The sequence below is a fragment of the Plectropomus leopardus genome, chromosome 12 (genome assembly GCF_008729295.1).
Source record: "Plectropomus leopardus isolate mb chromosome 12, YSFRI_Pleo_2.0, whole genome shotgun sequence".
Lineage (NCBI taxonomy): Eukaryota > Metazoa > Chordata > Actinopteri > Perciformes > Serranidae > Plectropomus > Plectropomus leopardus.
The window spans coordinates 13,800,105-13,870,367 of NC_056474.1; the positions used below are offsets into that span (position 1 = coordinate 13,800,105).

At 39.2% G+C, this 70,263-nt stretch overlaps 5 protein-coding genes across 10 annotated transcripts; 4 read left to right on the forward strand and 1 right to left on the reverse strand.

Annotated features, from left to right (window-relative positions):
- The first annotated feature begins 242 nt into the window (after window positions 1-242).
- Window positions 243-25,520, forward strand: eif4g1a (eukaryotic translation initiation factor 4 gamma, 1a). 5 transcript variants are annotated; one of them, XM_042496997.1, is made up of 31 exons: window positions 243-673; window positions 2,941-3,067; window positions 3,157-3,243; window positions 3,488-3,520; window positions 4,561-4,740; window positions 6,362-6,461; window positions 9,086-9,279; window positions 9,475-9,567; window positions 10,589-10,664; window positions 11,629-12,510; window positions 12,595-12,683; window positions 12,841-13,021; window positions 13,888-14,021; window positions 14,151-14,270; window positions 14,589-14,972; window positions 15,557-15,703; window positions 15,825-16,061; window positions 16,182-16,286; window positions 16,492-16,770; window positions 17,289-17,406; window positions 17,491-17,593; window positions 17,834-18,183; window positions 18,313-18,434; window positions 18,621-18,793; window positions 18,919-19,044; window positions 20,087-20,168; window positions 20,338-20,436; window positions 21,189-21,332; window positions 21,963-22,044; window positions 22,322-22,462; window positions 24,025-25,520. In XM_042496997.1, exons 2-31 carry the CDS (start codon window positions 2,993-2,995, stop codon window positions 24,204-24,206), a joined length of 5,118 nt encoding a protein of 1,705 aa, XP_042352931.1. In that variant the 5' UTR covers window positions 243-673; window positions 2,941-2,992; the 3' UTR covers window positions 24,207-25,520. The 5 variants fall into 5 exon arrangements, with proteins under 5 accessions (XP_042352931.1, XP_042352935.1, XP_042352932.1 ...); XM_042497001.1 differs by having other exon boundaries at window positions 9,086-9,237; XM_042496998.1 differs by having other exon boundaries at window positions 2,945-3,067.
- A 5,852-nt stretch (window positions 25,521-31,372) lies between these two features.
- Window positions 31,373-38,696, forward strand: LOC121952026. The gene is made up of 6 exons (XM_042498537.1): window positions 31,373-31,668; window positions 34,121-34,303; window positions 34,431-34,688; window positions 35,974-36,072; window positions 36,382-36,399; window positions 37,865-38,696. Exons 1-6 carry the CDS (start codon window positions 31,602-31,604, stop codon window positions 37,948-37,950), a joined length of 711 nt encoding a protein of 236 aa, XP_042354471.1. The 5' UTR covers window positions 31,373-31,601; the 3' UTR covers window positions 37,951-38,696.
- Window positions 38,697-40,304: 1,608 nt separating this feature from the next.
- cdc20 (cell division cycle 20 homolog) lies at window positions 40,305-45,765 on the forward strand. 2 transcript variants are annotated; one of them, XM_042497950.1, is made up of 11 exons: window positions 40,305-40,357; window positions 40,761-40,966; window positions 41,052-41,194; window positions 42,228-42,324; window positions 42,914-43,039; window positions 43,191-43,387; window positions 43,482-43,576; window positions 43,679-43,907; window positions 43,996-44,121; window positions 45,077-45,194; window positions 45,311-45,765. In XM_042497950.1, the coding sequence occupies exons 2-11, from the start codon at window positions 40,786-40,788 to the stop codon at window positions 45,487-45,489; spliced, it is 1,491 nt and encodes a 496-aa protein (XP_042353884.1). In that variant the 5' UTR covers window positions 40,305-40,357; window positions 40,761-40,785; the 3' UTR covers window positions 45,490-45,765. The 2 variants fall into 2 exon arrangements, with proteins under 2 accessions (XP_042353884.1, XP_042353883.1); XM_042497949.1 differs by having other exon boundaries at window positions 43,482-43,907.
- A 911-nt stretch (window positions 45,766-46,676) lies between these two features.
- elovl1a (ELOVL fatty acid elongase 1a) lies at window positions 46,677-52,112 on the reverse strand. Its single transcript, XM_042498399.1, has 8 exons — window positions 51,769-52,112; window positions 50,975-51,067; window positions 50,285-50,475; window positions 50,093-50,173; window positions 49,906-49,962; window positions 49,670-49,775; window positions 49,310-49,449; window positions 46,677-48,028 (listed from the first exon to the last, which is right to left on the reverse strand). The coding sequence occupies exons 2-8, from the start codon at window positions 51,033-51,035 to the stop codon at window positions 47,720-47,722; spliced, it is 945 nt and encodes a 314-aa protein (XP_042354333.1). The 5' UTR covers window positions 51,036-51,067; window positions 51,769-52,112; the 3' UTR covers window positions 46,677-47,719.
- Window positions 52,113-58,257: 6,145 nt separating this feature from the next.
- On the forward strand, window positions 58,258-70,125 carry bokb (BCL2 family apoptosis regulator BOK b). Its single transcript, XM_042498288.1, has 5 exons — window positions 58,258-58,561; window positions 59,057-59,399; window positions 61,514-61,642; window positions 67,172-67,335; window positions 69,043-70,125. The coding sequence occupies exons 2-5, from the start codon at window positions 59,177-59,179 to the stop codon at window positions 69,166-69,168; spliced, it is 642 nt and encodes a 213-aa protein (XP_042354222.1). The 5' UTR covers window positions 58,258-58,561; window positions 59,057-59,176; the 3' UTR covers window positions 69,169-70,125.
- Window positions 70,126-70,263: the final 138 nt, after the last annotated feature.

Here is a 70,263-nt window from a genome sequence, read left to right on the forward strand (position 1 = left end):
TTGTTCAGCCGACCTATAAATTTATACATCAAATTTCTCAATGAGGCTTGCAGTGTATTAAGACGCTATACAAATAAAGGTTATTATTATTATTCAGAAATTTTCTGAAACAAATTACGCATTCCTCTGTTTTTTATCGCATTATAGTGAGGCAAAGGCCGATGAATTGATCCGAGCTCCTGTATCACATGACCAAGGAGACGGCATCAAAATTTAATTTTCCCGGAAGTTACCCATGCGACTTGGAGGCGCACCGGCTCCATAGAGCAGAAACATCGCATTATGGCCTCTCTGTGAGCCTCCTGATGCGACAGTTGTGTACATACCGAACCGGCAATCCGTCACCATCGACGCCTTGATCATGGACCTCCGGTCCAGAGGCTTTTTTCGGGGCCATCGGAATTGTCAATAGTACTCCCGAAGTACTATATTATTAGATTTTGAGCACTGTCACTTTTGCTTGACCGGGGATTTAAACCGAAGTGACAGTAACAGCACTCACCCCATCTGCCGGTCAGCTAGCTGCTAGCTCGCTAAGTCAATAGCCAAGAAGGGCATCACTTTTCTTTTGGAGTAAAGGACAAGGGAACTACAACATTTTCATTAAAAGAAGACTGGTCAGAGGCTGATTCCCAGAGTTATCATCTTACAACATATTCACTATTGATTACTGGTAAGAACAACCGGCGGTGGTGGAGCTAGCTTCAAGAACAGTTCGGCTTCATTTTTGTCAAAGGCACACAGGCTAGCAGGCTAGCGTTAGCTGGTTGAACAGGCCCTGCCGGCTGTCACACCGGCACAGCTAACCTGCTAATCTCACCCAGAACATGTAAACCGATAACCTCAAATTAACCACGGTGTTTTAACGTTAGTTTAAAGGTAGGTACTTAATTTTGAGACATTTTTTTAGAGCTGCTAACCTGACACCCAGGCTCGTTCTCGTGGCTAATCTTCATATGGTTAATACCGATCGTTCACTGAGTCATGCTTTTAAGACGATTTTCACTATTTCAAAGCTAATTTCGCAATCTTAACGGTTTGACTGAAAATCTGAAATCGTGTAAGCATAATATTGGCTCAAGTTTAATGTCATGTTGTTGGTTTAATTCGCTGGCGGACCTCGCAGGGCCTGTAATTAAATACACCTCGTAGGACAGACAGGGCAGGGCTAAACCGCTAACCAACATTAGCTTAACTGTAACCTAATCGGTGTGTCAAGTGTTGCAACATTATTGCTAGGACCGGCTTATTTGCTGTTCTCGAGTTTCGATTACTTAACGTAATGTTCACAAGCACAGCAAAACCACCGGGACGAGCTGTGTGTACTTTAAGGTTAAATGTGGTTTCAGCCACGTAGCGTAACTAAGCAAAATGTCTATGATAGTGGGACACGTAACGTTAGCCGGCTGTTGGCTAACGATTTAACCTGCTTCGGCCGTTGTTAGCGGGCCAGTAAAATGTCTTTTCATCCTATGTCTCAGCTAAGACAAAATAGGAAGCTTTTAATAGTCTACTTGTCACATTTAATGTCGGTTCACAAGGCTGTTAGCCGTCCCTGCTGACAGATCCATATGGTAGCTTTGATGCCCTGTCCCAAAGAAGCATGGCATTAGCTAGCAGCTAATAGTTCCTGTGTCAGCAGGTGGATGGTGGATGACACGTCTGCTAGTGAGTGGTTTCCATCAGATTTGATTAATTCCCACAAGTATAACTTGTTCCACCACAGTGATTTGTCATGATGTGAAAACTGCAGTTGGTTTTGAAACGGATGCATTTGAGTGGATTATTTGCACATGTAGCTAGCACAACCAGGGGGCATTGAAGCCACTGTTCACACAGTAAATGAACTTTGACCTCAGGTATCCATTTTCTTAAATTCACTCAAAACCAAACCATTCCTGGTGATTTGATAGCAGGCACACATGAATTAGAGGTACAGTACCATGCAAAACTCATTACTCATTATCATATTTTGTAAATCTTACATTTGTCTGCCCAAGAACATTGAAGACACGCTAAATGGAAAGGGAGGTCACACTCAGGGTGGGAAATGAACTTTTTTTGTCCACCAGCCACTGTGGCTACTAGCAGATTCCAAAATCCACGAGCCACTCAATAGATTTCCATTGTTTTTGTGACTGGTAGATGAAGCAAATCTAGCAGCGGCTTGCATATTTTACCAGCATTTGGCTGGTGGCTGGTGCTAATTTCCAACCCTGCACTAAATACTCCAAACTTAAGCCCGTTCAAGTTGTTTTATCCTGAAATATTTGCATTTTTATTATTGTGTACATATTTTTTGTATGTTCTGGTAGTAATTTTAGAAAGAGACTACTGAGAAATAAATATAACCTTTATAACATTTCTAAAAACACAAAGTTTAAAGTGGCTCAAGACTTAAGCACAGTACTGTATCTCCAAGCTGCTACAAGTAATCTCTTATCTATTTGCTGTTTGCTTTTGACAAAGTCATGATCACTTAGATTATTTAAAAAGGGGCTTTGACAGTTAAAAAAAACCACAATCCTAATAGCCACTATTTCTACTCAAACAGGCAGTTTGGTGTGGAGGGTAAAACACACAAGTCCTTTGGTATATGTTTAGAGCAAGGAATTTGCAGACGAGGTTAACACTACTTGCTTATAAGACTGTGTGCATGAGCCGTGCTATAAGCAAGTGAGGGGTCGTGGGAGGTGGTGATGTTATCAAAGGCGAAACCACAGACACACCCTCTCTGCTTGATGAGATGATGCCACACTAAAAGTTCATGTCCTCATACAGTGTTTAGTGATATCTACCCTGTGTGGCTGCAAATATCACTTTCAATGAGGATCAGATTTGAACTAAAAGCAATTTACTCTCAATGTCTTTAACTAACACGTAGTTAATGCTTAATAGTTCATCTTTTTTTGTATTTCTTGCTCCTTTTTTTTCCCTCAGAAAGGTTGGCAACACAAGGCCACCCTAATGCAGAACCATAAAAGAACGTGAAATGAACAAACCACCACAGCCTATAACGGGACCCACTTCTGTCCCAAACCCTGCCCCTTCCCCTGGATTGACACAGGTGAGAGAAACCAACCATGGAGAATCTGATTTTTTTTGGTAGATGAAAGTTAAGTAACGCCGATTTTTCCTCTGTGCTCTCCTCTCAAGGCTGCTTACGGTCCTGGACAACCCCCTTCTCTTGTTTTTGCTACCCCTCCACCTCCACAAATGAACTCTGCACCACAGCCAAGACAGGTATTGTTCACAGCATGTTTTCTTTTTCCTTATGCGGAGGTTTTTGCTTCCAGTGTCTTAATTGTGTGATATTTTGCCCCGTATGGGATCCCTCCCTTTCCTGCTCTTTGACAAAAACTTCTGACACGGCTTCTTCTGCTATAAGGCTTTGGCTAAATCTTTGTGCGTGTGTTGTGGCGTATTCGCCATGTTTCTCCTTGAATGTAAATCTTGACTTCTTTCCTCTCTTCTGCTGTCCTCCCAGTTTGCTGCAGGCCCCCGTACTTTACACCAACAGGTACTAACACCCCTCACTTTGCCTTACATCCCCTTTGTCTCCGTAGTGTAGTGCATGCTCTTGGTTCCACGTGTTGGAGAATTAGATGAGAACGCTGTATTTTTTTTTTTTTACTTTTCCTAAGGTCCAATAACATAAAGTTCTACATCTCATCCTTGAAATCCACATTTCTGTGTTTGGAAATATTACCATTTTTGAAAGTTGTTGCAGGTTTGCTATGTTATAGCCGAGTTCACCCAGGCCATATTTATTCTTTTTTCACCTTGCACCTGCACATACCCACAGTTTTCTCCCCCCATACTTCTCTGCATTTGTAAGACATCTTCCCAAACATGTATTAAAAACAGCCTAGTAGTTTAATATTTAAGGGAAGTAATTTTAGTACCTGCAGCATTCTAACATTGTTTCACTGCCTGCATGCACCTGCAGCCCCTAAAGTGTTTCTTTAACCCGCAGGACTTGAGGGGATCTTACTTCTATGCAGACCTGTACAGAGTTGCATGTGTACAGCTATGGTTGTTTGAGCGTACTGTTCATGGCTGAGATATTTTTGCTGCTGCCTCTCATGCTCTTCCTTCTGACACCTTGTTATCTCAACCTTCCACATTGTCTCTTGTCCTCATTTTCACCTTAATCTCACTCCCTCTCTTGCTCTCTGCTCATGTGTTGCGCGGCTGAAGGGTGGATACAGAGCGTTACAGGTAACAGCTTTTCTCTTCGTCCCTCTCCCTCCCTCTCTTAACTTGGGCTAACCTCAGTGTTGCACGGAGACATATGACATTCAATACAATTTGAGCTCAGTGTAACCCAAGAGCTGAACTTTCTGCACACATTGGCAGTTGCTGTGAGTGCTTCCAGCTGAGATTAGGTGTGTGTGCGCGTGTCCAGTCTCACACACACACACCTGATCTCAGCTGGAAGCACAGCACAGGGGTTAGGACCACCATGGTTAAAGACGGTTAAATGCGCACACACAGCAACAGGTTCGCTTGTGCTTTGATTCATCTTCCTTTCCATATTCTCCTTTATCTGTTCTTTAGAGTTATTATCAGAACCGACCGGCCATGGCCACCAGTGCTCCGAGGGTACAGACAAGTAGTGGCCCACGACCTGTCGGACCTACCCACGTCTACCCGCCCAATTCCCAGATGATGATGATTTCCCAGCAGCAGCTGTCTTTTGCAGGCTCCCCTCAGGGCTACTTCATCCCCCCTGGACAGGTTGGTTCACGTTCTGTTTGTTAAAAGAAAAAAAAGACACACATTACCGGTCTACACAACAACCTTCACACAAGATACTAAGTTTATGCTCGTCATATTACCGTAGTGGCCCTAATATAATACAATGCTTTTTTAAAGAAAAAGTGGAGGTCAAGGTTAAAGCTGTGGTAGCAGAAATCCAGAAAATGGAAAATAATGGCAGGAAGCTCTCCCTTCTGTGCCCTAAGCCTCTCCAACCAGAACGCGGCAGGCATGCAGACGCCTGATACTGTAACCAATTGTTTCTCATACGTTGGTATATTTTATCTCATTTCATCATAGAGCTACAGGGCAGAACATTATTTGGCACCTGTTTTGATCATCAAATAATTGTTATCCACTTTTTAAAGCAAAAAAAACAATCATTTGCTAATGTTATGCTATTAAAATTTAAGAATTTGATGCTTTTCTTTTGTCATACTTGATAAACTGAGCAGCTTTGGATTTTTGGACTGTTGGCTGGATAAAACACTGGGGCTGGGCACTGGGCTTTGGAAAGTTATACTGGGCATTTTATACTGTTTTCTGACATTTTACTGATACAATGATTAATCGAGAATATAATTGGCAGATTAATCAACAAATAAAATAGTGTTTAGTTTCAGCCCTAGCTGGGAGTCAGAGGACACAATAGGATTTGAGACTTTAGTTTTATTTATGTATTTATTTATTTTCCAGACTCTCGTTTTGATAAGTCTGTTTTCCGATTTTGGGTGGCTTTGCAATGTAGGCAGTTGTTGCCAATGCTGGAATAGCAACTTTTTCTGCAGGACTCTCTGCCACTGAATCGGGCTTTCACAGAAGAGATGTGCACTTGCATCTGCATTTGTAGAACAGCCAAGAAAACAAAAAATAAAACACGCTCTCTGACATAAACTGTGACTGGCCAAAGTCTCCCTTCGCAGTCTAGACTATCTAAAGCTTGAAAACAGATTCAAGAGGAGGTCCAGAAATCTATGCTTAAAATTAATCAATTAATTAATTATTATTACTTTTTCAGGATAATTATTATATTCACTATTATGTATAATAGTGAAACTGGCTACCACAGCTTTATCAAACAAATCTGTTCTCCCTAAGTAAAGGGAGTACCTGCTCCTACAGAATGAGCGGAAACTAAAATTGTTTAGGAAACTTATTTTAACCTACTGTAGTTTCTGACTGCTCATTAGCTTGTTTTGCTGGCATGGAGAAATTACATTCTTGGTGAGTGAAAATGAGTCAAATTTCCAATGAGACGGATCTGTCAAGCCGCCAAGAATTAACCGGTGTCACAGCATGTTACCGTAGAAAGCTGAAAAATGCTATCAGCCAGAGAAAATCATCCTGTCTGCTTCCAAGAGCCGAACAGGAAAGTGTGTGAGCGTGCGACTAATAGACACAATGAAGAAGTAGCTGCTTCTGAAAACAAAAAGCAAATGTTTATCTTCCCAGAAACGTGTGTTACAAAAAGGATCTTATCTTATTCACATTGATACAGTATGTTACCGTGGAGACGGCAGAGATTTTGAATGACGCTCTCCCAACTTAACTGTTGGGACTCTATTGTTGTTGCCTCTGACTCTGTATGTTGTCTCTGCAGTACCGGGCCCCATATATGCCTCCTACTCAGCAGTATCCTGTGACCAGCGGTACAGCAGGCTTCTATCCGGGAACGAGCCCTGCTGAATACCCAACTTATGGTAAGAGTTTTTAACCAAGACCGACAACAGCCAAGCACAACCATAAACACTGAGGATTATCAGTTAAAAGAGGTGAAACAGTTTAACAGATTTTTTTTAGCATATAACACTTTGCCGATAAGGTAACGCTGTTGTGGTTTTGCTTCGCTGGTCGGTGTGTTTAATGTCTCTCTGGGTCTAAATGCTGTGTGTAGTGAACTGCCAGTTGCATGTGGTCTGGCTTGATTCTGCTTCGGCCTGTGTTCTCTCTATCTGCAGTCTCACCTGACACTGCCTTACAGGTTCCATGAAATGACTTTAGGACAAGAATTTTGCTCTTTTGCAGGATGAATATCAGCATAAGGTGTTAGGGTGGGATTTAATGTAAGGAGGGTTATAATTTGAATATTAATGATAGTTCAAAAGAACAGAGACTCCAAGAATGGAAAGCAAACATTTGAGTATTGCACTTTTTGAAAATGCAACACATTTGTGACTTGCGTTACTGCTGCAAATGCTCATTTGCTCGCCTCTGGATTTATTAAAGACGCAAAGAACGCACAAAAAAACAGCAAAGTAATATGCAGCCAGGAACACAAGGTACATAAAAGCCGTTCATTTCATGGGACCTTTTTAACACCCTGCTTCCTCTGGATCCTCTCATTAACTCATTCTGCATCTGTCTCTTCCCGCCCTCTCTCCTTCTTTCCTCCCTTTCCCGTCCCTCACTCCCTTCCTCTCGTTTGCTGCGTTGGTTCAGAGCCCTCTCTTGCTGCGAGGGAGAGGCGGGGTGGTGGGGGGAGAGGGGGCGGCCGAGAAAACGGCCGTCTCTCTCTCCACGGTGCTCCTCTCACCTCCCAGCGCTACCCTGGTGAGTAGTGTGTGTGCTTGTGCGTTGGTCAGCAGGCTTTAGTGGCAAAAATCTCTGTGGCACTTCCTGTCTCTGATAGTGTTGCAAATGCGTTTTTCTTTTCTTTTGGTAACACACGTGTTTACTTTTATATGCAAAGTGCAAAGTGAAAACGTGACGGTCATTTATACAACTCCATTGAATTGTATTATAGATATCTTGAAAGTGGATTTGAAACACTGAATATGACTGTGGTTCGTTTCATTTTCACCTTAGGCAAGATATGACACTACAATCAAACTAATGATATTTATCTAGATTTATGTGGAATACCAGTATTTAGACTCGCTTTTTGTACTTTACTGTACTTCAGACCAGTCAAGTTTTGATACAATATAATTTGAGAGTTTTAATGAAATACAAAGAAACAGGGACAGTCAAAAACAAACAACACAAAAAACTTCTCCACACAAATTATTCACTCTACAAGTGTCTCCATCATCAAGAGGTCAAGTTGTCCAACCACAACAACAGAGCAAGATGCTTATAACTTTGCGTTAAGGTTAATATGTCTTAGCCTAAGAACGCTTTCTGGCTTTCAGTAAAATTTCGGAATCAGAGCTCCTGCATCAGCAACAGAATCTCTGTTTACTCCTCACTACTTTCGTAATTATCTCTTTGGTTTTGCATATCCATATTAGTGATTTCAAACTTTGATTTTTTTTTTTTTTTTTTTTTTTACATCAAAGGACAAAATGTGTTTTACAGTACCAAGTTTACCATGCTTACCTCAACAGCTCCTACTGGCAAACAAGCAGACAACAGAGACGAACCATTCTAGTGACAAATAGTTTGTGGAAAGATGGTTTCGTCCTGCTGGCAACAATGTAAAATACTTTCAACATTTCTAGTAGCTCTGGATGGATATCAATTTCAATGGTAGTGTCATATCTTGCCCGAGATGAAAAATAAACAAACGCAGTCATATTATTCAGAGTCTGATGCAATAAAAGAGCTTCCTAAATGATAATTGTACCATAAGAAAGTATACCTTTTATTCGTGCATTCTGTGTCGGTGCAGTTTATGCCCAACAGGTTGTAGACGGCAGTAAAAGCATAGTTGCCATTTCTATAAATGTTGTTGAAAAACTGAAATGTTCATTAAAAAAAATTGGGCTAGTTTTAGGTTCGACTTTTTTTGACATGCAAATCACCAAAACCTGTGCTGTTATCAGTTGCTCCAACAATATCCATGAACTCTGGGGAATAAACTGAAACCAAAAAGTCAGGATCCCTGTTAACATGTTGAGGTTGTTAGTTCAAAAGCCTGTGTTATAACCCATTTCATAGTAATGTTTTTCAGAATGAATAAATTTAACATAATGTCCATCGTTTCATTCGCTCAATACAACTCGGCGTTGCTAAAGGGCACAACACATAAATCAGCCTTCACATAAGCCTTTATGTATATAATATGTACAAGTTTATATTTTGTTTATATTGTGATCCACACACCGCAAACAGGCTCTGTGTGGATTCATGTGGTGTGTTCCTACAGGAGTCTCCCCTCTGTTATTGCAGGAGGTTTATATTAAATATGAATAGGGTCTACACCCACAAACCACCTTGCAGGGTTTTCAGGAAAACACAGCAAATAAAGACATTTTTGGTCACAACTACATGAAAAAAAAAACAACTTGTGAATCCCAGATGGACGGTTATTCTAGTATGAAGCTGCATCTGTCGGTTCAGTATTATTTTCTTATATTTGTTTTGTTTCCTCTCGCTGTTACAGCAGGAGCATACTATCCAGCTCAGCCGCAGTACTCTCCGTCTGTCCAGCCGGCGCCGGTCATGATCAACCCCGCCCAGCAACAGCAGCAAGCCCCGGCTCCTCAGCAACCACCGGCACAGTCACAAGGGCCACCAAAGAGGGAACGCAAACCGGTAGTGTGTCACAACAAAAGGGCAGCGCACCTCTTGTCTGAGGTCAAAAAAAATGAATGGACTGAAAGTGTATTGTCTGTTCACTGTGGAACTTTCTCTTTTACCTGAAAATAACAACAGTATTTATCATGATGGGTGGCAGCTACAGATCAGCAGAGACAGCACCATTACGTGCTGTCTGTGTTTGATACATGTTTTGTGTGCAGTTGAACCAATATTTGCTCGTTCTTCTTATAGATAAGGATACGAGACCCCAACCAGGGCGGGCGTGATATCACAGAGGAGATCATGTCAGGTGGAAGGTCCACCACCACACCGACTCCCCCACAGGTGAGACATATTTTGGGAAGACTAGCTTTTATTGACTTGTTTGAACTCTGATCTGAAACAAGCATGGTACATGGTTCAAAACAGAACTGTTTTATTTTGTTTTTATTTTTTTATTTTAAGTCCTGAGTACAAATAATGACTCATTTTTGTGTTTATCTGAAATAAAGGTTTAGTTTTTCTTATTTTAGAAAACTATTGCTGTCAGCTAGTCTGTACTGACCTAAGATAGTGTGTATGTATGTAAAATGAAATAAAGTAGAGTAATGGACAGTGCCAACTGTGGAACTTGAGTTGTTAGATAAGATATCTGTAATTTTGACTTAATTTTTTTCTACTTTAGTAGTTGGCTTATTTGACAATGTTGTAATTTTCCCAAAAGTGAAAGAAAATGTATTATTTACATCTTATACACTTTAAATACACAAACAAGTATTGATTAAAAAAAATGCACACCTTGAGCAGATCGTTTCTGCACTCATTTTGAAGAAAAGAAATGACATTTGGTGTGTTTGTGTGTGAACAAAGAGGCACATTGTTGAAGAAAACAAAGCACAGCTCAGAATTTCTTCACGCATCAGCTCCCAACTAATTTTTTTTCCTCGGGGTAATTGTATGTTTTCATACCTCTGTGCCGACATGGTATTATCAGCACAGCACTGATATAGCACAGAGTTTCACAGAATGAAGCAGAAGCAAATGCACTCAAATATGCACTGACGTTGTTGAAATGTTATTTTAGGAACTTGCAAGTTCATTGCCAGCTGGGTTTGGGAAGACATTAGAAACACTTAAATAAAATGAAATACATTTGAACAGCAGGACACACTGAAGTCTTCAGTATGACCATAGAGTTTAATCAATAAACCAGATAAGTCTCAACTAAAAGTGAAAATAATTTCATAAAGATAGCGATGCAGGGATGTTGTGATGACTTACACTAAACTCATGGATGTAAATCATAAATCATAAATCTGTGCATTTTTAGATCTTAAAAACACTAAATACTTTTTTTTTTCTGCAGGTCTCCTCTGCAGATTTAAGTCCTGCACAGACCAACGGTGAAGTTACACAGCCGGCCACGACAGTGACCAAAGGAGGTGAGTACATTCTCTGTTTAACTGGTAACCAACAATAAGAATTTGGACGGATTAATATGGTCAATTTGAAAAATACCTAATAAATATAATATATTGGCACTGTTTGGGGAAGATGATGAAACCGTGCAGTCAGTGACATGATGTTGCTGTCTGTTACAAACTGTCTGTTGCACAACACAGTCAGTTCAACATCTTCCGAGTTAGCACAAGCTAACACAGCAGCGATTAACATCAAACAACGAGCTGTTAAGCAGTACGAACAAACTCGCAATGAAACAGCTTAACTCTTTAAACCTGTTGGGTAACGTTAGCCTTGTGATGCTACCAGTGAGCCGTGTCACTGTGTGCGGGGTGGGCGGACTCAGCGGCTCCAGTGCGGAGCTGACACTCTTGCAGCAGTTTTCTTGTGCTGTGTTCAGATGCCTTTCACAACCACTACAGCCTATGAAAACTGAGAACATTTGTTTGATTTCTTTTTAAAATTTGGGGGGGGCAAAAAGGCAATGAGCAACTTGGCAAGAGATGGCTCCGGCAACTGCAATTGTTTTTTTTATTTTAAAAATTGTAAAGAAAACAATTTTTATAAGCCTAATAAAAATATAGATATTTAAAATTCTCTTACAGAAATATGTATGTGAGTGTACATTAGCCCTTTTTTCAGATAATGTATTTGTTTTTGTTTTATTTACTTTTTTAATTTTTTTGTAATTTTCAGGTCATTTACTTGTAATTCTTTAGAATAAATTTCTCGCAAATTGTGAGTAATTTCTTGTCAAGATGCTCATTGCCTTCTCCCAGGCCGACTTTCACAGGTTTCAAAGGGTTAACAGTCAGTGATTGGTTAACGAGGATCGGCTATCTATCACAAACAGTTCTTTGAAAAAAATCTAAACTAGCATTCCTACAAAATTGCTGTGCTCCACATTTTCCCCATTGTGATTATTTCATGTGATTCATTGCCCAGATGAAAACATGGAGCCTCCAATCAGCGCTGAAACCCCACCTCCTCCTGCCACAGCAAACACAGAGCCTGTGGTGGAGGCCAAACAGGAAACAGACAGCCAGGTGACGCCGCCTGCTGAGCTAGCCGCACAGTGTGTAGCCCCTAAAGCCGCTGCTGAGGTGCCATCCCCATTGATAAAGGACCAGCAGTCTCCCTCTCCCCTCCCTGCAGCAGCAGCACCTCCTCCTGCTGCTGAGGCAGAAAATAAAGTTGATGATAAAGTTAGTGACACAGTAGACGCTCCTGTCGGGCCTTCGGCATCATTAGCAGCACAAGAGGCGCCTGTCGAAGTGGAAGAACCACAGGCCGCTCCAGCTCCAGCTGAGAAGGCACCGCAGAAGGAAGAGAAGAAAACAGAGGAAATGAAGAAATTGGAAAAAGAGGAGCAAGTGCCCAGCGCTAAGTTGGAGCCTGCAGTTGAGGTTGCGGCAACAGTTACCCCTGTTAACGAGGCTAAAGCAGAAACATCGACAAAGACAGAAACCGAAGTCTCTCCGCCTCCCTCCTCCGCACAGGAACCTGCTGCTCCACAGACACAAAACGCTGCCCCTGAACCTGAACCCACACCGGCTGAAGCAGCAGAGCCTCTTCTCTCTAACGGCCTTCCTCAGGATGCTGAGGAACTGTCTGAGGATGTGGCATTTTCAGACACTACACCGCTTGACAAGCCTGACGCTTCTCAATCTCAGGAATCCACACCTGTGGCTAAAACGGTAATGCCAGCCCAGGAGGAGGAGGAGGAGCAGCAGGAGGAGGAGAAGAAAGAGGAAGAGAGGAAGGAGAAAAGTGAGGACGCCTCTCCTGCCTCTGTTAGCTGCCCTACAGAGGAATCTACTATGCAAGGTAAGGTGGAGCCAATTCTGGCTCACATTTATAAACGTCACATGTGATGTGCTAGATTTTAATGTCTGTGTCGATTTGTTGAAGCTGCAACGTCTGTGCCAAAGAAGAGGAAGAACATGAAGGAGCTCAACAAGAAGGAGGCCATTGGAGACCTCCTGGATGCCTTCACGGAGGTGTGTATCCGTCCAGATGACGACACAAAGGTCATCTTGTCCCAGCAGTTTCAGCTGTATCAATAACGTTTGAGGATTTTTCGTTTTATAACCGGGTTATCATAATACATCTTCATCTTTTCCTGTTTTTTCGTTGGGTTTGTTTTTTGCGCTGCAGGAGCAACAAGCCAAGCCTGCTCCTGAACCCTCGTCCACTCAGGCCGACCTTGTCCCTGTTGCTCCACCTGAACCTCCTGCTGAGGTTGCAGATGAGACCTGGGAGGAGAAAGAGGACAAGCAGAATGCAGAACCTAAAGCCACACCTGAGCCAACTGAGAAGAAATACCAGTACAAAGAAGGTAGGTTGTGACAAAAGCCCCTTTTACACTCCCTGGTTAAGGTGAGAATGTTAATGCCGTGATTACTCCTTGCTGTTCTGTATAAAAGGTGTGATTGTGGATGGGCAGACAGAGCTGTTTTGCCTTTAGGGCTGGAGCTAACCATTTCGGATATTCGTTAAGTGGTTGGGTTTTCAATTATCAATATAAGGATTCATTTTAATTTTTATGAGAAAAAATAAATAGCCTAAATACATCTTAAATCTCTCTTTGTTGAAGTTAGTATGCTCTGCTTCTGTTGGCATAGAAAGGTCGTTGAACCCAGCGCCTCGGGAGTTTGAGTTGGCCCTCTCGGCCCCCCTCTTTCTCTCTCCGTATATGTAAAATTGTGGAGACAATTGAAAAGCTTCTTACTCTCCAAACAGAGGATAAGATCATCTAGCACGTAATGGATGGTTAATGATTCTTATTGCCATGTTATGTTGTGTTACTGTTTTGAAAGGTCTGCCCGACATCTATGTTATATCTCAAACTGGAGGCCGACGTTTTGTTGCATGTCACGCCCCGTCACAACTCCTAAGCTATGTAAAATCATATAGGGGGGTGGCATTGTCAGCAGTGTTGGTTCTTTATAAAAAAAAGCAAAGTTGTTGTGATCGGGTCGTCGTCATCGCAAAATCTGAGTAAAATCGTCTCAAGATTCTCCAGAAATGGCACCGTTTTTGCATGTAGTGGAACAGTAACTGCTGATATTAACAACACCTGTAGCTGTTTTTTATGTTAACATGTACCTAAAGTTAAAAATGAAAACAAAAAAATATGAGGGCACATGTTTGCCTATTTTAGTGAAACACTGTGTCATGTAACTTTTCTCGTTCATCCCTCAGAACAATGGAAGCCGATAGATCCAGAGGAGAAGAAGCGGTACGACAGGGAGTTCCTCCTGGGCTTCCAGTTCATCAGCGCCAGTATGCACAAACCCGAGGGCCTGCCTAGCATCAGTGACGTGGTCCTGGACAAGGTTGGGGATGTTTATTATACTCATATAAGTGGATGTTGAAATAGAAGCTGCATGGAAGTTTTTCTGTTGATAAAGAATGAGGAAACGAGACGTCCATCCAGGTCATTTCTCCTCTTACTTAAACTACAGGCGAACAAGACTCCACTTCGGCCTGCTGACCCAGCTCGAATGATGAATGTTGGTCCTGACTTTACTCCCTCGTATTTGGGGAACCTTGGGAGCAGATCAGTCGGAGGACCACGAGGCCCGGTGAGTGAATTTGTCTCTGCCCTTTCTGCCGTGGTTTCTTAGAAACGGACACTAATTTCTATCTGCAACTGTGCAGAAATACAGCATTTGAACAAAATGAAAAGACATGCAAAAAGAAAACCGAAGCATAATTTTAATGTTGATTCAATCACCTTTCAATGTTGTAAATGAAGCTTCCAAGTTTCAAACATTTCAGTGCAGTTCTAAAATGTCCTGTCTGTTTTGATTATGGCAACAATCATAAATATATGTATTTGTTTTGCTGATCAGGTTTGCTTTCTAAGGTTTCTAAATTTGCATATCTTCCCATCCCCTTAGCCCCCTGGGCCACGTCGCTCCCAGCAGGGTCAGAGGAAAGAGCCCAGGAAAATCATCAGCAGCATGTCCCTCAGCGACGACGTGCAGCTCAACAAGGCTGAGAAGGCCTGGAAGCCCTCATCTAAGAAGTCTCGAGGCCGCACTGAGGAACCTGAAGAAGAGGATCCCGAACAGAGCAAGACTCAAGAGCTGTTCAAGCGTCTGCGTAGTATCCTCAACAAGCTGACCCCTCAGAAGTTTCAGGAGCTGATGAAACAAGTGACAGAGCTGACGATAGACACAGAGGAGAGGCTGAAGGGAGCCATTGACCTCATCTTTGAGAAGGCCATCTCAGAGCCCAACTTCTCTGTGGCCTACGCCAACATGTGCCGCTGCCTTATGGGGGTAAGACGTGTGATTATGTCTAAAGTTTCTCATTACTTCAGGGGGGACTTCTGTTTTGTGTCACTTAATGTTCATGGTGGAGCTGATGAAGCACATTACAATCCCTTTTTTAGCGTTTTTATTAAGTATTTAACGGTATACTACACAGGATTTGCTTTGAAAAGACAAAATATGGACTCATACAAAAGTAAACCCTCATAAACATCATCCACTAGAGGTGTGTGGTGGTGTATTTATCTGCAGAGACTAGGGTTACACTTTTCTTCGATTATTTGTAAAATTAACAATCAATTATTCGATTAATCTGTTTGTTTGGGGTTTTTTTTAAACTAAAAACATTGGTTAAACAAAACAATACCTTGCATTGCCTATCAATTAATGCAGAAAATTAGACGGATAGATAGATTTTCTTTTTTGCCGTGATCGGGCGTTTTTTTGGGAATAGTGCACAGGTGAGTAATATATAGTGAAAGAGAATGATTCTGGGGTTGGCCTCCACTTTGCAGGTGATACTGTTTATTACAAACAGTAACCCTCAATTCCTGCATAGTAAATAACACATACTCTGCTTTTTCCTCTTTCAGTTGAAAGTCCCAACCTCAGACAAACCAGGAGTTTTTGTTAACTTCCGCAAACTGCTGCTCAACCGCTGCCAGAAAGAGTTTGAGAAAGACCAGGACGATGATGAAATCTTTGAGAAGAAACAAAAAGAAATGGAGGCTGCCAAAGAGGTAAGAAATGTGATCTTTCACTATCACTGTCCCAACCACTGCAGGCTTTGTTGCTTATTTAGACTAAACTGATTGTGTTACCCACCACTGAGCACAAACTCCCGCTCATATCTGCCCACAGGGAGAGGAGCGTGAGCGTTTGAGGTTAGAGCTGGAGGAGTCCAGAGACCAGGCCCGCCGCCGTTCACTGGGAAACATTAAGTTCATCGGCGAGCTCTTCAAGCTAAAGATGCTGACAGAGGCCATCATGCACGACTGCGTAGTGAAACTACTGAAGAATCATGACGAGGAGTCTCTGGAGTGTCTCTGCAGGCTGCTGTCCACTATTGGCAAAGACCTTGACTTTGAGAAAGCAAAGGTTAGTAAAGAAAAAACACACACACATTTACACATTCCACCATCACCCCGTGTTGCGGTCACTAATGTGGTCAACATTGTTTGTCTCATAAATGCCACTTTTTCTCTTTGTCCCTGTTAGCCTCGAATGGATCAGTATTTCAACCAGATGGACAAGATTATCAAAGAGAGAAAGACCTCATCCAGAATCCGCTTCATGCTTCAAGATGTCTTGGACCTCAGAAAGGTAAATATTAATTAATCTGTCAGAGGATGTTGTATAAAGAGCCGATAACAAGCATTTCTAGTGGTGACTAATGCTGCGAAGTATTCCTGAATCAGCAGACTTGTTTTTTGTGAAGTCATCCACAGCGATTACGAGTCTCATAGGAGCCGTGAATGTCGACATTAAACCACAGGAGCAGTTTTATAACCGTCCCCTATCTCTACAGAGTAACTGGGTGCCTCGTAGGGGAGACCAGGGTCCTAAAACAATCGACCAGATCCACAAGGATGCCGAGATGGAGGAGCACAGAGAACAGATCAAAGTCCAGCAGCAGCTCATGTCCAAGAAGGAGGGAGGCGGAAGAATGGGAGGGAACATGGGGGGCCGAGGGCCTCACACACCAGGAGGCGGCAGGACCAGCCAGCCCCAGGACGAGGGATGGAACACGGTGCCCATCTCCAAAAACAGACCCATCGACACCACCCGCCTTAGCAAGATCACAAAGGTAACGTTCATGCCTGACACAAAAGTTTCCACTAAAATCTTGGTCATTTATCCTCTGAACCTGAAGCACTTTTATGGCTTTTTTTTTGCTCCTGTCTTATTTTACTCACTGTGTTCTCCACTCCATGAAAACAGCACAGTCATGGTTAGAGGTGGAGTGAACTCAAAAATGTGTTTTGTGGAGTTTAACACAGTTATAGTGTCTTAAATCTTTTTTTTTAAAATTTCTTTGATAATTAATATTATATACAATAAACATATATGTTTTGCTTTTTACAGGATCTGATTAGTGCAAAAGGTTTATCTTTGGCAAAAAATTAAAGAGACATGTAGAATAAAGTTATTTTCATAAAATGTCACTTTTTTAAGCTTAGATTTGGTTATGTTTCCTGACAGAAGTGTTGGTTTTGAAGTGTGTTGCACTTTAACAAATAGCCCAAGTCTTGCAAACTTATTCTGCTAAGTTGAATGCTTTTAGAATTAAACTTTGTTATGGTAACTTTTTGTATCTCCCTGCAGCCTGGTTCTCTGGACTTCAATAATCAGCTGTTGGCTCCGGGGGGAAAAGGCATGTGGGGCAGCTGGGGCAAAGGCAGCAGTGGGGGAACTGGAGCAAAACCAGCAAGCGGAGAGCCAGGTAGAAGACCTTTTTAAAAAGAAATGTGGTTTTAAGCTGATTTGGTGCATTGAGGTGTTAATCTTTCCACTTCCCTTTTTTTAGATTCTGGTCGTCCAGCTACCAGCACTCTCAACCGCTTCTCAGCGCTGCAGCAGTCCGGTTCATTGTTGTCTTCAGCTGACTCTGATCGCAGAGCGCCTCAGAGGTATTCAGCAGCTGCAGATATTTTCTCAAATGAAATGTCTCGTCCTTGTGCTCCTATTTTCATTTCTACATTCTTCACTGTTTACAGGAGTAAAAGGCCTGGATGAGGTTTTGTTTTTTTTTAGACATTTCTATGTTTAAGTGTTGACAAATGCAACCTGATACTAATCTATTAAAGATCACATTTGATGGCACAACATTGTGATTCATATGGACCTTACCTTTCTCTTAACACCTGTAGGTCAAGCTCCAGCCGTGAGCGTGGCGACAGAGACAGGGGTGATCGCGACAGGGATCGGTTTGACAGATTCGATCGCAGCGAGGGACGGGAAGGTCGTGATGACAGGAACACCCGGAACCAAATCACCAAGAGAAGCTTCAGCAGAGAGTCACAGGAGCGTGGTGGGAGGACCGGAGACCTCCGAGCCGCGACTGAACCTGTGCGTCGCGTTGCCAGCATGACCGACGATAGGGACCGAGGAAGCAGGGACCGAGGAAGTCGGGACAGAGGAAGCAGAGACCGAGGAAGTCGGGACAGAGGAAGCAGAGACAGAGGAAGCCGGGACAGAGTCCCAAGCAAAGATCTCCCAGGTGAAAAACTCACCAAGCAAAAAGGTTTCGAAATGGATAAATGGAAGAAAGATGTATTTGAGGAAATACTGTGTACACATTTAGATCAGAATGATGTTTAACTTCTACTGTCTCTATTTTTCTCTGCAGTTAAGCGTGAGAGCGCCCCCACTCCTCCTCCTTCTCTTCCAAAACCTGCCTTGAGTGAAGAGGAGCTTGAGAAGAAGTCAAACGCCATCATTGAAGAATACCTCCACATTAATGACTTGAAGGTACAAACGTGATGCGCTCTCACTCAATACTGGATCCCTTTTAAAAAAACGCAATCACTTAGATACAAAAACACAGAAAATTAGGGTTGAAAAATACCAGAGTTTCCCTTCAACCAGCAAATGCTTGAAATATGAAACCGCTCTTGTAGCCAACATCTTGTGTGTGTTCTTCCTCTGCTGCTGTAGGAGGCGTTGCAGTGTGTGTCAGAACTCAACAGTGCCTCACTGCTCTACGTGTTTGTGCGGAATGGCGTGGAGTCGACGCTTGAGCGCAGCACCATCGCCAGAGAGCACATGGGCCTGTTGCTGCACCAGCTTATAAAGGCAGGGATATTGCCCACACAGCAGTACTACAAAGGGTGAGCCTTTAGCAGAAATACATCACAATGTGTTTTCAATGTCTGAAAATAGCTTTTTTTTAATTTCCTCTCAACAGACTGATGTGAAAAAATTGAACTAATTTTTTTTTTTTTTGGGACCACAGGCTAGAAGAGACCCTGGAGGCTGCGGAAGACACAGCCATAGATATACCTCACATCTGGCTCTACCTGGCTGAACTTATTACCCCCGTGCTCCATGAGGGAGGCATCCCTATGGGACAGCTCTTCAGGTGAGTCACAGTGCTGAAAGTCAGGATTGAGATCTGTCAGAAACTGATACTTGTGACTCACATCTCTGTCTAGAAATAGCACAATTTTTTGGATTTTCTTAAGTCATTGAGACTAATGCCGTGTTCACACTTTATGCGATAAAAATGGTTGTTCGTATATGGCTGCTGAAGCATTTTTCACCTCATGAAAATTGGCCCTCAACAGATTTGGTTGCGCTTGCTTTTAGCTAAAAGAAGCAGCTAACAGCTTTTGTGGTTTGCAACGACATACAACAGAAAGCTGGATATAAACACGCAGGCACTGTGCCCTGAAGCAGAGTCAACCAAGATGCTAACACTCTTTATTTGTCAGACCATCACAGCAGCACATTACACACCCTCCGTTGTTTACTTTCCACAATAAAAGACCAACTTACTACTCACCATTTTTCTAATAAGCAACTCAACAAAAATAGCTTACACAAGACACAGGTGTATTTACAGAGTTTACTGTGTAATTTTATAGATTTGCTCACACATCTCTGAGCCCTTCAGATCCTTATTTCTTCTGTGTCTGTGCAGTACTGATGCTGAGTGTAGCTCCATGTGTCCACAGCGTCACGCAAAATTCTTGCGCAAGTTGAAAAATGTCAACTTACGTGAATGATGCAAAATATGCATTTTGGTATCCAACACGTCCATCACACCGACCGGTGTGAATTTGCTTCTGTTTGCATTGACTTTGTATGTAAACTCGTTGCACGAAACGCTCTGATCACATTCGGCGTGAACACACCATTAAAGTGACATCTTCAGGGTGTTTGTCAGTCATCTGGCCCTAAACATGTGTTCCAGTAAGAATTTACACATTCAGAAACATCAAACCTGAGTCTGTCAGCTAACTTGACACCTTTGTCAAATTCTCACAAATGTTATTGAAGTGTTTCTCTCGTCTGTTATTCCCCTCTCTTTCCTTTTCTTGTCACACTCTGATATTTATATCAACAAAAATAGATAAAACAACTCATGTCAGAAGCATAATTCAGTGTTCCTGTGTCTTCAGGGAGATCTCCAAGCCTCTCATACCTCTGGGGAAGGCTGGCGTGCTACTCGTACAGATCCTCAAGTTGCTCTGCAAAGAAATGGTATGTCCTAAATATATAAAAAAAAAAACCAGCATAAGACATGTCGATTTGAGTCCAAACTTTAACATCTGTTTCATTCCATTCTGTTGTACATTAACAACATCTATGCAGTTTGTTCCATTTTAGAGTTTAGACTCACTGGATTTAATGTTTTTTTTCACTCCATCAGACCCCCAAGAAGATCGGGGCCATGTGGACGGAGGGCGGACTGAGCTGGTCAGATTTCTTGCCTGAGGAGGAAGACGTCAACAAGTTCGTCACCGATCAGGTCCGTATTTTACAGAAATACAAGACGGTTACACATTAACAACTGAAAACAGCCACTTCACTTATTATTTTCCCATCGAGGTTTGGTGGAGGCATTTGGTAATAGAGAGATTGTAACCTCTTGCAGAGAGAAGGCACACTCCAATAATGAATGCCTTCATTCAGTCTTGGAAAAAATAAACGCATCTTGTACCAAAATCTATGATTTATTGCAGCGAAGACAACTGCAGACCTAATGCCAGTACCTCCACTCATGCCCTGTGTTGTGCTTTGGTTGTTTACAATTTAAACGCACAAATTTGCAATAAGCTGCGACCACATATGCCAGGCAGGAATCAGCTGTCATTTGGCTCATGAATGATGTTTCCAAAAAATCTTGGGCAAGTCTGGGAATCTTTTTGGAAGTTATGTGCCTTTTTTGCAACAGACCACTCCCACTGCCGTATTAAGCCAACTGGCATGAACATAAACACTACAGAGAGAATAAATATTTGTACACTGGAGTACAGCTCCTAGTAGTTTATTGACTACAACAGATACGAAGTTTGAACCCATCAGGCTCTTCATCAGGCAAATGAACATCAACACAACCTCCATGTCAAATTTCAGCCTCCTTTGGCAAAACTAAGGCCACCAAATAGCGGGATTTTTTTTTTTTGACTAACGGGCAGAGTGAGCTATTAAAAAAACCAGAGAATTAAAGACAACTTTACAAGTTCATCACTTACTTTTTTCTGTCTTTATATACTTTAGAAAGTGGAGTTCACCACAGGAGGGGGGGCGGAGTCAAAGGAGGTCAGTAAGAAGAAGGTCCTCAGTGGAGAGGAGCTGAGCAAACAGCTGGACAGACTCCTCCAGGACAAGGCCAACAACCAGCGCATCCGAGACTGGGCTGAGGTGAGTGATACGTTCTAGTGATGTAGCTCTTATAATGGTCTTTATTTATTTTATTTTTTTAATTAGCATTTTTGAAGTTAAATGATCAGAACTACTAACATACAAAAAAAAAAAATGTCTGTGTGTGTGTGTGTACATATACATATGTGTGTATATCCAGTAAATAACAACAGAGGCAAAAACAAAAAAAATAAATATGCACGGTAATAATAAACCATTCATAAATCATTCAGAATTCATAAGTTGAGTAATTTTATGTCACCTGATTACGAAGTTACTAAGTCCTTCTTTGAATATATGTATTCTGTTCCTAATTCCCATAATGATCTTTTCCACTTCATATTTTCCATTCACAAGATATTTCCATTTCTGATTGTTTAAATTGTTTTTTTAACCAATTTCTTTTTTATTTGTTTAATTTTTAATCTTCTCAATTTCTTCAGGTTTTTTTCTCTAGAGATAAACACAGTGGGTTTTTGTTAATAAATGTGCCAAATATTTTAGTGATTTCTTTTATTGAGTTTTCCCATAAACCATACAGAACCTTATATAATATTCCTTTTTTTAAAAAAAAATATATGAATCATTTGTTTCCACCATTAAACAGTTTTTCTTTCTTTCTTTTTTCAGGCTAACTTGGATGAGCAGCAAGTTGCTTCCAACCAGTTCGTACGAGCATTGATGACATCAGTGTGTCAGTCTGCCATCATATGTAAGTATGACTAATGCAGCATGTAGAAGTAGGGGCTGTCTGTTTTTGTTAATATTATCTTGCGTCTTCGTGTGTTTGTCATCACTTAGGTATTTTTGTTTCAGGGCGGCGGCATAAATTTTCCATGTTGAAAATGTTTCACTGATGCTCATTATGTCAGTGTTATGTGATGATTAACGCAAATGTCAGCATTTTATTGATTTTGGAGCCATGGGGAGTTCAGTTTGATATTGTGTCATGGTTTGTCTGAGCAAGTCTTTTTCTCTCATTGTTTTAGGTGACAACCCGTACAGGGTGGATGCACGGCAGATCAGCCAGAGGGCCAGTTTGCTGCAGAAATATCTCTCTGATGAGCAGAAAGAGCTACAGGCTCTGTACGCCCTCCAGGCTCTGATGGTGCACATGGAGCAGCCAGCGAGTGAGTATCAGTCTACCCGTGGAGTGACAGCAGTAATGTGTTCGGGCAAACTGCACAGAAGTGAGCAAAATAACAAGCACTTCACCAAACAGTAGACCAATGACAAACAAGCTGGGGGAGCTCATGTGTGTCAGAGTTTGACTGCTGCTTTTGTTAATGTGAAATGCAAACATGGTCATTTCTGAGACCATTTTAAGGTGGTATTAGAAATTAATTCAATTGATAAAAGAGTGTCCAAACTGACCCTTTGCTTAGGCCCACACTGAGCACAGACTGGCCAATCAAACAGGGGAGTATCAGCAGAGGTCATGGCATTTCAATATCACATCTTCCAGGCCTGGAAAATGTCAAGTGTAATGATGTGAAGTCCCGTCTCTCCCTCCATGTATGCCAGCTTGTTGAAATTATGTTTTGAATCTCGTGTATTTGAAAAATGTCGAGCAAGTTGAGCTAGAAAAAAAATTATAATGGCTCCTCGAAAAGTTTTAAAAACTGTTTTAAGATTTTCTTCATTTTTTCGCTGTTTTGATGGGATTAAAACCAGCTGTAGTCAAACATTGAGCATGGGGCACCTGCAGTGATGACACTTGTCGACTGAAAAGGTTGGAAGGAAATATACGTTTCACGTTAGATGTTATATCACAAAGTTACACTTCTTTGCCACACTAGCTAGGTTAATAAAGGATTACTATGCACATGCTGCTTTTGCTTTTAAATGACTGTAACAGGGAATAAAGACCTATCCTGCTTAACAGAAGCAGTGTTGCTGCTTAGTTTCACGGTCTTCTGACTTGATCATTCGGTGATGTGGTTGTTCGCTTAAACAGTGCGATCCGAAACATTAGGCTTCAGCTTCTGTCTTTATCTGTTAATCCTATGTGATGTATGAGTGTGTTTGAATGTGACTTTGTGTGAAAGTGCTTTGAGTGGTCGAACGACTAGAAAAGCACCGTAGAAGTGCGAGTCCATTTACCATTTCATCAAAAGAAAAGCACCATCCACGGCATGAAGACGACTTTCTGCTTACAATTCTGCAGTGCTTCTCACTTAAAAAGATGTCAAACCACACCTGTCACTCAGGATTCATATGTGCCTGAAATCTCAATTTATTCCCCACTGTAACGTAATCTACCAGTGTTTATGGTGGTTTGTGACATCCGAGAAAAGAAAAGGCGTAGTTTTAAATTAAAGCTAATTAATGTGGACATGGTCTTTCACAGACTGTTTTGAGGTCTCTGAATGCAGACACTCAGTGCTAACTCTTGTTTGGATGATAGAGCTGCCTTTTGTAATCCACTGCAGTCCATTTCTAAATTGCAAAATAATGTGATCTGACCAGGGAAGAGTCTAAGTACTGTGATGCCTTATAAATATGTGCATGATGACTTTGCACTATTTGTTGAAATGTTGAAAATTAAAAAACAGCAGCCTCAGAAATAGTTATTTTAACACAGACTCGACAGTATGAGCTCATATTTACTGTGTTGTAAGGCTTGTGTTATCTGTTTTCATTGACCATGTTAGATCAGATCAGTATTGACCTCTGTGACCTGTCTCTGCAGACCTGCTGCGCATGTTCTTTGACGCCTTGTACGACGAGGACGTTATCAAAGAGGAGGCCTTCTACAAATGGGAATCCAGCAAAGACCCTGCAGAGCAAACAGGCAAAGGAGTGGCCTTGAAATCAGTCACCGCCTTCTTCACCTGGCTCCGCGAGGCAGAGGAGGAGTCTGACAAGGACTAAAAGACTGAAAACTGAAAGCTGCCGCCCCCCTTTGGCAAGGCGGGGGCTCTGCAGGCAGCTGCAGAGAGTCATGGACAATATTGCCAGAGAGGCAGACTCAAATCAATCCTCAATGAGGATAAATCTTTATTATTTTTTTTCCTTTTCTTTGAGGGATGGACTCAGAAAACAATCATTTCTCTCGACTCTCCCTCTCTTGCTTCCTCATTATTTCCCCACCTGCTTGTCACAGCAAGTGTCCTCATCAAATAAACTTGAAAACTGATTGAGCAGGATTGCTTGTTAACGAGGTGTGAAGTATCCCACATCACTACGAAACTCTTTTTGTCACAATAATACAAACCAACAGGCTGCTTTTTTACAGTTCTAGATAATTATTATGCCATTATAACATCCTATGAGATCTGCAAGAGCGAACAGCGGCGTGCGTGGTGAGGTGGGTTCCCTGATAAACGTGGGTGTCGTCATGCCATAATGTGTGTTCAATCCAAACTCAGCTCTTATGTCTTTGTCCCTTACTGGAGTGTGCAGCATGACTGAAGTGTGTTTCTATTAATGATAACGGTGGACGTCGATAGGCAGTTGAACATGAACTAATCTTAATTTGATGGATGGAGTTTTTAAAACAAAGGTTGTCTATTTTCTCTTCCTGTTTCCCATCATGAACTTAGACGGCAGAAACACGGAGGACTGGTGTTGACCTTTGACCTTGACTACTAGGGGGTGGTCTTAATGCTTCCTTTAAGCCATCCTCTCCCATCCCCTGTAGTGAACCACACTGACTGACTCGTCATCCTTACCTCTTCTATACTTAAACCTGAGCTGTCGTAGAGGACACTTAATGACCCAATCACCATTAAAACTTGAAATCTACAGAAAATTGACTTGATGAAAATATATAAAGTTAAAAAAAAAAAAAAAAAAAAAACTTAAAAAAACAACCAAAACAAAACAAAAACAGAAATGATCCGAAAGCCTTTTCTACTTTAAGTGGAAACTTATTTCAGGAGCGTTCTGTAAATATATAATACCGATAATTAAAAAAAACTTCTTTTTTTCAGTTTTATTTTTCAGAAATGATAAATTGCTGATGTTAATTGCAGTGTATCCTTTTTCCAACACAGACAGCAGTTGTCCAGATGCAGAGAGGTGCTTTAGATAATCCATTGATTATTAGTTGTATTGGAATTTTGTAAATATTTTTTTTCTTTTTGCTTTCTTTATTTAAGAAATTATTGCTTCTCTTGCATCGGAAACTGGAAGATGAGGTAACGGAACATTGCAAATAAAGGACTTACTAAGTTGCTGAGCAGAGTTGTGCGTACGTCTGTCTGAAATGTGTCGATGGTTTTGTGGTTGTGTGTGTGTGGGATTGTACAGAGATGCTCCAAATTGACCTTCTGAAAGATATACTGTGCAGGATTTTGCCTAAAACAAAACAATGCGTAGAATCACTCAGAAGTAATCCCCTTACAATCCTTATTTTAGAGCTATAGGAGAGTGTGGTCATGTATTTTTGTGTAGAGGCTCTGCCCTCTGCCTCTATATGCCTATTTTATGACTTAATGACTTATTTTATGACGAGAGAGCGTGTTTACAAACGGTAAACAGTAAATTAAATAACTTTGTAGACTTAAGTGGCATCTACTACTGAGGATTGCGTGAACTTCTGCTTACACGCGGGCCACGCTGCCTGTGTGAGTACCTCGCCGAACTGCTGCCTTTGCACGTTTGCACGGACGGTTTCTGCTGCATGCTGCAGCATTGTGTTTCTACAATTAAAAGCCGATACTTCACTCACTCATAAAGCCATTGCATTGTCAACGACGGGGTCATGCAAATATATCATAGTTAAAAGCCTTGTCTTAACTAAGAGCGGACTTCGGTTCATGGAGTCACAAGGCTTTTATTTTGATACTGGAACGGAGGTTTTAGTTCAAAGGTGAATTTATTTTTTAACGTCTGTGACAGATAAAGATGAAACACTAGTAAAAGGTGCCATAATGTCAACATAGTTATAAAAACACCATTTTCACTGTGTTCTCTTGTTGGAGCTGCACAAATCATGACTACTATTCTCTCCCAAACCTCTTGAGTACCACTAGTCCTGCATGTTTTAGATCTCTTCTGCTCCAACACAGCTGATTCATATGATCAACGCCTTACAAACTCCTACTTCATGACAACCTAATAATTTAATTCAATAGATATTCCACATCTGAGCTGCAGCCGATATCACACACACACACACACACACACACACACACACACACACACACATACACACACATATATATATATATACCCTCTACCATGTAGTACCTACAACTTTCAGTGGAGTGAAAATGACAATATTTTCCTCTGAACTATAGTATAGCGGTAGAAGTTTAACATTGCACACAAAATGAAAATACTCCAGTGAGTGAAGTACAAAAACTTTCCATTTATACTGTTGTTTGGAAAAAAATAAGTTCCATCAATCAAGTACTGAACTATTATAAAAGTCTGAATTATGCCAACTTGAAATTTGTGCTACTTTGTGCTTCTGCTTTGCTAAATTTCAGAGGAAAAGTTTGACTCTGACAGCAGTGGTTCCTTGTAAAATGTGTTTACATGTTAATGCAGGTAAACACACAGGTAAAACTGTGAATGGGTCCATTCTGCATGATTTGCAGTTTTACTGTTGTATAGATAACTACATCATGTCATGGTCTGCTCCTCTGGTCCCCTCCACACGTCTCCAGTCCCTGCTTATTCTGCCTGACCATGCTTGTCCCTTTTATTTCCAACACCTGCCATTTCCCATCCAGCCACTAGATATCCCTGAAGCCCTTTCCTGGCTCCATATCCTCACGTTTTCCATCTGCAATCACCTGGACGTCGATCGTCACTCACACACTTGTTACCACTTACCTCTCCTCACTCAGTATAATCAGCACCAGCTTGTTGTTGGCAAGATTTTTAAACAACAGCTGAAAACCTATTTATTCAGTCTGGCTTTTAATTAATATAATTCTCGTATTCATTATTTTCTACCAATTCTCTTAATTTTATTACTTTTACTGGTCTCTGTACTTTTTTACGTTAACCTTTATATTTCATTGTAACATACATCCCAGCAAAGCCAGCCAGATTGGATTAAATGAAACATAAAGTAGCCTGACTCCTAAACTCCCCTCTCTCTGTGAAGTCTCCTGCTCTCTTGCATCAGACTGTTTATACAATCACTTCCAATCCGTCTTGCATACCTTCCATTTTAGGAGTCCGCCTGCAAAAGATTGAGGCCCTCAGTTTAAAGGTCTGGGGACAACAATATATGCTCAAACACGGACTTACATTAATGTCTAAATCACTACATTGGAAATACAATACAATATTCTAAAACAGGATATTTTCCGTCACTTGCAAATAAGAAAATATGCTAAAAAGGACACTATGCTACACTGTAAAAATAAATAAATAAAGAAAGAAAGAAACTATATATATATATATTCTGTTGTTTTTCTGAAAAAAAAGAGAAAAAAAAACCCTGGCAGCTGTGGTCACCAGAATTATTATGTAAAAATAGAGTGAATATGTACTGTAAATTTTACAATATAAAACTGTTGTAGTTTAACTGTAGAACTGTTGTAATTACAGCATTTTTCACCTGTCCCCTTATGTGTAAAAACCCTTAGTATAAATAAATAATCAAAAATATACACATTAGACAATCAGTATTATTTTTCTTTTGATTTCAAATAGCTGTTACGGGCAGGTAATTTTTTTTCAGTGTTCTAATATTTATGCCATAAAACATTTTATTTATTTTTTAGAGTGAACATCAATAGAAAAGTTTAAGGTTTAAGGTATATTCAAATGTAAAACATTTTTAGGCTACAAATTTATCTGTAAATCATAACATATTAATTTTCTCTGTAAAAAAATCTACCTAACAAAAAACCCTTACCTTAACACTGTTATGTTGTAATTTTGACTGAATCATACTATTTTTGTATTACAATTTTCTTGTGTTTATACTACAATAATCTGTAAATTCTACAAGGAAATGTCATTATTTCAACATATTGTTACTATAAAATCAACAGTTTTGTTTGGTTGAGTGCTTTACATAATATTACCGTAAACTGAACACTGTTTTATTGTCTTTCTATTTACAGTTTTTTGATGGCGTGTTTTTACACAGCACTTCGCTGTTATCTTTACAGAACTTTTTTTACAGTGTGTTCTTAAATCAGAGTCAGGAGCTCAATATAAATATTTCCAGATGATAAATGGGATGATGCCTGGGAAAGTGCAAAAACCCCAAATGTCTGTAATAGAAGAAAAGTTCTTCAACTCAAGATTTAACACAGAGCTCATATATCCTCTCCCAGCGCCATAAGTTTCATGTGGACTCCTCTCCTCTGTGCCTTAATTTAAAATGTTATAGGACAAGAAATTAAATAAATTTTAGCCACTGACCTAAGAATTGGTTAAATATACACACTACTTGGTATATCAAATGGATTTAGTGTGAATACATTTGAAGGTAAACTCTACAAAATAGCAAAATAACAGGCAGAGCACCAGCTAAAACACAGTGGAATAAGGTCACACATGAATATATTTATCTGGATTATTTGACATGTATCCTGCATCCAAAATACGATGTGTGCCAAATGGGACAAGGTCCTATATTGGATGGATAGTGGATATCTCCATTAAGAGTTTAGGTAGTAGGGGATTACAGTTTCTTTTTTTCTTTCTTTTTGTTTTAGTCTGTAGTGCCTGAGTCTCTTTCCTTTATAGATGTTAGTATCTGTGAGCCAATCCGAGTTGTTTATTTCTGAATTTTCTATTGAATGTTATGTGGATTGTTTTGCCATGAAGAATCAAAAATGAATAAAGATATTGTTAAAAAATTAAGACCCAAATGATAATAATTTTCTCTGTATATTAACATAACATAACATAACATAACATAACATAACATAACATAACATAACATAACATAACATAACATAACATAACATAACATAACATAACATAACAGCAAAGCACAGCACAACACAACACAACACAACACACACACACACACACACACACACACACACACTGAAGATAGACAGCTCAACATATCTAATCATTACATGCTCCTACGTCATTTGTTTCTGATAACATAAACGTTTTATATGGAGCATCATTTGATAAAATAGGGACATAGAATTCATACTTGACCTGATATGAGACCAGGAAACTTAGATAGACTAAATGTATTTTATTATCAGACCAACAAAAGCAACACAAACAATAAGTGTAAGAATTTTTACCTATGAAAATGAACAATAACTGACAACATGTAGGATTATTTATGATGAACTAAAACTGGCCAAACATGTTTGGAAGCTGCAGGTGACAGAATCGTTGATTAGACAGACAAGAGCTACATAAATAACACAGAATGTGTTATTGTCTACATTTTTAATAAGGAAATTAGTTAATATAATAGGGAAGCTGAGAGAGGGTTGGGATTAAATACATTTGTACTTCTTTTTACTCCTTTTCGAATATGTAAACAAAGTTATTGTGTGTTTGATGGTTTATTTTGGTACGTTTTTCATCATTGTGAAAATCCAGAGGAAATAATTAACAAACAGGCAGAGTCAGATTAAGATTAAAGACACATGGACTTGTATCACTGTCAGAGGAGGTCTGTCCTGGCACAGATTGTAGGGTCCACTGCACACTGTTTACTAGAAAGTCCAAATTTGTTTATCACTTGGTCAGTTACTATGGCAACTTACATCCTAACCTTCTGACTGTCAGATTTACTGAAATTGAGCCCCAGTTCCTCCTCCCCTACTGAGAGAGTTTTGTGAGTGACCAGAAACCAGACGTTAACTCAAGACTGACCACAGCCTGGCGAGTTAAACTGGTTTACAGACAAACCTGATGGACAACCCAGAGAGAACAACAAGGCTTTAGAAACACCATTTCTTACTCTGTGGCCAGTATAAAGAGAACACCACCATGGTCTTTACCAAAATAATTACCAACAATGATTGTGACAATGCACCCTGTGGAAATAGCATTTTCTCCACATGGCAAATATGGTAAAATTAATGTCAAATAAAGTCATCAGGTGGAAAAAAATTTAAAAATTAAATAAATAAATAAATGCAAATTCCAAGGCAGAAGCCCAGAATAACTCTATGCACAACACAAGTTTGAATGGGTTTCAATGGCATATTTTTTGTATTAATGTATGTAACAATTTTTTACACAGTGTATTTTAGACTTATTGTACGAGCTGAGCTGGAAATTCCAAGATTAAACAAAAATACACAACCTTGCCAAAATTTGTGCCATATGCATGAACTCAGCCAAAATTATCAAAAGTAGAAGAATAGAAAGTGTATAAAATGCACCAAACAGTCCCTAAGGGTTAATTGCCTTTCATCACTGACACTTATACAGTGTATTTTAGTGCACAAATATTTATGTGCAAATAATAATAATAATATTTTTTATTTGTATAGCACCTTTCATGCAAGAAATGCAGCCCAACATGCTTAACAACAAAGAAATAGAGGAACACAGAAATAGACATAGAAGACATAAGAAAAATTTGATAATAAAAGTAAAATAAAAAAAGGATAAAAAGAGAATGCACAGAATGCTTGACATGAGATGCAACATAACACAGAGAAATAATATTAATAGAAAAATCAAGCCATCAACCCAAAAATAGGGTATAAAATGCACAAAAAAAAAAAAAGTAAAATACAACATTTTTAAAGAAGTGCAGCAGTGCAAATTTGCACTGTAGCGTAATGTAACAAAGTAATGATACTTTGTAATGTAATTACTGTAACTAGCTACATGTAACCCGTTACTCCCCGACTCTGTCCACCAATGCAGTGACATGACACCTGAACTTGGGGCTGCTCTTGCCTGTTGCTATGGTGAATGGTTCATCGTTGCCGTGGTTACTGCACTCATAACACTTGTCAGGGAGGACAGGTTGAGTTTATCATCACTGACTGCAGGTGCTGCTTGGTTTTTAAACTCACTTTCTCCAGCAGCACCAGCTCGTCATACTGGCTCTCCCAGCTCACGTGCCAGCTTCATCAGCCAATCAGACGCGAGACTGGCGTACATTTAAAGAAAAGTTTGTCTACTGTGAAACAGCAGTGACTAAGCCGTCGCAGAGGAGGAGAGTCGTGCTGTAGTCTGTGACCGACCAAAGGCTGAAGTATTTCTAAAAGTTTTGGCTCTCGTTCAGGATGTTTTATCGCTCCTCTGGTTTCTCTTAAATGGCTTAAAACAATCCTCGCTATTTATAACTCTGGAGACGTGCGTCCGTCCTTGAACATTGCTGGATTTTGTATTCGTGAACAAGTAACGCCAGAAATGCATTTTCTTGGCATTTTTGTGCTAATTTGGTGCGATTTATCGCTGGGGCTTCCGGTTCCTGTAGGTAAGCAGATTTTCTCTTTGCATAGTTTTCCTGGTTTGCTAATAGATGACACCGAATAAGAATAATTTCACATAAATCTGACAAACTGATTGTCAAGTCAGCCCTAAACTGGTTTGTGTGGCTTACAGTTGTTTGGGTACGCAAGCACGTAATATTAGGCTACACGCAGTAACACAGTCTGTCTGTATTGGTTGCTGAATTCAGTCATTCAGATTCATACTTTTTATCTTTGGGGACGGTTCGTTATTTATGAGAGGTGAGGAGGTGGTGCTAAAAGGGAGAGGCACTGAATATAATTTTCTAAGCACAAAGGATGAAGTTATATTTGTTTGTTTGTTTTTTAAGTAAAAAAATATGGTTTAGGTGAGGGACATTAAACTTTAGATGTGTATTTTGTATTTATATCAATTTCCCCCAGAACTCCAAAACCCAGAAGTGGGCTTGAAAAGCATGTTTTCTGTAAAAGTCCTCAAAATAACATTTTTTATCATGGAATAGAAACACTTTGTCATTGTAGGAATATAACAACATTTAAAAGTGCTACTTCTGAAACTGCAAGTATTATAAACAAAGACGCAAACCAATAAAATATGAGGCACACATATGATAAATAAAGGGCGAATGAATACTTTGAAATGGTGTATAATCACCTGTTTGTATTGCACAGAGAGCATGTTAGTGCACAGAATGGCTACAGAGAATGATAGGATGTTATGTCATTTTTATCAATTGTTTACCAATTCAGGAACCAGAAACTGTAAAATACATTTATTTATTGTTAAAGGAGGGTCATGCATTTCCCCCCAGTCACTCAGGAGGGCTTGAGGAAAAATATTTGTAGCTCTTGAGAGGGTCATAATATCTTTAAAAAAATACAAAATCACATTGCAGCTACCCCCTTACTCTGGTCAATAATGTATAGTTCCTTGCGCCTTTTATGCTCTACTTTTTACAGGACTATAGGTTATTGTACAACTAACTTCATCATATCATATGCACAATGTCAATATAGTAGCCCTACCATATATCCTGTCAGTGAAATGTAGCGCTTAGTGTTTGTTGACACTGTCAAAGTGGTGTTGGTCCCACTGTGTGGTTATTTATAAAGCCATGGTTATTGTGTTGCTGGACTAGTATTTTATTCCCCCCAGGGACGAATCACCAAATTCTGGGTCCTATATTCATATGCCATCTCTGTGGGCCCCCAGCCCTTTCGTTCTTGATCCATGTCAGTCTCACACACCTTTTTTTCCCTACATAGTCAGTTTGCTTACTTTTCCTTTCTTTTCTCTTTTCGGAACCCCGATTTTCCTTTCTCGTGGACAGACTCGACAGTGTATGTTGGTGCTCCAGCAGGAGAAGCGGTGGTCAGCTGACCAAACAAACAACAATTTTAGCCTACAGGGCAAAAGCCACGGCAGCTTTCCTAGTTGACAAATACTTGCCTGCATGGACAGTGACGTTTACATTATGATTTTATCTCAATCTGAAAGACAATTGTGATTTCTGTCTACTCAATCTACTCTTTGTTGTGGTGACGTATACGCCACTCAAATTTAGAGGCAGATCTGGCTGATCAGCCAGAAATGATGGCTGACAAATGACGCGCAGAGTCCACCTACTTGGTGCACCACAGGCCTATGCTGGCGTGATTATAGTGCAGACTCGGTCATCTCTCGGCTCTGGCTGTGTTTTATCTCCTTCTACTGCTGAATGTTTATCTCTTATTAAACAGACGTTTAATAAGAGATAAACGTGAGAGTGACATTTAGCCCATTTTGGCTGTTTGCTGCATGTCATCCCCCCTCTCTATCCCCTCTAAAAGGGGCAAAGGGGTTTGTAATTTTGTGAAGTGAAGGTATGTGCCAGTCTGGTTATTTGGCAGCAGAAAAATCTAATAGACGGCAGAAATATCTTTATAGTATAGTAAAATTTTCAAACGCAAGTATTTAGCATATCTGCAGATGCCTTGGAAGTGTGTGCATAATGAGGTATGACTGTATAACGATATATTCCCACCCATTTTAAACTACATAAAGCCATGGAAATGAGGTAAAAACATTATAGAAACATTTTGAAAATTCAGCTGTAAAATGTGTAGGAACTCAAAATATGTGAAATACATTGTGATAGCTACCAAATATTTAAACTGGTTGTACCTAATGCCACTTGGAGCAACAACTATTATTATTATACTATTATTTTCAACACAATGTCATTCACCATTGATCAGAAAAGTGCTTTTGTTTTTAGTAAGATAGAACATTAATTGCAGGATTATTCATCAGTGGGTGACATAACATTGTGGCAAAGCAATATTACTACTTTTACTTATCGATTTTAGTATTTTCTGCAAAAGTGACATTTAGCCCATTTTGCATCTCCCATTCCTTTTTATGAAAGCTGCTGTAATATTTGGATTTCTCTTCTTTTGATCGATTGCCTCCATTAGATACCGTCATCGTGCAGGTGCAGCAGTTTGGAGTGGTGGGTGCTCAGCAGGTCGTGCAGCAGGTCCTTCTCAATGGAGTCTCTCTCACTGACAAAAGCCAGGAAGCTGACAGCATTATCCAAACCATGTCAGCTGATCCACTGCTTCCGACTCTTATCAGGATCAACCAGACGTCAGTATTCAGTAAGAAAATGATCATTTACTAGCAATTAACATAACGATTGTGAAATTTTACGTCATCAGAACTTCAGCTGGGATCAAATTTCACACTCAGTGAAATGTTTGTTAACAACTTTATCTTCCTCACCAGGAAACCACACTGTCCTTCGTTCCCGTGAATGCATACTGGAGGGATCCCAGCTGCACTGGACCGACCGTGTGTTCTTCGATGGGAACGTCTATCTGACTGTGGACCACACTGACACGTGGACAGCCTACGTACCGCAAGCACTGGACTTTAAAGTGTTGTGGGACCAGGAAGCGCAGCACACAAAGATGGAGAGGACCCGCCTTCAGGAAGGATGCATCAAACTGATGAAAGAGCTGAGGCTTTCTGCACAGCAGTCAGGTTCATGTTTCTCTCTGGCTTTTGAGAAAAAATTTTGGAAATGTCATCAGACTTTAAGAGTTGTAGAACCTAGCTGATGCATGTCAACCAGAAGGTACGCCTTTAACAATAACCATTGTTAATGCAATTTTATGCAGTGACTAATGAAAATATACCAAAAGAAAAAGTCCAGTATTGAGAAAGATTGCTGCAGTTGCAAAACAGGCTGCAATGTAACCATTAAAAGTGCCTGTTTTTGTTTTTGCCTCTGACAGGCTCAGATTGTTATGAGTGTCCAACAACATTATAGAAAGGACCCTGCATAGAAACTAGACATTTCCTTACCTTTTGCTTTTTTCTGTCGTTTTTGTGTCCAAATATCGCTAAAGTCTCATTCGGAACTCTTGAGAAGTTGTTGAGGGAGGGCAAAGGTGGAAATGCAAGAGAGATTTGGAGAGAGACGTGCTGGTGATGGGGGGTGGGCAGTGTAGTGGGGCGATGTTGCTTTGAATCAATCATGATTGTGTAGTGAATGATTCAACTGCTCAACAGCACTCGGGTAAACAGTGTTTGTTAGTCTGTCTAAAGCTGTAGTTTTATTTCTCTCTTCTCTCTTCTTAAGGCTGTCAGAAACTCAGATTAACAATCTGAGCCTGTCAGCGGCAAAATAAAGCACTTTCAGTCGATGTAAATTGATAGGGTGGATATAACCTAGTGGTGGCAGCCTGTTTCACTGCTGCCTGCTGCAGCCCTATCGCTCAATACTGCACCAGTTTTAAAACTGTCGTTCCCATAGTCACTTGTCTTGGACACACACAATAATGAATCAATGAAGAACAATATACAGTAATTCCCTCCTTAATTACATTTTGATTTTAGCCTTCACTTGATGCTCTTATTAAAAACTCCAGTGTAAATAAGTGCAAAACTGGTAGTATTAAATCATTGATACATTAAAGGCACTCGGTCTATGACGAGAATGATCAGGTGCAGCTTTATTGTCAGGCAGGACCCAATCTATATTTTTCATTAATTTACTCGTATCACAACAGTGTTTGGGATAATAGATGGAATTAATCACTGTATTAGAAATAATGGATGGATGGTGGATTGTCTGGATGCTGCTGGTGGTGAAGGCAGCTGATGCCATTTGACTGCAAGTCATATGACACAATGCTAAAAATGAGAGAGTAAAAAATCAGTTTGTCCCTGTGATTGCAATAATCCACCTCCAAATACAACACGCATTTTACAGTGGCCAGTTCCTCTGACATGCAGTCGGGTTACAGTTGTATTTGTTTTCTAGGTCCAGGGATTCCTTTGCCTCAGTTCCTGATCCCAATCTTGGCACTCCTGGCGCTTACAGGACTAGTTATAATCAACCTCCTCCTCTCCAAAAACAGTGGTGAGTAAATAAGAGTTTTACTTTCCATTTGGATGATAACAAAACAAGTTGCAAAGCCTTTAATCACAGTAACATACTCAAAAGCAGCCTCAGTAACACAGCAAAATGATGCGATGCACATTGGCAGCAGTGAAAATAATTTGATATCTATGTTTGCTTTAATTTATTATCTTATTCACCCTCATAAAATGCTGCATAACTTGGCTTTATTTAAACCATCTCCTGTCACATGGTATGGAGTCTCACATGCTCACAGGGAAAATATAAAGCATAGTCATGTGTTTTGTCTTTCTCACACTCTCTGCCTAGGTTCGAGGCACCCTGGAGGTAAGAAAACAATAATCCCTGTATCCTCTTAAGTAACTGCAGGCTTTCTAGTTAACAGTCTTTGGAGAACATTGATAGAGAGTTAAAAATTAAATGAACTCAAAACCTCAAACACTTTGGATGGCCATTTTCTTTAGTGGATCCTGATTCACTCAGTGATGCTGTATGTGCAGTATGAGCTCACTTTTATCATGACTGGATATGACTGCAGTCAGCAGGTCAGGCGGTAACACAGAGGTGATAGTTTCAGTTAGTGACTGTTTATTTAAGAGAGGGAAGGAGGTGGTGTAAAATGGGGGAGGCATGTCAAATAATCTCTTAAGCACTAGGGAGTGACCAAGCAGGAAACCTCTGAGGCTGAAAAATAAGACCAATGCATAAGTGCCAGAAACTGTAGTTCATTGAATGGCCACTTGAGGCTGGCTCAGAAACAGAGTAAACCCCCAGAGACGGCCATGTTAAAATGCCCAAAACGAGAAAACTCTTTTTCTGGGTTTAGAAAAGTGTAAAATACCTGGATCTACTGGCCCATAGAGCATGTGTAGAAGTGATTAATGACAGCCAAAATAAACAGTCATATCCACCCATTGTGATCTTGCTGCTCCATCCTTTCCTCAAGATATGGTCACTACTGACTCCAAAATACCAAAAAAAAAGAAAAGGGGAAAAAAAACCAAACAAAAACAGGATGGCGATGACCAAAAGGCTAAATTCAAGGCTGTAAAATGTCTGTCCGCAAACCAATAAGTGATATCACGGTAGTTATGTTGATAATTCATATAGTCTTTGGGAGCGACTTCCGTCTTTTATTTTGGCTGAGGGGAGAGACATACAACATTAAATGGTTGTGTTTTGTCTTTATTTGAAATACCCTCTGAACCCTAAATCACACTTAGAGGGTTTGAATTACATACTATCTTTAAAATTCACAAAAATTGCAGCATAGCCAGAAACTGTAAAAACTGAGATTATCATATTTTTGTCTTGTGCTAAAAATAAATCCTTTGCACTAAACATATCCTTTAAAAAACAACAACAAACAAACAAAAGAAATTAATTCATCACTCCTGTATGGCAGTAATCACTTGAGCATTTTTCTTAAGAAATTAGCTGTTTTGATTTGGTGATAACCAAACCTCCTGTGCTGTTTGCTTGTTGCATTGGCTCCAAATCTCTCTTTGGTATAGTATAAAAACAAGAAGGCTATTTATGTTAGAGGGAGGGTCATGCATTTCTCCAGTGACTAAGTAAGGCTCAGTGAAAATATTTGTAGGTTTGGGAAGGGCAAAGATTTTTTTTTTTTTTTAAAGCAACACCCTTTTGCTCTGATAAATAAAGTACAGTCCCTTGATGAATTGTATTAAGAGTGATATCCTGTAATCCTAAACAGTGAATCAGAATATACTTTTTTTTTTACGTGAGCTTTTTTTCTGGCTTAATCTTTTCTGTTTTGATTCCTTTGCAGGTGTTGTCGGCTCTATTATACATTACCCTAAAGACATGACTGAAATGGCTCCAGACATAAGAGCCAGTGGTTACCAAACCTTGTAATTCTAATATCCAGTTGATTAACAGGGTCACATTTAAGCTTTCCTCTCCCTTTCTACTGCTGAATGTCACTCACTGATTTAACACTTTACTCTCTGTGTAAGGACAGTGTTTCTCCATGAATGTTACCAAACCTTTGCTACAGTACCAACAGCCTACTGTGTGAAACACATGCGGTCTGGACTCTAAACTGCATTATTTAATGCACTTTAATGCATGTATCATACTTTACACTGGTGCTTTTAATGAATTTATATTTAATATTTGTGCACACATACAAAGAAATGTAAACCCATTCACTGCCTGCAGCAATGTACAAGCTTTTTTTTTTTGCACAAATAATAACTATAAGGGCAAATGTTTTCAGCAGTCACATTTTCTAGACTAAGCTATTCAAGTAAACAACTTCTGTGTTAATACAATGAAAATGTTCTGTTGGAAGCACATAGAGAATGTCACACATTGTCTTATGGTCTGTAGATAAAGCCCTGCTGAAATCAAATGTTTTGTTTCATCACTGATAGTCACAGTCACAGTGAAAGTCTGCTAAATATAGGGTGGACTACGTTAAGTGTGTCCAGTTACTGAAGAGTCACACTGTGCTGTGTTGTTGTTTGTTTTGAGAAATCACACTTATGGTTTTAATATTTTTGTGATATTGTACATTGTTCTGACTGTTTCTGTTTTTTCTTTGTTATTTGTATATGTAAATTTAAAACAAATCCAATTAAAGATGCTTTTATGATACAGAGTTCCCTTTTTCCCCCTTTATTTTTGTTTTTGACTTAGCTTTTCACAAAATGTCTTAAAATGGATTTACAAAATGCAGCATCTGATACACTGTTGGTCTTTTTTTTTCTTTTTTAAATATATCTTATTAGATAGTGGCCTTTCAACCAAGCCTCAAGTATCTAGCAAACTGAAATCTGCGTTATGGCGCCATCACCTGTTATGGAAAAAATCCTGCATAACACACCATTGAAAATATACAAAATCTGTGGTATAAATGTAAATTACATTATTACATGACATGATATAGAAAATTGGAAAACAGTAAGACATTTGTACATTGTAAAGGATCATATAGTTTTAAGTTTGTGTGATGCTGTTCTAGAAGTTAAAACTACTGACAGTCATTTCAAAAATTATTTTCTCGAAGTCTCCAAAAAAAAAAAAAAAAATACAGTCTGACCATTCTCTCATTGGATACAAGCAACATTTTATTTTAGTTTATTTTTTTACACAGACAGAGCTACATCAGCTGCCTCTGGTTATCCTCCTGCTTTGATAAGAATATTTTTTTTATGCCAAGGTTACTCTCCAACAGATTCGGAGAGTAACCTTGGCATAAAACAACTGTTGAACATAAAAATCTGTGTCGATTTCAGTGGATCAGTACATGTAGGATTTCTGTTCACAGCATGTGTTTGATCTCTTTAAACCAGTGATCAAACTGTGAATGGTTCAGCCATGTGCTAAGTGCTCTCATGAAAACTGGGAGAGGTCTTTGATTTTCTTAATCCAATCAGATAACTGCACCATCATAAACTGACAATTAATCACCAAGTGATTTTCATTTTGGCTATTTTAAATTAATAAATCCAAGGTTGCTTATATATGACTGGATCATAAAGTATAGGCCTATCTACAATACTTATGATAGGCTACAGTGTGCACAACAACTATGTGAAATTGCAGATGTGTTTGAAAATATATTTTACTAAAATATCCTAGAATAGAATAGAATAGAACATAATAGATGAGAATAAGATATTCATACAATTATTAGCCTTTTTGTCAACTCTGTTGCAAACCTGTTTTTATACCTCTGTGAATCTGATAACTTTTAGGGGTGTTTTGAGGAAGACAATTCTACCCCTAATATATATATATATATATATATATATATATATATATATATATATATATATTTATATATGAATGGAATATTGAACATAACATAACATAACATAACATAACATTTTCAACCTTCAAATAATCAAATAAAAGACATTTGATGAAGGATTATCTTACAAAGTGAAGTGGCCTACATCAAAAATCAGAATTATATTGGCCTATTTTATTTTATTTTATTTTATTTTATTTTTCATTGTGATAGTTCTTTAATTTTACTTTTCACAAATTAATCACAGCCCTTTACCTTGTGGCCGAAAGATGGCGATACATATATTTTCAGGGCGGAAGGTGTTCAGACGTTGATCCGTCGGAAGTTCCCTCCACCAATCACATCACCGCATTCGTAAGCGTTACCATGGCAGCTCCTTGAACGAACCAATTGCAGGAGCGCATTCTGGCATTTAAACCGTGTGGCTTCATCGTCACGAAATTCAAACTTTAGAGAGAGAGGAAGCTCAGTGCTGCTCCTGTGTATGCCACGTTTTGTGAAGAGGTGAGGACATTTGTTTAAGTTTTGAAAGTGTCTTTAAACGGTAATTGAACGTTTTAAAGTGGTTAAATGCTACTAAAGCTAATGCTAACTTGTGCCCGTTTACTTTAGGTAGAAGGAAACTTGTTTTCGTTTCTTTTATCTTAGCTACTGTTAGCTAGGTCATTCTTTATACTTAAATTTAATGTCAGATTAGTTTGGCTGATGTGGGACGACTCATTGACACACTTTCTTCCTAATTAAATTAAGTTTTTGGCTCATAGCTGCTGCAAAAGTATTGCCAACGTTAACCGTGAGGTCCTACTGTTAGCATGCGATGCCTGGCTGTGAGCTAACGTTCATGTTAGCCATTTACTTTTGCTCACCAAATGAACGCTTATTTTTTGTTTGCCCTGATGTAATACAGGTTGTTGTCGTGAAACGTGGATAAAATGGCGCAGTTTGGGTTTGAGAACGACATCCACAGTATTTTAAAGCTGGATATGCCCATCACAAACGCTCCCATCGCGAGGTGGCAGAGAAAGGCCAGCTCATCAAACACATCGGGGTTGTCTCCGGGAAAATCTGCCAATGTGTCGCTCAGTTCATCAAAAACGCCCAGCAAAACACCTGGTAATGTGTGTCCATCGTATTCACCTTAAGCTCTGCAATGACATCTCTGCAAATGTTAACCGCTGGGGTATTTCTTCTATCACAGGCAAAAACAAAAAACAAACACCCTCTAAGATGGGGGGCGACCGCTTCATCCCAGTCAGAAACAGCAAACAAATGGATGTGGCCAGTTTCCTGCTCACAAAGGAGAACGAGCCCGTGGACACTAACAACGCAGCAGGATCATCAGTAAGTTATTATATTGATACATATCCAGATAATCCTTCAGTGAACTACAGATGTATTGATTAACCATTTGAAACCTGGATGGACATCAGTTTTCTTTTGCTGTATTCAGAAAACTTTGACAAACTATTAAACTCTTTGAAACCTGAACAAAATTATTTGATTTCTTTCAAAGACAAAAGCAATCCACAAGCTACAAGAAATAAGCAGAAGCTGACAAGTAAATGGCCTGAATATTAGAACTTTTTTTAAGGCCTGAATTTAAAAGATGTTAAAATATCAAGAAATGTTTATTTATAATTACTATGATTGTGTTTTTTTTAGATTGTTACAGAAAAAAAATACACTTTTTTTTTTTTTGCTTATTTCCATGTAATTTTCTCATAACTTGCAAATTTTTGGCCCATGTGTTAAGTTGCTCAATGCCTTCTCTTCGTGTTACTGAGAAAAATCAAATCAGTTTGCTCACGTTTCAAAGGGCTAAGGCCGGGGTTCCTGTGGATCCTTAAAGTTTTACAAGGCATTGAAGCGATTAATCTAACAATAAAGCCTTAATTTGTATTACATTACTTTTTCAAAAATCTCAGATGCTCAGACATGGGAAGTATTAATCTTGCTTTTTCTGATGTTGCATTGTAGATCTCAAAATAATTGGTAACATCTTTTTTTTTTGTTAAATAATTTAATTAATTACTTTCTTAAACTTATTGTGACGGGAATCCAAGCAATGAAATCTCACATGCAGATTGAGAAACACAAAATCGTTCAGAAAAAAAGCCCAGAATTGCAAGATATTTCCCACTTCTGTTGGTAAACTAAATAGATATCTTTATTATAATATTATATGTTCATGGTGTTCCATGTGTGCCACTCTAAAAAGTTATTTTTCCAGCATTTGATGTAGATAATTCAACTTTTTTCACTGGATAAAAAAAAATAAAGCCAAGTCTTAAACTTAATTCTGAGTGGCATGAAAAAAAGTGTTAAATCTAGCTCGCCGTAAGCTGTAGCTGATCAAGGCTGTGTGTCTTTAAAGGAAAGCCAGAAAGCCTGGTCCATGTCATTAAATGGATACAACATTGAAGATGCAAAGATCCTGCACCTTGGAGGGAAGCCGCTGAACGCTCCAGAAGGTAAGGATCAATTTGGCAAGATAGTACATTGCACAAATATAGAAATATTATTTAAATGAGGAACTCACTCTTATAAAGAACAGGTCTGGTGTAGAACCTTGTGTGAAGTCTAATTTAAGAAAAATATAAATGTCCCTATGTGCACAATTAGATTAATATTAGTTAACCTTGGAGACAGTTTTGTTTAATGCCACTCAAGAGCAGGACAGACTGATTTTTAACAGGCAAATCGAGAATGAGAATCGAGAAAATTTGTTTAATTATCCTGCCTATGACGATATAAGCTTTTCAGTAAAATGACATTCATGTAGTTTTTTTGTGTGGATGGTCATAAAAAAATGAGTCATATTTTAGTAGGGGAAACATTTTTGTGTCAGACTTTTTTTTCCTGGGCCTGGGACAGAAAACTTAGTATTTTATTTAAGGAGTGAGCAGTAAGATAAAATGTGTTCTGTATTGATATTATTACAACAATATTGTAATATTTTGTAAAGCCATGAGGTTGGGGAGCATGTTTGTGTGCATGGTAGAGAATAAAATACATGAATGAAATCAAACAAATCTACATATAATATTTGTTAATTTTCAGGCTATCAAAACAACTTGAAGGTCCTCTACAGTCAGGGTGCAACTCCTGCTTCTGTCAAAAAGACGAGATACATATCTTCAACCCCCGACAGAATCCTGGATGCTCCTGAGCTTCGAAACGATTTCTGTAAGTTGGACAAAGCAACCCACTGAGTGGAAATTGAACACAACATTAACCTTTATGCTAAATAAAGAGTTTAGACATAAATATTTGATCTTTGCGCACAAAGGCAATCCTTTACACTCAGCGAGCATTCATTTGACCCTTTCACTCCCAGATTTGAATCTGCTTGACTGGAGCAGTCGAAATGTTCTGGCTGTCGCGCTTCACAACAGTGTTTACCTGTGGGATGCCACTCAAGGAGACATCACTCTTCTCATGAAGTTGGAGCGTGAGGAGGACTACATCTGCTCCCTGTCCTGGACCAAAGAGGGAAGCTACCTCGCAATTGGCACCAGTGACTGCAAAGTACAGGTCAGATGAATACATCACCTTAGTTGATATGGACAGAAAGCACTTAAACAACTGCTTCCTTTTGGTTTTTGATGGTGTGTTTTTGTTTTCTTAGTTGTGGGACGTCGACAACCAGAAGCGTCTACGCAGCATGGCCAGCCACACGGCTAGAGTCGGGAGTCTGAGCTGGAACGACCATATTCTCTCCAGGTACAGTTGTCTGTGCATCTTGTACAAAAGACAGGAACGTACAAGCAATACCAGTGGTGTTTTTGTCCGACTCAAATATATATTTTTGTGTCTTCCTCCTAGTGGTTCAAGATCAGGACACATCCACCATCATGATGTCAGGGTGGCAGACCACCACATCTTCACACTCAGTGGTCACTCTCAGGAGGTGTGTGGGCTCCAGTGGTCCCCTGACGGGCGTTACCTGGCCAGTGGAGGCAACGACAACTTGGTTTATGTGTGGCCCCGCGTGCAGGACGGCAGCCCCAACCAGTCTGTCCACTGCTGGAGTGAACATCAAGGAGCTGTCAAAGTGAGTACCTTTAAACTTTTACTAGAAAACAGAATCTGTTGCAGACTGTGTAAAACTTTATACTCACTTTTGGATGTGTTTTTTCGAGGCTTTGGCCTGGTGTCCATGGCAGCCAAATGTACTCGCATCTGGAGGTGGTACCAGTGACCGTCACATCCGTATCTGGAATGTCAACAGCGGCTCCTGCATCAGTTCACTCGACACTCAGTCCCAGGTACCTACACACTGCTAGACCCCCTGATTTCTTATCCTCAACCAAAATGTACTTGAAGGGAAGCTTCGCAAATCTGAACCTTTTGAAATCTGGAGCGGCATCACTTTTCTTGTGCTGCTTTCAAAAACCTTTCACAAAAATTTAACCCTTTGATCCCTACGCAAATTTATGTGATTTATTTAAAAAAACATGGGGTTTGAGTTTTCTTTTACTAACTTTCAGTGTAACTTTTTTAGTGTACTTTTTTTTTCTATTTTTGGAGCTGCTTTGCATCATAACTCTGTGGATAGTATGTGTAAATTGACTAAGGTGTAAACTTCACTCTCTCTTACCAGCACCCAGATTTCCCTGCTCAAATCTGCCTGTTTCTTTTCTGGCTCCAGGGCTTTTGCTCTAGCCACAGGTTGTGCTTACACATTTTTGAATGCCGGCGACCACAAGACACAAAGAGTATACCACCAGATCAAGAGCAGAAATCACCTCTCTAGCTAAAACTTGGATCAAACTGTGAAACTTTCTTCAGCAACATATTTTAGTGCACTGTCCAGCTGTAATACGAGAACTAGAGCAGGAAGTGTGCCAAGCTGTTCCTGTATTGTAAAAACCAGGATCAAACGATAAAACTAAGCAGTGAAATATGAAATCAAATATGAACCTAGATTATGGTGTTGTTTTTTTGTGTTTTTTTTTTTAAGTGTGTCCTTGTGAATTTGGTAGGTTTTCTGCCTTTGGAGCAAAAATGAATGCCAGCACTTTTCTGCAATTTTCTCTGGTCATATAGCACAGATTTCAAAAGTAGTTAAGTCTGTATCTGTAGACAGCCCAGTCCTTATAAAAGGACAATCTTTCCAGCAGTGAGATACTTCTTTCATTTTAATTTTAAAATAATGAAATTAACTTGGAGGTGTCGTCATCGGTCTTTTCCCAAATCAAACATCATGACTTTGCCGTACAGATCTCGTCACTGGTGTTTGCACCCAACTACAAGGAGCTGGTCTCTGCCCATGGATATGCCCACAACAATGTCGTTATCTGGAAGTACCCCGCTCTCACCAAGGTTGCAGAGCTAAACGGTAAGTATCACTTGCTTGACACTTGTTCAGTTTCATAATTTTAAAGGAAACATCTGAATGTCTGCTCTACTTTGTACTTTTTGCGGGTCTAAAAACATCAATGTTTTTTATTTTAGGCCACGAGGATAGAGTTCTCAGTTTGGGTCTGAGCCCAGACTGCTCTACCGTTGTGACTGTTGCTGGAGACGAGACGATCCGCCTGTGGAAGAGCTTTGAAATAGATCCTGTGAAGAAGAAGGCCAAAGACAAGCTGGTCAAATCAACCAGCAGCGTCATTCATCAGTCAATCAGATAATTTGCTTTGTCATGACTTTTGAGGAGTTTTTTGGTCTATGTTTAATGAGCTATGTGCAAATGTTTTATTTAATCCATAATAAAGATTTCTACCAGGTGATTTAGCTGTAACTGGCAACTTACTGCTCATAGGGATGGTGTGATGGGTTGATGGTCTCAATTGTTTATACAGGTTTGCTAAGTGTTAGTGTATTTCTGACCTTACTTGACTTATTTTATAGTCAATATGCATTGTATACAGTGTACTGTGTTATCAATAAATGATTTGATTACCTAATTTGCTTCTGCTGGATAATTGGCATGTGTTTGTGCTGCCATGTCTCAAAATGCAGGGCATATTTAATTAATTCAAAATGTATATTGTGTTTACCGTCATCTCCATCACTGACTTTATCAGACACCTGGCCAAAAAGAAGAGTTTGTTTATCCTACAAATATTGCACTGCCATTAGCTTAGTTTAAATTTCACATGGATCATGTAGGTCATGGCTAAATGGTAATTCTAGATTTGTGAAACTCTCACAAGCCACTTCAAAAATACTCTTGTCTTGCTGTTTTATGGTGTGGCAAGGCCATGTTTAATGCCTGGTTAGGTTAAATAGTGGTCATGGTGAAAATGATCCCTTGAAACATAGAACATGAAATGTCGCCTGAGGTTATCATCTAGACACATCCTTTACTGTTTCCTCAGAAGCTGCCACTCTGAACCTGGTTCCTCTGAGGAAATCAGTATCCTCTGTGTCTGAAGTCTTGCTGAAACATGCAACAGATCTATTGCTTTTAACTGAGGTTTAAGGTGTTAACTTCCACAATTACAATTAAATGTATCACCTCTTGCTCATTTCATTTAATTTTCATTTCAATTTGTTAACCAGTCACAATTTAAGCAACACATTTACTTTGTGTGCATGATTTGCTATAATCGAGTCTTTTATGCTGCAGATCCAAACTCATGTGCATTACTATCAGATGACTTTATCAAAATAAAAGTATTCAAAGCTAAACACAAAATATCACTGAACATTCACAATAAGTAATGAATTCAGACAGTTGACAGGTTTTCAGCAGTTTGCCCCTCTTGGGATGCCACTATCCACCTGCTGCAGAACATTTAAAAAAAAAAAATCAATCTAATAATAGAATTACTTAACTTCTTAGGTAAAACATTTAAAAACTGAAAAATTACAATACATTTACAGAGTTTTTATTTCTGCTTTAAACAAACAGGTTAATCTATTGAACATTGTGAGGTTAACTGTAACAAACAGCTCCTGGATGCAGCTAAACATCCATTACTGTGTGTTTTTCGTAGCAAATATTAGATCCAACTTTTAAGAGGCAGTGCTTCAAAATTAGATCACACTTCAACTGTCATCAGTGCACATGAGTAATGAACAAAAGCAGTAAAAACACTGGTTGGTTTATCATTCACTATATACATTCTGCAGTGATATTCACAAACAGTGTACTTTCTCTTACCTAAATCTGATTAAATGGAAAGTACTTTCTATTAACTTCATGCAGTGTGCTGAGAGAGTAGAACATACATTGTTGTAAAATTCATAATGGATTAAAATAACAGTGTATGTCACTACCTAATTATGCAAAAATGCAAAATGCATCAATACTGTAATATACAGTATAACATTTCTTTTCCACAATTCTTAAAATTGAAAAATGGAGGTGTGGCATGTTCCTTACAAAGTGCACACCATGACTGCTTTTCAAATGACAAAGACCTTTATCTAAAAAACATTTTTTTTATTTCAAAAGATAAATAAAAACACAAATAAACTAAATGTTTGACATTTACAATGAAAGCTTTGTTTTGGTATCAACTTTGTAGCAGTTATTTATATGTGCTGGTCTTCAGTGGAAACTGTGTGATACTCCCGAGCAACAGACAAACAGCAGTGTAGGTCACGCATGTGTTGGCCAAGCCTGACGTGAAGAATACTATCAGTGACAAAATGAGCACCAATCTTCATACAGTGTTCATCACAGTTAGTAGTTTTCAATTAACAAACACAATATGGCAAGTACTTATCACTGCCAAAACACATAACCCACCAAGTGTGCATATAAGAAAAGACTATATAGAAAGTATGCAGTTTAGAAGTAACATACTGAATTCAGCGCCGTTCCAATATGCTACTATATATGAATGATTATTTTGGGGTAGCTCTAGGTATCTCCTTGTATGCCGCCTCCTCATTTCCAGAGTCACTAACTCAGATTTCCTTTACTTTGCCAAAAACGATTTTGCCGTTGGTGTAGTTATGTGCGTTCCCGTTCCCCAGGTGTTTCCCATTGGCCTCCACAGTGATGGGTTCACTGGTTGAGCCGTTCTGTTTTGGCTTGTCCTGTGTGGTAGGAAGCCGCTTCCCCTTAATGTAGGCCTGTATCCAAAAGTTGGAGAAGAGGAGGAAGAAAAAGACGCCATACATCCAGATCAGGTGGATCCACAGGGGAACCTGGTAGTCACACTTTTCCATGAAGTAGTACTGGCTGATGTGAACGGAGACCAGAACAAACTGTGTCTGTAAAATGACATGAAAAGCATAGATTCTTATTCCAGCCCACATCCATGAAATCACATTCATGTTATTACACCCAAAACTAAATGGTGCTAAACTGTACCCTTCAGCAGTTGTTTGACTCATAATTATAGAGGCCCAGACAAACCAACCTGACATCAAACTAGTTGCTATGAAAGCCAACTGTTGCGTCGTCTCACGTTACCATGTCTCAGCTAAAAAGTTGCACATGAACACACCATGAAAAGGGAAACCGGAATACCACCATAAGGCTAGTTAGCACATTAAAACACAAACAAATATTGAAAGAACAAAGCATGCTTTCCTTGCGCCAGTGAACAAAAACACAACCCATGAGTTGCTTTGCCAAACCACATGACTTAATTCACCCACAGGCACCGCCGTTTCCGACACTGATTCAACATGCTGAGTTGGCTAAAAAAGCCAACAAGGGCCAATGGTGCACAGCCAAAGTTTGTCACAAGGACAAGGGAGACAGATGCTCACCGACGGCCAACTGCCGGCTTGGTGTGTCAAAGCCTCAAAGGAACCTGTTTTGGTGTTATATGGCACCCATCTGTTAAAGGTGTTAGACAATGCCTTTGTCAAATGATGCTATATACCCTTTAGAACCATTAGGGCCCTGACACACCAAGCCGACTGTCCGCCGTTGGTCATTGTTGGGCTGTCTTTCACTTTTGTTTTTGCGGTGCATCCCGCACCATTGGCACTAATCGGCATTTCTCTGCAGCTCTTTGGCCAATTCAGCATGTTGAATTGGCATTGGAGACAGTGGAGCCTGTTTGTGAATGAAATCTCTGATTGGCAGTTCAGCTCAGCGCACATAAAGAAAAACGGAAGTGAGGAAAGCAAGCAAACATCAAGAGGTTAAGAGATCAAAACAAACTTGTTATATTAGGTGAGATTATTTTTTTAGTCATTGAGCTCGAATCAGATCCTACATTTTTTGTCACTTACTGAGGAACACAATACGTAACCTCATTAAACTTTAATGTGCACATGCAAAAAGGTTGAGAGCAACTGCTGTTATGTGTTATCCTCTGTAAATACACCGTCTGTAGGCTTTTTTAATGTGTTCTTTCCCCAGTATAATAAGCTACATTAAGCTGAAGAACCAGCAGAGAACTATATAATATTCTCTACTGCTTCTTCAGCTTCGTCCAGTTTTGTTTACTGGGAGAGACCCAGTAGAAATCCTCTGAAGTACAATGCCAAAAAACATTTTTCTGTGTATGAATAAATAGTTTTTAAAAAGGGACATACAAGCTGAATGGCGGTCATGTATTTCTTCCACCACAGGAATTTCTGGAAGCGAGGTCCTGCAGCAGATAGTAGGTAGTAGAAGTACATGATGACATGGACGCCCGCATTTACCATGGCATGGAAGCAGCCCATTCCTCCAGCTAGAGAGGGGAAAATACAGAAAATTATGCGTTTCATTAGACATTTTCATGCAACTGTAGAGTGATCTCCCCAATTTATTGTTTTGTGCTTTAATTTCCTTAATTGCAAAGTGATACAATGACTCTCATCTGTAATTTAAGGACATTATAAGGCTTATATCATTGGCTTATGCATCATATATTGCATGTATAATGTGTTTGACATTTATGTTATGCTCACCAGGAGTCAGTGTGATGCCCCACCACCATGACCAGGGCATGAAGGAGTGATGAAATACATGCAGAAACGTGATCTGGCTTTGTTTCTTCCTCAGCACAAAAAATACCTCAAATAGAAAAAAAGTAGAATATGCTGAAGGTAACATGCATGATAGATGTGTCGCAAAAAAACTCAGACAATAAATTAAGTCACTGATAAACAAAAGGAATGTCTGGAGAGATGAAAAACATCCTTACTGTGTCAAGGAGTTCGATGTATTTTGAAAAATAAAACAACCAAGACACTCGGATCATCTGGGGGAAGGAGGAGAAGAACGTCAAAAATCACATTTAAAAAGAAATTACAAACTAATCTTTATTTCTCAGGCTTAGTTTTTTTTAGGATGCAACAGGTAGCGCGAGCTCCTCTGCTCTGAAGGCTTACCCGAAGAGTCTCTGGGCTGTTTGAGGTGTCGATGAGGTCACATCTCCACGTGTAGGTGGTGGCCCATCCTGACATCATGAACTTCAAAAAACACATCAGCAGCAGTTATTAACATTTCACAATCACTCTGGTTGATAAAGAAATGGGACTTTTATGCAGGAAATAACTCAATTTGTCACTTTTTTGGTTTACCTCATACACTATGTAGGCGTTAAGTAAAACCATGCAGAGGTTGTAGACAATCATAGCTGTTTTGAGTTGCAGGGGCTTGCGGTTCGTCATGAGGCGAGGCCCAATGTACACTGAGATGATGACATAACTCAGCAGGATTAAATTCATCTTTACGGGGCCCTGCATCAGTGGGTAGTCTTTAACTCTGGCATCTGAGGAGAACAAAATCACACATTTCTCATTAACTGTACAAATAAATAATTTGTTTTAACTTCAGAAAAGTTTAATATTTAAAGTTGACTGAATTTGAAAAGACAAGTTGAAGTAATTTTGTAAAGATTCCACCTGTCGTTTCAATTTTAGTCAACTTAAAAATTCAAGGCTGCCAAGACACTAACTTTTTAAGTTTATTTATTTATTTAATTTTTTACAGAGTTGTCTTGGTGTGTAAATGATGAACACACACACACACACACACACACACACACACACACACACACACACACACACACACACACACACCTGGGAGTGAGTGGGTAATTCTATGAGGGTGTTAAGACAAAGTTTTAGGCAGATAGAGGGGGTAGTATAAGAAAGACAAAAGCAAAAATGCTCTTTTTAAAATTATTTTTACAGTATTTTATTATTACTATTATGCCATAATTCATATTTTCACAAAGCAGAAATAGTAAATCTGTAGCAGACACTTACCGGTCCTCGCTATTATATAACTGTGCAATTCTAAAATGTTTGACACAGCTTCCTGCAGCATGGTGACTGCTTGTCTCTTCCCCTGTTAAACCACTGGGGGGAAAAAAATCAAAGAGAAGAAGTCAGAAACCAGGAGATGAAGCTGAGCCGGGCAGGTGAGCGACAAAGCGACCTGCCCACCTGCTTTCCCACTGACTGAACAAACAGGAGACAGCTGCACAGGCTCATCAAACACCCCTGAGTGCCCTCGTGTACATTATTTCAAGCTAAATACACAGAGAAATCTGGACCAGGAGCTCCTTTCTCTGCCTGATCCAAGGTGAAGCATGTAAGCTAGAAATCCTCAGTTTTTCTTTAGTAAATCAAAAAGAAAACAATAATTCATTATTAAAAAAAGAAATCTATGAAGGATTGTGAAACATCTGACTTCTGCTGTCAGTCCAGAGACAATGAATACTCTCATGCTGACTAACAGAGCAAGTAAAACAGGTGAGGCAAAGCCAGCCAGCCTAGCCTACTGAGCTACTGAGATAGGAGTCGATCAGAGATTTCCAGGGACTAAAACTACAAGACATAGTTAATTTAAAGCAGCAGATGAATGTTTTACTGTCTTAGTTAAGATAAACCTTAGTGAACTGTAATGTTGAAGGTTTTCCAGCAAAAGACACCAGTCTAACCATGATCAATTCAAAAGCAACTTAACATAAAAAAACATTATCAACAGTTTTTTTCAGGAGCAGCGCAGACAGATCTCAGAAACTGCTTCTTTGCTGTTTTTGTAACAGGTGACTCACCGGCTGACTACAAGTCCTCAGCACTCACTCCTGTGTGTGCTGCACAGCCAGGGCAGGCTGCACTCAATCCAGAGGATCCAACAGATCAGCAGCAGCAGTGAGAGGTGATCAGGTGAAAACCAGATGCATGCAGGGCGGCTCTGTGGGTGGGAGCCTCCAGCAAACGTCTGTGATCCTCAGCTTAAAGTCCAAGAAGAGCTGAAAGTTTCACAGGTAAGAAAATGTGGGAAGAAGCAAGAGAGAGAAAGTGAGAGAGAGTGAAGAGTAAAAGTGAGTGGCCAGCTATGACACTTAAGATAGGACTGGAAGCATTCAACTCAATTTAAACCCAGGAGCACTACTACAGAGCTTGCTGGTTTCAGGACCACACCCTGTTTCAGTGCTTAACTCCACCTTCCTATCCTTACTTAGCCTGTTTGTGATTGGACTGTCTCATCAATGGTGGTGAAGGGGATGGGGTCATAGAGTTAAAGGCCTTGGTTATTAGAAACCAAGAGCCAGGGGTGAATGGCCCCACTATTTGACAAAGAAAAACCAGTTAATGAGCACATGAGGATCAGAATTATTGTCAAAGATGACTAAACTATTCACTAAAAAAGCCTCAGATTAAAAATGTAAAAATATCACAATGGTTAAAAAGTAAAGATGCTCCTTGTGCCAGTCCAAAAGAATTTGATCATTTCATCTCAGAAGTGTCCCTCAGACACAATTTAGGTCAAAGGTGAAATCACATATCACACATTCACAAACCTAACGTCACTTTTTGAGCGGCCCATCCCTTTTTGTGTGGTAGCAGAGGTTGGGTTCCCGTCCAACCCTTACTGCCATGACGAGATCTCCTGCACCTCTGGTTTTACCTGTTTCCCGGGCACCGGGGGACGATGGGCGTGAGTCCTGAACGACATTAAAAAATGTACTCCCCAGCTCGTACGTTAGACTGAAAGGTTGGCTGGAATGAAAGGAATCTGAGTATGAGAGCGAGAGAGGGAGGGAAGGAGGACTCATTGTCTGTTTACATGATGTGTGATAGTTTGGCACATGGTGGCTTTTTTAATGAAGTGTATGAAAATCACAGACAGTAAATCAATGAAGGTGTGTTTAGTGGACAAAATCTTAAATGCAAAAATGACATGGTGATGTGAGATTTGAAAGCCTTAAAGTAAATTCTGGGGAAAAAAAGAAAACAACCGTGATTGCATTTGGCGCTTGCATTTCAATAAGGTTGATTGCCAAGTGGTTTTTAACACTCAAGGAGTGTGGAGGTTTTGGCGCATAGACAAGGAAAACTGAATTAATTTAATATTAAAATATAGAAAAAATTAAATATTTTAAAATATATTTAAAATGTAACTATTCAAATTGAATATGCTAAGCATGAATGTGAAACATTGGCTATAGTATAGAGCAGTGATACTTAATTTAATAAATAATAATAAAACAAATTTAAACTCTGAATGCTAATATGCTGTCAAAGTGCACTAAAAAACAGCAAAATGGATTCATCAAAATAAATAAATAAATGAATAAATAAAAAGCAATGTACAGAGATAGTGGTCCAAAAAGATGTGCATTAATGTTATATGTCGTGATATGTCATGCACTGGTGACCACTAATATTAAGTTAATGGCCACTTAAAGGTGTGGCTTTCACTCTCACTTGCCTCAAGTCCCCAAAATCTTAAATGAAAGAGAAACTGAGCTCATTAACATATTCAACAGTTTAGTTTCACCCACTGGTCTCTCAAGAAGAATGCAGCTATATACACTACAAAAGTCAAGTGTTTCTGCAAAGGAGACGCAGCCCTGAAGAATTTCTTGCAAAGCTAGCAGCAACCAGAGACCTTTGGATACACAACTCGCCCATACATATACGGTTGTTTCAATGATATAACATTTACAAATTTAAATCATTACTACCAAATATCCTGCTGCTTATCCACTAAAAAAATGTGTGACATGTTTTGGCTGAATGTGAAAGCTGGTGTCATTGTCTTTAACTACACTGTCAGCTGTTTTTCATAGCCGCCATATTACTACACACCACAACACACTCGCTGTTCTTCTTGGCCTTGTGACCATTTCAAATTAATTTAGGTCGAGGTTTTGCTCAATAGAATTTATCACACAGAGGCTAACAAACAACAAAACAACATAACATTGTCTGTGGACCATAGTTCTGCCCAACAGCATAACCAGAATAGATAACGGCCTCGAGATATACTGCAGGTCGTTCTCAGTTAGTCAATTGTGCGAAATTAGATGGATTCCTCTGGATGTGGAAGGCTAAGCTTGGCTGCTGACATTGAATAAATGGACTCAGTGAACGTGTATGTGGAAATAATATGTGGTAGTTTATGAAAAAGCAATTTAAGGGACAGTTCACCCCCAAATCAAAAATTCATATTTTTCGTCTTACCGGTAGAACTGTTTATTATTATCTAAATTGTTTTAATGAAAGTTACAAAGTGTTGGCGTTATTGGCTGTAGAGATGTCTGATTTCTCTTGAATATATTGGAACCATATGGCACTTGGCTTGTGGTGCTGAAAGCACCAAAAAAAAAACAAACAAAAAAAACTTAATAATGTCTCTTACCAAAAATTATGACCTGGTTACTCAAAATAATCCACAGACCTTGTTGTGAGCAGGAACTATTTTCTTTCTTCTTGGGATGTTTGAAACAGGGTTGTTGGCTACCTGCTGGAGATAACGTTAGTTAGTTGCTTATGTCGCACATACAAATACAGACAGTAAAACTTTTGCTAATATGGACGTACCACTCACATAGTTGGCTTGGTAAGATTCTCTACAATTCAATCATTCAGTTGACTTGAAATCATGAGCACCAAAGAAGACTAATGCCGGCAAAGTAAACAAGAAAGACGCCAAAACAAGGTTTAAATAAACTATTTGATTGTATTTCCATCTTTTCTGAGTAACAGTTTTGTGTGAAAGGAAGTATATAAATGGCTGTCCCAAATAAAAACCTGTTGAGTTCAGTCATTTATTACAATAATAGCCTGCGCTATTATTTAAATTTTGTGGTAGTAACATTACGTACTTGAAGAGAAGGCAGACATCTCTATGGCAACACTCACTCACAACTCACACCAAAACAATCTAGACTGATAAATAACTCTATGAGTAGGAACAATATGATTTTTTGATTTTGTGGGTGAACTGTCCCTTTAAGACAGCTAAACACATGATGTCACCAAGGCTCATAAATTCAACTTTCTTTGACAATGACATTTTGGGAATCCGGGCCTCTGGAGTGCCGTTTGCACTGAGACTAAACTAGATTCCATGTGGACTTAAGCAGTCGTGTCTAATGTGCCAAGTATTTTGTTTCATAATTTAGGATGTAGTTTGCAACCATTGTTGTGTTTCATTCATAGCAGTGTTAGCAACCTATCTGGAAAAAAAAGTGTAACCTAGAAACAGGGTCAGTTGTTTTCTTATTTGAAAGTTCGGGTTTTTCATTCGAACAAATGAATGAATGTGAATGCTGACTCAAAAGGCCTTCTTTTACAGACACATTTTTCTTTTTTTTTTTTTACCAAAATCACATAGAAACTCACCCATTCACATGCTAATTGCTGAAACATCAACATCTCAGGACACAGTTTTCCCTTCTGATATAACAACTGTTTTGAGTTTAAATTCTGTTCTTTAACTTTGCTTAACGTTTTGAAAGGGTTTATTTAGACACTTGAATGTACAACACTCGCATAATTATAGAAGTTTATTAATTTTATGGTGAAATGTCAACAGGTTTAGGGCCTCGGTGCAAACTTACTCATTCATGGACCAACAAACCATCAAACAAGCAAACAATCAAACAGAGACTGCAGGTCGCAACTTCAGTGGTTTTCAAATAATGTGTCATTATCTTCACAGTAAGTTGCAAAGATTCAAACCAGTTTGGACTATCGATAGTAAAAATATAATAATTATAATAATAATAATACTGATGATGGTGGTGGTGATGATGATTATATTATACTTTTTATCGTTTTTTCTACTGCTTATTGTAGAAATCATAGCTCAACAAGACCGACAAAATATTGCCACTGTATTTAAGTTTAAGTTCTTAATGCTCACAAATGTTGAGTCAACACCTGACCTGAGGCTGAATGTAACCTGTTGTCAGTGTTGCAATGTCAAACAGATTTGAATGCATTAGTATGCATGCAGAGCATTTCAAGCTTGTGGAGAAGCTGCCGCTGGCAGCCTAAATGATCAGGTTTCATGTTCATGAAAAAGTAAATAAAATCAGGACAAGGATCAGATGCTGGTAAAAAGTATTTAAAAAGAAACAGTCTATTAATACTTGTGTTTTATTTATGCAAATGTTGTGTGCTGTATTTATAAATAAGTGGCTGGATCTGACAGAGCACAAAAACTAGTCTTGAAGAAATTATGTCAGTGATTTCATCAGCTCAGAAAAGTAAGAATGCCTTCTTGGAAAAAAAAAAAAATCAACCAACTGAAACAATAATGCTGGTCACAACAGAAAAGTGAGGTGAAAAAACTACGCAACAGCGCCACTTAGTGACCAAATAGTTAACTACAAAAAGAGAATTTAAGCCCTTTATGGACAAAATGAGCATGTCCACATCAAGTAAATAATGATAGCACATGTAAAAAAGAACAGAAAAGTGAATGATATAACAATAATAGAAGTGCATGAATGATAGTAAATAAAGATAATTAAATAAAAATAAATTACCAAATATAATGATAGATAGGGTACAAAAAGTATATTCAGTCAGAGGATTCTGGGAAAAAGCTGCATGATTTTTCAAAAGATTTACACTTTTTTTTAACATACTAAATGATTTAAGAAGAGCCTTTGGGTATAAGAGAATAATTGTAAAATATCAGAAAGATAAAAAAAACAAAAAATGAAAATCTTTTGACTTAGTGAACAATCTAAATAAAAAAAATCAGCACTTAGAATAACAAAAATAATTTGATATTTAGGAGTGCTATTGTCTGGATTATCACAATAACAAATAATATCCCTACAGTTAAAGGAATCAGAGGTTTCATCAAAGAGTTTAGCCTAACAACAGCCTACATGTAGGCCTAAAAATAGGTTAATGTCATTAATATTGAGAATAAAATAGCCAAATAAAAACTGGGATCAGTTTGACACACACACACACACACACACACACACACACACACACACACACACACAAATGGACTGATAAGTTGTTACCTGGACTGAGTCCATAAACAGGTCGACTTACATTGTTTACAGCCTCTCCCCTCTGGTTGACCTTCTTTTCTTTCTTTCTGTCTTTTATTGCAGAACAAAGTCACCGCCACCTTTCAAAACATCAACAGCTATTGAGTTTTACACTGAAAAATCAAAGTGACATGCAATAAGATCTATGTAGCCGCCCCTCAAACCCATGCAATGGACAAACTTTATTGTATTATAGTTTAATACAAAAAAGGACCATACGATATCATCAAAACAGCTTTAAGGAGCAATATAATTAACCAGTGGTGTTCATAGACCTGTGTGTACAAGGCTTCAGCCCAGGATGTTTTATAAATTACCCTGAAGCTAAATATATAGGCTATATACATTTTTCAAAAATAAGAATAGGCCTGATTATAAAAAAAACCAACAACCCTGCATCTAACAATCTTTTCGTTCATTTTTACTTTCACTTGATTAAATGTAATCAGTTACACTCCACCTTTCTTAAAATAAATATACACATTTAACATGCTTTCCAACTCCAGTCAACAAATTGTAATGATAATATTTGTAAAGTACTATGTACTCAATATTAATTACTTGCAACTATTTTTCTCATTACAATTCATAATTAACCTGTAAGGTACATTATTTTTAAAGAGTAAATATGGTGCCAGAGTGCACAAAAACGTCAAAATAGAGCTTATTCATTACATAAATAAATTTTAAAAAATAAAAATTACTGCGGGAGGATCCTCGGACTCACATACAAAAGTCGGGGCCAAGCCTAATTAACTTTGTCCCATTGCTGTAAGTGCAGAGTAGGACACCTAGCCTATATATAGCTGCTTTGCGTGGGATTAAAGGTGCAACACTTTTGGCGTCAGTACGGAACAGTTACATAAACTCTGTGAGGAAATCACCTGTAAAGGGATACACCTGTACTGGGAAACCCCATTGTAATTACTCACTCATCCACTCACCTTGCGTTACTGTGAGATGTTTAAAACCTGATTTAAAACCTCGTGACTTTTACGCACACGAGGAGTAGACACAAATAATATGCAAAAATGTAAAAATGAAAAAAGATTAGATCAGATTATTTTGCCCAGATTTGTGAATGAAAATATATGCGCAGTTGATTTGTTTTCCACTGTCCATCGTACTGCGGCTTGTCTCGTTTCTGCTGGCAGTTATGCGTCAAACTCCGCCTCCGGGCTGCTCCTGACTATGAAACCAACGCTCCCACTGAGCTCCAATGGGAAGCTGGAACAACAGGTAGGCGTCCTCTAACTGCGTCTCTGCGCGCAGTCAGTCGGTGTTTTCCGGGGGAACAAGTGGTCCGAGCAGACCATGAGCTATTCAGAAATGAGACCTGAGGTAAAACTTCGCCCCATCATATCCTAATTATCCGAAACAGCATTTTATGTGAGTGGACGAGCTGTTTGCCTGCGACTTTTTGGTTCTTTTTGACTGCGAAACACCACAGAAAGCTGGTTTGGAAGATTTTCTGCTTAATTGATTGGACAAATCACACTTGTCGAGTGGATATCTCAATGTGGGAACAACGTTGAAGGTAAGCCTGCAACAGCCAGCATTATTAATAATTAGTTATTCTAAGACATATCTTAGATATTCTACTTTTTTATCATGTTATTAAATGTTGCACTGAAAGACGTGTCTTATACGCATTTTTTAATCTCGAATCAAGTTGCTCTCGAACAGCAAAATATTTCCCTTGTCATTTTGTGGTATCACCTTGTTGTTGCATAATCCAAGAAATGTAGCAATATCTTCTTGACTATCCTACCATGTGACTCACAACAATAACGCCTCCATCAAATTCTTATGTAAGTTTCTGGTCTAATTTAGACTCTCAGTGTCTGTATGTACGCCCAAAGTCCTTGTGAATGTACAAAGTGTGTAGCAGCAGCAGGAATCACTCAAGATGCTGACTTTTTTTGCACCATGTGTTGATTAAAAGTGTCTGGCACAAACATTTCAAGATTTGCAAGTCATGCCAAAACAGTTCTCACCAGATGCCTCTAATCAGGGTTTTCTGTCCTCACAGCTGCCATATTGTCCTCATCGTTAAACTTTGCTCCTCTGGGATTAAAGCCAGGACACAGTGAGACACAGCTGATCCCAGGAGGTCAGACACACTCTGACCCAGATCGCCCTGCAGGAGGACATGGAGGTCCTGCGGCGGTCCTCTGTGTTCGCTGCAGAGGTCCTGGATGTGTTTGACCGCTCGTTGACGGAGAAGGAACTGGTGTCCCAGTCCAAAGCCTTGTGCAGAGACTACATACTGTCCAGACTCAACCAGAATGGACTTGGGTGGTCCAAAACTGAACTCAACCTCTCTCCTTCAAACGCAGCGCTCGCTGAGGTGTCTTTGGTGCTTCTCTGTCTTGGTAAGAGAAACCTGAAGATCTATAAAGTCTTAGAAAACTTAAAAATTAGTGAAATAATGGGCAAAGTTACATTTTATTGTAACATACATGCACATCCAAGGCTGCGGTTATTTACTCGTCTAATTTGAACCTGATAGGAGAGGATAACATCAGTAAGATGAAGTGGCCACATTAGTTTTAACCTTCAACGAAGGCTGCACAATCCTCAGTTTATTTTAAGTGTTTTTGGGGTAAATTTTATACCTTTTTATTGTATTTATATGTCAGACAGTAGAGAGATGACGAAAATAAATGTCTCAATTAATAAATAAAAAATAAATGAATCATCAAATTATTAATTATTCACATTATTTTAATGTAGTTATTAATTATGAAAAATTATTACATTAATACATAATGTCTCAATTGGACAATATTGTGGTACATGACTTTTTTTCATGAGTAGAAATATAAATCTGCTATAGATGTTCTGTCGTTTTCATCTGGGTCTCATCTGGTAGTGATGTAATATAAATACCAGATGTTTTTCATGTTTGTAAACAAGTTTGTGACAAAAATTGGGTAAATCGAACCTTTTCACCATATTGTTATATGAAGAAATTTGTAGGGAACAAAAAATCCTGAATCCAAATCTGTACAAAGAAATAATAAGGGCTTAATGTTCCACCAAATTCCACTGAAATCTGAAATCTGCCAGTAAGAAGGGTTCCCACTGTCACGGAAAACCTGAAAAAGTCTTGTTTTCCAAAATCTTTCAAAGTTGTAGAAAAGTCATGGAATCATGTTATCCATCCATCCATCTCCATCCAAATTTTATTGTGTTTAATGAAATCACACAGTCACAGTAATCTTACATGTAGAACCGTCCACATAATGTAACATAGCCGCAGATTTATTTTCCGTAGCTGTTAATGTGCCTTTAATATGTGTCGTCGTGTGATGGTTTGTTGACCATCATGTACATTTATTCATTTTTCCCAACCTTCCCGCTCTCCATCCATGTCTGCCAGCTGACTGGAATGATGTTTGAATAGAATTTGAATCTAATGTATTTGAATAACACCACGCAAAGTGCGGGAACAAAACAACATTATGACAGTGTGTCTAAAAATGCCATGATACCCAAAGTTTTCATATCCTTGCCCCAGTAAAACTTTTAAATTTAGCTTCAGATTTAGCAGTTAACATGAGCATGACTTTTGGAGTATAGATCTGTTTGTGTTAAATGTTGTCAATGGTCTTGGAAATTTTTTTTATGGGTCTTTGAAAAGTCATGGAAAAATTTTGAAAGTGCATCCATGAAAAAGTGTGGGTACCTTGAGTAAGCTTTGAGATTTTTTTTACTAAAAAAGAAAAGGTGGACTCAAAAGACAAGTGCTTTGTAGAGGTAAGAACAGCTGAAACATACAATGAATATATAAATATAATATACAATATAGACTTGAGACTTTGCATAAGGCCGTTTTGCATATTCCATGTAACAGTATTTACCGGTGACACAAAAAAAAACCCCTTAAAAGTAAAGAAATTCTTTCCAATCAAGCATAAATTGATCAATTTATTGCTTTTAAAGTAATAAATTCTTATTATCTTGTGTGCCTTCAGCCTGTTGTGAGCTGACTGTTGTGATGGTGATATGATTACAGCTCTCAGGTCTAAAAACCAGAGTTGATAATCTTCTTTTAGATAACAGGAGGCTGAGAGCTGAGATGACTCAACAGAGCAGGGAGCATTAATTGTTACATGTGAAACATGAGAACTTATACTTGACTGTTTAAATGATCCACGTACTGCACTGGATATTATATGTTTAAAGCCATGATGTCGCGTTGTATGACGCGTCCGTGTGTGAGAACAGTTTGAACCGAGTGATCGAATCCAGGGGACTTGACTCACTTAACACATTAAAGTACTCAATGTCTGTTTAAGAGACCTACATGTTTCACTTTAACGTCCTGACATCTTAGAGACCCTCCAGCAGCAGAACAGAGTAAATGGTCTGAATCGCTTGGATTGCGTAATAGTTTGTATAACCCAGAGCGTTTAAAAAATTGGTTTAAACTGTGCTCTTCCTGCTTCTCCTTTTTTGTCTGTGCTCTCCCTCTGTTACCTAGGAGACGAGCTGGAGTGTATACAGCCCAGTTTGTACAGGAACGTGGCGCGGCAGCTCAACATCTCTGTTGCCATGGAGAACATGGTTTCAGATGCCTTCATCGGCGTGGCAACAGAGATCTTCTCAACAGGTACACAGCTGTTGGTGATTATAATGATGATGGTGATGTAGCACACTGTCCAAACTAAACGTGTCGTCCTCAGCCAGCACAGGAAGTGATTTTCACTTCAGTGTCTCAGACTGCTGATGCAGGCAGTTACTGTGATTAAGCAGGTGTGACTGCGCAGTTTGCAGTTGGCTGAGTGCTTTCAGTGAGAGTGAGCGGGTGTGAATCAGGCGTTGGTGGAGTGAGACTTCATCTAAAACCATAGACTGTATAAAAATAACGTAGGTGGCCACTGTGACGTCACACATTGGTTTGTGGACTCCCATTTTCAAACCTCAAGTTCGGCATTTTGGCCATCACCATCTTAGATTTGAGCAACCAGAAGTGTGGATATATAAACAGAACTGGATACAGTGTTGAAGGTGGGGCCTGGTTTAGTCTGCTGTAGACCACTTAAACACAGAATAATCAAATTAACTACACTTACAATAAAGTTAAAGTAGCTACAGACAAATAGTATCTATTTATTTAACCAGAAAAACCTCTTGAGACGAAACATCTCTTATGTAGTTAAGAAAAGTCTTATTACAATGAAGTTTAATGAAGTTCTGTTATAATTAAATTAAATAAAGTTTAAATACTGTATTAAGTACTGTTATGTGTAAGTTAAATCAAGTAATGTTAAGGTGTAGTTAAGTGTTGTTATTATAAATTTAAATAAAGTACTGTTATAATAAAGTTCTCTCAAAAAGTTAAAACAAATATTTAATAAAATTAAATTCAATGCTGTTATAATGAAGTTAAATGAAGTACTATTATAGCAAAGTTAAACAACATAATGTTATAATAAAGGTACATAAAGTACTGTTATGAAAAAGTTAAATAGCACTGTTGTAAAAAAGGTAAACAAAGTACTATTATGATAAAGTTAAATGAAGTATCATTAATTGATAGTATTTTCAAGTCACACAGTGCTCGCAAAATATAACTAAAAATCGTGGTAGTGTGCAGCTCTGCTCACACACTATCACTAAGGAGATGTTGGGGACGGGCGGAGGAGTGTGTGTGTGATGTATCGTGTTTGCGAGTCTTTCTTTGTGTGTGTATGTCTGAGAGGGATAGAGACTTATGAGAGAGTGCGAGAACCGAAATACGGAAGCGAGTCTCATTCTGTTGGATTAAAATGAGAAAAAAACAAAAAAACCTTTTCATTTGGGTTGTGACACTAAAAAAAAATAAAATTCTACTGATTTACTGTCTCCTTGTAATTTCACATTTGGCCACTATGTCACATTGCCTTTAAAGCCCAGCGCTGTTCCTGGAGGCTTGGCCTGAAAGTGGCCACACCCTTAAATATGCATAACTTTAACCCTTCATAAAATGTAAATGGGTGAGTTATAAAAAAAATTGCACCTGTACAGTTGTCATGAACGGGAAAATTAGCTATAGAGAGTAAAGCTGTTTTTTGTACCAGGCTGTGAACATGTTTATCTCTGCTGTAAAGTTGGGTTTTTTAACCATGAATATATCAATAATCTGGATACAGCCATGGAGATGGGCCTCGTGCATTTCTGTGAGAGCTGCTCATTGTTGCATGAAGCAAAAAAAAGCTCTTTTCCTGGGTATTGAATACAAGGATCTACTGGCCCATAAGGCTGCACACTAGAGACTTACGGTGGCCGAGTGTGCCCGAGTGGGTAACTTCCACTGGAGGATCAACTGACTTCTGGTTAAGTGCCTCACTAGCATGAATGGCAGTCTAAAAACTTTAATCTTGTGGCTCTCTTAGACTTTACAAATGTAATTGAACTGGATGGCTTAAATGTAGATAGTGAATTGAGTCGTTTCACAGGGGTTTTGATGCTCACAAAAAATGATTTACTGATTTACAGACGTCTCGTTCCCGATGGAAGTCAATGGGGGAAAGTCTTGCTGGGCCTGTGGGCATCACGTGACCGGCCCTGACAGTGTAATTCCACTTTTGGCCACATGTAAAATTTGCATCAGAGCCTGGTGTACTTCCTGGAGGCTTGATTTTAACATGGGAGTTTATGGAGATCAAGTTGCTGTTGGAGGCAGTGGACATTCGGGGAACTGCAGTTTTGGCACATCCGAGTCAACTTCATTTTTCGGCTCTGGAGGTTGCCACATGACTGAAACTGTGTGAATTTGTGAATGAATAACAAGACTAGTAGGACACAGACTTCCGCTAAGACCAAATGCCTTATTCTGCAATGTTAATGAAAAGGAAAACTAGTTTGTGTATTCGCCCCATGATTAATATCTGCTGTGGGATGTAATGGGCTTCTCCTCAGCCCAAACAAAACCCTCGTTCAGTTTACTTGACAAACAAGCAAAATGACCGTAAAACATAACCTCATGGTGGAGGTGATGAATAATAATTAAAATCTTTGTTCAGTCTTGGTCTTGAAAGAGGACTTTTGTTTTTGTTGGACTGATTTCATCTTGTTTGTGCTGGCTCCTGGACGTGTTTTAAGTTGTCTTGACAACAGATCTGCTTCGTACACCATTCAAAGCAGCTGACATTTTGAGGTCTCCAAATAAAAATGGTGACATTATGTCCCAGAAAGAGCCTTTGGGATAGATTAGATGGTTCGGCCGCAGTGTGACGTGGAGCTAAAAATTGTCATATTTCCAAGAAAGGTAAAAACAGACTTGCTTAATGTGATTTTCATGCCTGTGTGCCGGCTAAACTTGTGCTTGTTTAGACGTCACAAGGGTGCAATTCTTGGAAACAGCGTGGGATTCCTCCTGAAGAATAACAATCTGGTGAACCCAGGCTGCTCTGGCCTTCTGGGACGATCTGAAAGGTGGATATAAATAGAAAAATGCACAAGTTTGTTTTTCCTTCTGTCAGGAATTTGTTTTATAATGACTTATATAACTTTTTATCATTCCTCTACATGCCTCCAAATGCTCAACATGACCAAAAAGGAATGAAACATCTAGTGAATCTATCATCATAACCACATACTTTTTTAGAAGCAGTTTAATGGCCGTCTGCACTTTGATCTCCCTCAGTAAAATCACGTCTCTCCTCTAACCATCTTCGCCTGCCTCCCACTTATGTTCTTCCTCTTTCCGCCCTCCTCTTCTCCAGCTTTATCCCTGACAATCTTGTCTCTATTCTTGGCCTGCTTCTGAGTAGGGAGTGAGATGTGACGTGCTTTGACAGCTTCCGTGGACACTTATCTCATTTAAGCTTGCCCAGAGCTCGCTCTATCCCACTTATAGCCACAGTCAGACACTGTAGGTCAGCCATAACAATGCGAGCTGGCCGAACGAGGCTAATACCATTAGGCCCTGCACTGCATCATTGACTGTGGTTATAACAGTCCCTGCTGCCCTGGAAACCCAACCTGGAAATGGCTGGATGCCATTAATAATCATGCTGGATGTTTAAGAGGACAAAGAATTTTCCTTTTTTAGCTTTTTATGACTCTGGATTGCTTCTTAGTGCTGAATGAAAAATCGTTTTTTCACAATAGAGTGTGCGTCACCCACCTCCAGGCAAAGCAACACAGTCTTTTAAATTTATAACTGGCACAGTAACACATCTTATCAGCTACATTAACACAAACGCACTGGTTTGTTGACTTTAACTTGGTATTTACAGTTTATTTCAGTACAAGGTCCGCCAGTTGCCCCACAAACTCCGTGTCAGGTCACAGAATATGTAACAGGCTTTAATAGAGGAGAAACCACGGGCGCCGATGGGTGTTGATGCTCGGCGAAGACTGAGTTCGGCACCCATGAGAACAGGAAAAGGAGTGTTTATTTTGAGATAAATGTGGCCGTTTTATTGATTCCTGTCAGGAAACTCTGCTGTGTTCAGGATGAAGTGTGATATTTTTGCTTCTCGCTTATCAAACAACTGTTCTGGGACTGCAAGACTGAATCGATATCAGCTTGAATTGCAGAAGCATAACGATCCCTCCAGACATGATGCATTAAAGGAGCAGTTTCCAAGAATTAGGTGGATTTAGTGGCATCCTTAGAAGGGGTTGACAGATTATTGCCCTGTCTGATTGTTGGGACCAATATTTGGCATTTTGCAGATTACCTGTAGCAGTATTTTATTTTTTATGATTGCTGATAAAATTAAGTAATTAAAAAGTGCAAAGAAAGTGTCAACATGGGAGGAACTTTTACTCTGTGAAACCCCAGGGAGCTATTTTTATTTGTTCATTTAAATTTTCACTTGACTTTTTTTTAAAATTAAGTTGCTGGGAACTTTCTGTATATGATGTTGAACATTTGCTAAAGTAATTTAAACAAAGTTTTGTGTTGGAGTTTGTTATATTACAAATTCTTAATATTGACAGAAAGATTTTCATTTTTTTTGTAAAAGCATATCAGTTCCAAATATCTGTTATCAATCTCATTAACTATGAGTAATTGGGGCCTGAAAAACCAATATTGGTCAACTGAAACTTCTCCTGGTTTTTACCAGGAGCTTAATTATCCGCAGAGGTCTCTCCCTCTCCAAAATAAACAAACACAGTGATTAAAACTTGTAAAAACAGTTATTAAAGTAGTTTCACATTACAAATTAGTATTTTTCCTGATGCTGTTTGGCATGTCATAGACAGGCTGCTGGCTCAGTACCTGCTAAAGTGTGCTCACATTTTTTCTTTGAAAACTTAGGATCCAGATGCTAAGGAGGTTTTTCTCAAAGCTTAATTGTTTGCAGAGGTCTTCACCTCCCCAAAACAGATGGATGAGGTTATTTAAACCATGGATCAAACTGTTTCAAGTGTTTTTCTGACGTCAACTACAGTAGCTGACACGAAAACAGAAAGACAGCCCTATCTAGAGCCAGTGTTTTGTCTGTTCTGGGCCTCTGTAGAAACATGGTGGTGTAACATGGCGCTCTCTAAGGGTAAGGACGTGTCAGGCTCCCAAGAGGTACGACAGGCTTTGGAGCCAATTTTTGTCATGGCCAAACGGTGGAATTACAACTCCTGAGTTCTTCACATGATGCCATGGAGCCCAAAAGACATTTCCCCAATAACTTACATGCCGAAAGAGACGTCTGTAAGTTAGTTGATACATTTTTTTTAACATCACAACCCCCGCGAAATGACTGGTTTCACTATCAGCATTTAATCAGTTTTGTCCGATAAAATTCGCAAGTCTTGAAGAGCCGCAAGATTAAATAAATGTATCACCATTCACCAAGCACAAGTTAGCATGCAGAGGTCTCTCGTGCGCTTGCTCTTTGGGCCGAATGATGTGGAAGCAGCGCCCATCATCCAGATAATTTCTTACAGCGGAAATAAAGCTTTTTTGGCTTCATGTAAAAATATCGGCTCATTCTAAGACATTCTAACAAAATCACAATAATTGTTATTTTCAATTGATTATACCCTAAAGAAGACGTACTTATTATATTTTATTCTATTTCTGTCGATATATCCCCCAAAATCCTGCACACTGGACCTTTAATGATGAGCATCAGGGCTTGCACATCTATACTCAGACTTAAATACATAAAACATAACCCAGTGATGCCTGTTTTTCCCATTATAGGTATAACATGGGGCAAGGTGGTGGCCATGTATGCAGTAGCCGGAGCCCTGGCAGTGGATTGTGTCAGACAGGGTCATCCGTCCTCCGTTCACATCTTAGTGGACAGTCTGGGCCAGTTTGTCCGCAAGTTTCTGGTTCCCTGGCTGAAGAGACGGGGAGGATGGGTAAGTAACACTCTGCACAAACTGTGCAGAGTATCTCATGTATGTTTTTATCTGATTTCAATATGATTAATACCGCTGCATGTTTAGTGTTACTGATATGACATTTGAGACAACAAGAGGGGGAAAAACACAGCTTGCATCTTGTTTCTATGGAGATTAAAACTAAAAATCTCTCTGGTCCTCTGTGTTGTTTTTGTTGTAGCTGGATCGGTAACTTTGTTATCTTGTTTATAAAAAAAACTCAGTTTGCTTTCATAAGCTCTGATAGTCAGAGGGGAGCTGCATAAAATCTGTTGTTGCTCAGAAAGGCCCAGATGACTGAAAACTGAGCTCTTCCTGCCACACTGCTGCTTCCTGTTTGCTTATCTGATGCTAAAATTTACAGTAATATTTGCTTCTTTGGCCCTCTCTTGATTAAAAGACAATTTAAAAAAGCATTTTTAGCTGCACTTACCTAAAAGTTTTTTTATTTCTTCCTCTGTCATTATCAACAGGTCAAAATGTAAATTTGCCAAAAATGTTTATTTATGACAAAATACGTGCAAAATCCAAGACATTCCCATGGGCCTCAGCTGTTTGCATACTAACACACTAAACTTAGCTGGTGAACATGATAACTCTTGTTTTTAATCACTGGACTTCTGCCTTTTTCCTGAGGAATTTTTCCCTGAAAAGTGCCCCTCTTTTTTTGCATGTGACTATTGAAGGGTACCTTTGCTGCTTTTCCTTATTTTCTGTCATATTTCTAATGTAACAGTGAGGAATGTTCATATTAAATGTGGCCAAAGTTTCAAATGAATGAGGTAAACGTGTTAAAGTAATCACTGTGGGCAAAAACCTCAGGTTTGGACCGTTCTGAATACCCTGTTTCTGACATTTCTTCTACTTTTTAGACAAGCAGGCGTCAGCTTGTGATTTCTTTACATGGTCATCTGCTCCAGGCGCGTAACTGCGTGTGCTTACATTACATTGCCTACACGGCTACATTTACACACTAACATCAGAGAAATATGTAATCTTGGTTGCCAGTGTTACTAATTTCTCCCATATTTCAGATAATATTCCTGCTGGAACTTGTCTGGTTGTAAAGACTTATGTTTAGAAGCTTTTATCAGTGATTTTTCACAGAAAGGGCCACTATACTTGTCAAGTTAGTTATTCCTCTGCAGTAACGCTGCATAAACAATGGATGTGCAAAGATAACTGGATACAGCATTGGTGGGCCCTCTTCATTCATGTGCAAGTTGCTCTGTGGCACACAAAGTCAAAAAGTAGGTCTAAAATGAGAGAGATCTTAGATCCATACAGCAAGTGCACGAGAAACCTCATCAGTCAAAGGGTTAACTTCTGGCGTAGCGCTCCGTTAACTTAAATGAGGATAAAATTATTTAATCTTGCAGCTTTTCTAGACTTTTAAAATGTGATCAGACTGAGTGAATCAAACCCAAAACGAGTCATTTTGCATAGGGTTGTGCCGCTTTTATCGCTTGTATTTACTGATTTATAGGTTCTATTTCACAATGTAGGTAAACAGGAAAAAGTCTTTTTGGGTCCAGCATTTCAGACAGAGGGTGGATACAAGAAAAAAAAGTGTTTTTTGAATGTTAAAGGATACAAAAATGTTCTAGTAGAGACCCAAAATACAAGTATGAACCTAAAAATGAGCAAATAAGTCTCATTTTAATAAAAACAATTCTCTTTTATCAGGCGGAGATCACGAAATGTGTGGTGAAGAAGGACCTTACCCCTGAGCACCACTGGCTGTCATCTGTCATCGAGTCTCTGAAATATTTTCTCACTACAATGTATGTCTACATCATGAAGGAACCGTGAGTCATCAGAGGCCGAGTGCACAGGAGTTGGCGTCATCATGGATTGATGTGAGATTAAAATCTCAGACTTATCAATAACGGAGTGGAGATGGTCGCTGTGCCTGCACGCAGATATTTGCTGTTGCTGAATGGCCATCAACAAATGTTTCATCAGCATTGTGTTTGTGTTTTCTCGGATAAGCGATTACCCTTCATCCAAAGTGTAGTCATGGTGATGTTTAACAGCATAAATGGCAACCAAACACGTGTGTGTCACTCCACCTCTTCTGCATACTGTCACAGTGCTTTCTCCGGTGCAGTAAACCAGGCTTCTCCAGTGATGTAACTGTGTCGTGTGATGGTGTTCGGGTTGAATGTGACGTCTTTGCACTCCTGAGTTAAACTGTTTGATGTAATGTTTGTCTCAGAAAATAAACCTGAAGGAGGAAAGAAAGTGAAAGCCACGCTTGTAATGAGAGTTGATGCTCGCTGGGCTGCGTCTTCTTGACTTTTCAGTTGGAAAACGGTTTATGTCACATGGTGAAGCAAAGGTGTTTCATCTGCTTTCACTCTAAAGGTTTACACTATTGTACTTCACCAAAGCACAAGAAGTGTCTCTTCCCAAATATGATTCAATTTTCTGCTGCAACTTCAGACCCCACCGACCAAGAAATGTCGGGTCTCATCTTGAGCCAAAGAACTTGAGGACAGAAGAATGATACGTTCAGCACCCACATATTTTGGTGAAGTTGATTTCCTTTTCTTTTCTTTTATTTTAAATCTGTAAATATTGTTATTTATGATTTTATTTTTTGTATCTTGATGACTTTAACATTTAAAGCCACTGCAATGTAAAGACAACGGCTCTCCAGGATGATTGTGTGGTATGCTTGATGGTTGTCACTTTTGCAGTGTTAATTTATAAATGTGTGTCTGAATGTTTTTTTTTTAAAAATCCATAATAAAATCATAACACATACTTATGTTGATTCTTTTATGATACTGTGTCTCACTGATCCGGCACTTTACCCCACTTTCCACTCATTTACTGTCACCTCTATAGTAAGGGGATGAAGAATCATCTTTGATGCTGTGTCATTGTTATGCACAATAGCAT

What these genes read in the sequence shown, in the direction of transcription:
- eif4g1a (XM_042496997.1), top strand. Translation starts at nt 2,993, where the DNA reads ATGAACAAACCACCACAGCCTATAACGGGACCCACTTCTGTCCCAAAC. An exon ending in TGTGCCGCTGCCTTATGGGG is followed by an intron (nt 14,973 to 15,556) that starts GTAAGACGTGTG and finishes TTCCTCTTTCAG; the next exon opens with TTGAAAGTCCCAACCTCAGA. An exon ending in AGTTGCTCTGCAAAGAAATG is followed by an intron (nt 20,169 to 20,337) that starts GTATGTCCTAAA and finishes TCACTCCATCAG; the next exon opens with ACCCCCAAGAAGATCGGGGC.
- LOC121952026 (XM_042498537.1), top strand. Translation starts at nt 31,602, where the DNA reads ATGCATTTTCTTGGCATTTTTGTGCTAATTTGGTGCGATTTATCGCTG. An exon ending in CAACCAGACGTCAGTATTCA is followed by an intron (nt 34,304 to 34,430) that starts GTAAGAAAATGA and finishes CTTCCTCACCAG; the next exon opens with GAAACCACACTGTCCTTCGT. An exon ending in GCTTTCTGCACAGCAGTCAG is followed by an intron (nt 34,689 to 35,973) that starts GTTCATGTTTCT and finishes TTTGTTTTCTAG; the next exon opens with GTCCAGGGATTCCTTTGCCT.
- cdc20 (XM_042497949.1), top strand. Translation starts at nt 40,786, where the DNA reads ATGGCGCAGTTTGGGTTTGAGAACGACATCCACAGTATTTTAAAGCTG. An exon ending in ACAACGCAGCAGGATCATCA is followed by an intron (nt 41,195 to 42,227) that starts GTAAGTTATTAT and finishes GTGTCTTTAAAG; the next exon opens with GAAAGCCAGAAAGCCTGGTC. An exon ending in CAAGGTTGCAGAGCTAAACG is followed by an intron (nt 45,195 to 45,310) that starts GTAAGTATCACT and finishes TTTTTATTTTAG; the next exon opens with GCCACGAGGATAGAGTTCTC.
- elovl1a (XM_042498399.1), bottom strand. Translation starts at nt 51,035, where the DNA reads ATGCTGCAGGAAGCTGTGTCAAACATTTTAGAATTGCACAGTTATATA. An exon ending in TTATATAATAGCGAGGACCG is followed by an intron (nt 50,476 to 50,974) that starts GTAAGTGTCTGC and finishes TGTTCTCCTCAG; the next exon opens with ATGCCAGAGTTAAAGACTAC. An exon ending in ACGCCTACATAGTGTATGAG is followed by an intron (nt 50,174 to 50,284) that starts GTAAACCAAAAA and finishes TGTTTTTTGAAG; the next exon opens with TTCATGATGTCAGGATGGGC.
- bokb (XM_042498288.1), top strand. Translation starts at nt 59,177, where the DNA reads ATGGAGGTCCTGCGGCGGTCCTCTGTGTTCGCTGCAGAGGTCCTGGAT. An exon ending in TTTGGTGCTTCTCTGTCTTG is followed by an intron (nt 59,400 to 61,513) that starts GTAAGAGAAACC and finishes TCTGTTACCTAG; the next exon opens with GAGACGAGCTGGAGTGTATA. An exon ending in TGAAGAGACGGGGAGGATGG is followed by an intron (nt 67,336 to 69,042) that starts GTAAGTAACACT and finishes CTCTTTTATCAG; the next exon opens with GCGGAGATCACGAAATGTGT.